The 72089-nt window shown below is 39.8% G+C and overlaps 1 pseudogene; it reads left to right on the top strand.

The window, feature by feature from the left end:
- Window positions 1-14268: 14268 nt before the first annotated feature.
- LOC132016273 (ubiquitin-like FUBI-ribosomal protein eS30 fusion protein) lies at window positions 14269-66985 on the top strand (annotated as a pseudogene).
- The last annotated feature ends 5104 nt before the right edge of the window (window positions 66986-72089 follow it).

Below are 72089 nucleotides of genomic sequence, written 5' to 3'. Positions count from 1 at the left end.
TCAGTGACTAACACTGATCACGGGGGATCAGGGGAGCCTCTTGATTGTCTAACATATGCTCTTCCGTACACGACCAACTCTGCTGTCTTCGGCAATAGTCGGCTTTGGTCTGGAGATCCACCACATTTCTGCCTGCTCAGCCCAGGTGTTGTTCAAGGTGAAAGGTGCCTCCATTTCATCTCCTGTTCCCTCGCCTCTGGTAAGCTCATAGGGTTTGCTGACTAATATTTCAGGGGGTTGAAAAGAGGTATCATTCCTCCGCAGTGCTAATGATACTTCTCTACTAACTAAATCACAAATCCCCAGCACCCAGTCCCCAGGACCCAGTCCTCAGCTCAGTTTGCCTTCAACAAAGCAGGACATTATAAGGAAACAGAAAAACACACCCTGCTTTGATGTCGCTTCCTCCTAGCTGGCTTTGAGGCCTGGCATGGTCTGTTTCCCACCCCCACACAGTTCCCTATCATGGCTCAAGCTGCTAAGGGAGTGATTGGCAGAGGCTCACGCCTCCCTCTGCGTTCTAAGCCCACGGGTGAGGCATCCTACCTTTCAGCGCATGCACTGCAGGGAAATGCTCTCCTCAAGATTTGCAAAAGGCATTCTCAGATGCAAAATGCCTCTGGGTTTCCTTTCTTTTGTATTCTCTTACCTTCCCTACCAATATATAACATCAACCAGAGAAAGCCTGTAGCTACCTATCAAGCAGCCATCAGAAAGGTCAAATTCACTTCCCAGGACTGTTGGGAATATTCATTTGTTTCCTATGGGTGAGTGGTTGAGTTCTTGTGAAAATTACTTTGGTCCTTGCCTTCCAAATAGCATATAGACTTCCCCCCTTGACTGAATTGGTATTTGTAGTGAGAAGGATTAAAAAAGATAAAAGGCCTTTTTGATTTATATTGGAGATCCAGCTTTCTTGACACTGAAGATGGGCTAAACATCCCCAAATTAGAGACTTGTCAGTCTGAGCCTTCTACAGGAGCCTCTGCACCTCCTTCTTCCTTCCTGACTCCCCGAAGTGCCACCCTCTCCCAGCATTTTCTTTTTTATCCTGTTTGCCAACGAGGGTTCCTTGCCTCATTCAGGTGTGCCTGGGGGCCCCACTTCATCTTAGAATCCCTCATAGACTATAAAAAAAGAGAAGTTATATTACCAAATGTTTAAATAAGAAAAATTTCACGAATCTCTGCCACTCAGGGCTGTGGAAACACACCGTATTAAGTTCATAATGTAAATGTTGATATCATTCGCTTCATATGACCTGCATCCAGTTTCCTTAATTTATATAGGGCTGTAGAAGGCAGAAGTGGATACGACAGGGTAACAAGATTTAATTTAATAAATATTTTTTGAGAGCTATATACATGGTAAAGTCTTTGCATAGAAGTATGCAATAATAATAGGTAATAAGTGGGTTTTTAAAAAAAAAAAAGATTTTATTTATTTACTTGACAGACAGAGATCACAAGTAGGTATACAGACAGGCAGAGAGAGAGAGGAGGAAGCAGGCTCCCTGATGAGCAGAAAGCCGGATGCGGGGCTCTATCCCAGGACCCTGAGATCATGACCTGAGCCAAAGGCAGAGGCTTTAACCCAGGTTGCCCCTAATAAGTGCTTTTTGATGAGAATCCTATTTTATAGATGCTATGAGGCCTTGAAGTTTTGTTACAGGATTTTTTGAAAAGAGAAGAGAAATTAATAGCTATTTTTCCATCACAAATCAGAATTTTATTGAAATTTCATACTATTATATTTCATACAACTTTGAGACACTCTTGAAGTAAAGATTTTTTTTTTTAAGATTTTATTTATTTATTTGACAGATAGAGATCACAAGTAGGTAGAGAGGCAGGCAGAGAGAGAGGAGGAGGAAGTAGGTTCCCTGATGAGCAGAGAGCCCGATGTGGGGCTCTATCCCAGGATCCTGGGATCATGACCTGAGCCGAAGGCAGAGGCTTAAACCCACTGAACCACCCAGGCACCCCAAAGATTTTTTTTTTTTAATGGAAAAAAGTAGTGGAAGAAAGTGTTACTTATGGACTGGTGTATTTCATGCTTACATTCCTTTCTATAGTTTCAAAAAATTAAACAGGATGACCAAATACAATCCATGCAATGATTGTTCCAAATCCTATTCCTACTGTAAATGATGGTTCTAAAGACAGAAACGTGGGGTGATCAGAAACATGCTCAGTTTGTTCTTAATCTATCAATCTTGGTCACAACTGTGATCATTTAGCACATCATGGTGGGGGGTTATTTTCTGGTAAAATGGGCCAACATGAAAGAACATCCTGCCTGAAATTATGTAAAAGCTGTGGCTATGGAAGCTTTAGTACTTCTTTTGCTTCTTCAAAACAAAACTTGACCTTGAGAGAGACTTAAAAATAGCATGAAGCCAAGGCTAACAACCTTCTCTTAAAATGTCACAATTCAGTGCCCTTGTAGTGAGTCATGGAGCCCATGGAAAGGACAGCAGGATAAGAGTATAACTCTTGTCTTCACATTGCTCAGAGGCAAGACAGGTTGTTGCCTCCATGTGTGATATGATCCACGCTGAGAAAGGTCAAGTGCTACAAAGTATTTCTCCTTCCTGCTGTCTGCGTGCCTGCTGCCAATAGACTTTAGATTTGGGTTCTGCTTCTCAGAAACTACATGACTTCGGTGACTACAATGTGACAACAGCAGCCTGCACTCAATCAGGCATTTTAATTATAAGCAGGCACTTAGGTTACACCAAGCATTTTTTATTTATTCACCTGTTTAAGCCTCATACTCTGAGAGCTACACAGTAGGACTGTCTCCATTGTTTAGGTGAAGGATAGGAGGGACAAGGGAGATCAAGAAAATTGCCTAACATCACGAAGGCACCAAGTTGTGTAGCCTCTTGAGTATTTGTTTCTTCTTCCATAAAATGGGGATAGTTTACTCACATTGCCAGGCTATGGGGAGGATTAAAGAAATAATAAAGATAAAGAATTGAGCACATAATAGATGCTCATTGAGTGGAGATATCAATAATTCCTTTTGATGAAAAACGCTTCTTGTTCTAACACCCTCCTCATATAAACCCATAATGACTTCACATTTTATTTGGAAGTTACTTACCTACTGAACCCACAAACCAACTATGAAGTAGGAAGGAAGCAGAAAGCAATCAAAATAGTCTAATCAAAATAAGCAATCAAATCACCCTCTCGTGCATTATCCAAGCAGAGCCCCTGGGAGGCTTGGTGAGAGCCTATTTGCTTCGAGAGAGTCCTAGTTCTGAAGAGCTTGGTTATCAAGCCTTCCCAGCTCAAAGCTGATTAGAAATGCAAATTAGGATGGGAAGCATCTACTAGCAGCATGATGTGACAGCTGATGGTCTGCCTGCATGGGGGCAATAGAAGCACTGCCACAGCTGGACCAATCTGGAGTCTCCGAGGAGGGCAGAGTCCCTAATGGCAGATCATCAGCCCTCTAAAGAGCCTTGTACCTTGTACCCTATTTTGGCAGGATGGCTATTCCTCTTCTGTGTCCCCTCGATTCCCCATCCATGCTCTGTTCACAACCCTAGAGCAGCCTTGATTGCCCAAGTAACCAGGCAATTTAATGCTAGCCTCATTCCAATTTGATGCTAGCCTCTGAATGGCAAAACCATCACTTTTGTATCTCTGAGCCTCTCACATAAAGGATGCTCAATGTATGCTTGTTGAATGAATGGTTACTGATTCAAAACATTACAAGAGAGACAGACAAGAATTTGAATTCATGATGTCAAAGTTAGGAACCAATGCAAAGGATGTTGAGAAACTTTCTTTTCAAAACCATTACAACTTTTAAAAGTTTTCAATTAAGCAGGTCAGCTTCAATAGCCTGGAAAATTAATGTCAGCATAGAGCACATCATTACCTGGAGGCTCTGGATAAAGTAGGCATTACTCTGTCCACCAACCCATGGTGAGGAGGAAAAGGAACCACAAGAGGTTCATGTCTTAATGAGTGCCTGGGAATTCAGGTGGAGAGAGAGAAAGAGAGCCCAGGAGACAGATTATGAATACTGAAGATGAGTGTGATTGATTCCACAGCTGAATGGAGGCCCAGCCCTGGTTCTGTCCTTTTCTCTGAAAATGGGATGACACTTTAAAGCAAACTTGCGAGACTGATTTGAGTTACTTTGGAAGGTGGCATTGATCTTATTCATTTGGAAGAATGAACACGAGCCAGGTTAATAAAGCAAGATAGTAACTCATCAGTTAAATGGTGAGGCATCCGTGTTTCACAGAAGGGTATCCCTACAAAATACAGAGAAAAGCCTTGACTAGCCAAGGACTGGACCCTTGAAAGACTTAGAGAATAGAGAATCCATGAGCATCAAGACTGGCTTGTTTTCCAAAGAGGAAGAAGGAGAATCAGAGAGAAGTAAATAATGAGCCAGTATCACAGGTTGCAGGGATGAGAGTTAAGGGTGGGGTTAGGAACTGCAAGTCTAGAGATGGGGCAGAGAGGACACATATCAGATTGGTTTGGGGATTTGAATTCAGAAGAGACCCACACCTATCCTCCAATGTAGAATCAGAAAAGCAGCAAGACCCCCCGAGTAGAAATACTTTGATGATATGCCTTGGTGGGAGCAGCCCATGAAGCCCTCTCTCTAACTCAGGAGCTGGGGAAAAATTCCTGGGTGGCTAAGTGTAATAGGGAAGTGATAAAGGGCTATATGGGGCCAACAAGCTTTGTATGGCCCCATGCTTTGCCAGCACAGCAGCAAAATCTATGTCTCTAATAGGGTCATGAGAAGGAGCTTCGGAAACCCAGACCCTGGGCAGCCTTGGAATGGGTTCCTGAGTAGACCCTACCGAAAATCAGATGGGAAAGATAAACTTGAACCTTGATAAAGAGAGAGGGCCATTTATATCAGAAAACCCTTTAGATTATGCCTTAGCACTAAAAAAGGCCCCAGAATTAGATGCAACCTCAGTGGAAAAGCTTATTTTAGCCTCATGGTACTATGGGAGCTTCATTGATGGACTAAGCTTCACACCTACAAACAAACCCACCTTTTGACACCTCATGACTGACCCTAACCTAAAACCCACCATCAGGAACACTTCTCCAGCTGGAAGCCAAAGATCTCTTGTTTTGCTTTGTGAGAATGGAAACAGCACACTATTGACCCTGACTCGATCAAACTGTGTGTACTGAATTGAACCGAAATGTGCTGGGGGTCAGATGGAGAGAAATGTCCAGCCTGGGCAGCTTCAGGGCTGGCTGTGCTCCCAGAGCCCCGTTGCTCATCCTCTGCAGCGGTTCCCATAGCTTCCCATCAGAAGTCACCTCTGATGGCTCTGTGACAGTGCATAGCAGGAGGAAAGGTCACCTCAACCTTTGACAATTCCTCACTGAAAGCACACAGAACGGCATGCCCCGCACTTGGTTCTCCCCATTTCCATAACCATGAATTTCATTCTGCTGTTCAGGCCGATGCAATGCCTAGGAATTTAATAAGGAAAATTTAGATAAGCTGGAGGCTTCTAGTTCAACCCATTTTTTTTTTTTGCTTTTGTAAATCTGGTTCCTGCTGCTGTTCATTCACGTTTCATACCCTTCACAAACTATATTTAGTCCCCATATTTTATAGTTTTTAGAGGCATGAATTGAGTTTCACATGCAAAATGAAACCTGTGAAATTTCTCCTTTCCCCAGATGAAAGAGCTCACCCAGCACCTGGAGCAATTTTGCAAATTGTGCCAGAAACAAGAATCAGATTTCACCAGTGAATATGGGTTTATGCAGACTAGATACTGTACTGCGAATAACATTCTAGAGGTCAATTGAAATGTAGTTTCTTGCCTTTGTAAGAAAATCTGAAATAAAACCAAACCAGACAAAATTATCATACCATCGTCCATGCTTTCAACAGGGAGGACTAGTTACTTGTATTGATCAAGGAAATGAAAATAAGAAGAAATCGTGCAGGTTAGATGTAATTTTGTTTGACACTGGATTGGCAGCTCGGGCTACCATATCAAAATATCCTAAATGAGGTGGTGGCTTAAACAATAGACGGTTGTTTCTCATGGTTCTGGAGGCTGCAAGTCCAAGGTCAGATTGCTAGCGTGGCTGGACTCTAGAGAAGACATTCGTCCTGGCTTGTAGATGGTCAGATTCTTGCTGTGTCCTTACATAGCAGAGAGACAGTGACAGAGACAGAGAGAATGCTCTATCTTCCTTTTTCTATAAAGCCACCAATCCTATCACATTAGGGCCACATCTGTGACCTCATTTAACCTTAAATACTTCCTAAAGATTATCTCCAGATACAGTCACATTAGGGGTTCAACATGTGAATTGGAGGTATCCTCTTGGTTTTGAAATTTTCAACACATGCTAGAGAAGTGGGAAATCAGTAGACTGAAGGACCACTGGAGATAGCAGTCTAGTAGCAAACATTCTCTCCTTTGGTCAATAACAAGAACATTTCAAGGCTAGTGAATCTAATAAACACTAAATCTTTCTGGTCACAACAGGAACATTCCCTTCAATACAAGGTTTGCCTCGAATAAGCTGCTTATGAGTCAGCTAGAGCCACTGCCTAATGGTACCACAGGTGGGAAGGACTCCTACATACACCTCATTTAGATACCTTTCAATGAATCTAATTCTTTCCCCCAACATCGCACATCTTGCCTTGTCTTTCTCTCTGTGTAAATCCTGTGTGCTATTTCAGAAATCCCCAGATGAAGGATTAAAATCTCTATTTAGGTTAAGACCTCATCATCCACTACCTACGTGTCTGCCTCCAAGACCATGACTCAGTGTATCTCACACCATGATGATAACCAGATTCCAAGGTCTTGTCACTTCCATAAGCCTAACTCGCTCCACATCCGAAAACAAAAGCATCCTTCCTCTCTGGGTTTTGTAGCACTTATATTTCCTGTTTGTAAAATTCACCTGGCAATTAACTGTTACAGTCTTTCTCCACCTCAGTCCTGCTCTCAGGTACCTGTTCTCAGTTCTCTGAGAACTTACATGGAACCATATATGTGTATGTGTTTCATTTCGGTGATCATCTACAAAATAAAGGCGTGCTCTGGGTCATCAAAGGAGTACCTTGGAACTGAGAATTGCCTTATGTTTTCAGTGCCCGTTTGACTTGCTGACTGTTTGGCCTCAAGTCATACCACTTTAATCATAATGAGCTAACAGAGAGCATAGGCAGACTTCAATGCAAATGATACTTTCGCATTAAGTGAAAGCAAGGCATTCTACATGCGGAAAAAAATTATCATGAGTTCAGAAGAAAAATGTCTGCAGAGCTCTGTCATCACTCAGCACACAGAGAGGGGTGTTAAACCCAAAAGAATCTATGTCAGTTTAGTCTTAGTAAGACAGTATTACCTACCACATTCAATAGATGACCGTTAATTGGAGTAGGTGACTTTAGTTATTTTTTCATATTTAGTTTATAGATCTGTTTTGGTTTTATAGCTGTGTGAGAGCTGTAAGCATACAGAGTACACATGGTTTATATTTGCAGATATTTGAGTTATATAACAGTATAAGTGATTGAGTCAATACTGGAGTTCCACAGGTTTTTTTAAAGTTATGCCTGGAAAGTAGGCATAAGGTTTTAAGTAAAGTTGTGACTATAAAATACTATTATGCTTTAATTATTTATTTTAGTATACTACTCTATTGTGACATTTCTTTTACTGCAGCCTTTGGTGGTTGTTTTACTCTTTAACTACTTATCTCCACTCGTGATTGCCTTGTTTTCTTCAAATAAAATGCCAAGTTTTGCAGGACAGAAATGAGCTGTCAGCCCAGGTGACTCCTCTTTAGCACCAAGCACAATGCTGAAGACAGAATGAATGCCCCTTCGTTTGTGGACTGTAGCTCTTTGATTAATGATTCTAGACTCCCATTCCAGAATATAGTCTATTTGTTTTTTAAAATTCACTTCCACACCCGGTGCGCCATGCACCAGGTGTGATATATAAGCAATGAATCTTGGAACACTGAAAAAATAAAATGAAAAAATAAAATAAAATTCACTTCCAAGAAAGTTTTTTTTTTAAAAATTTTTTTAAAGATTTTATTTACTTATTTGAGAGGGAGAGAGAGAGCAAGAGAGGGGAGAAGGTCAGAGGGAGGAGCAGACTCCCTGTGGAGCTGCGAGCTCAATGCGGGACTCCATCCCAGGACTCTAGGATCATGACCTGAGCTGAAGGCAGTTGCTTAACCAACTGAGCCACCCAGGCACCCCCAAGAAAGGTATTTTTTTTAAAAATCTATCTAGTGTTAAGTTTCTGGTGTCTACTATAGTTACAGGCAAATAATGGCCTGCTTTACTGAAAAAAAAAAAAAAAATATATATATATATATATATATATATATATATATATATATATATATATCCAGGTGCTGAGAACTATAGAGAGCATTTTATACAGATCATCCGACATTGTAATACCCATAGAAAGGCAGGTGGGATAATAAACAGATTACTTCTGTTTAATAATAGGGAAGCTCAGACATATTGAGTTTAAGTACATTGCTCAACGGTCATACAACTAGTAAGTGAAGGAAGGATAGTTCTAACCAAAGCATACCAAGCTCTTGGTTCATCCTCATACTGCCTGAATCTTAAGCTTACAATAGGAATGTGAAAATTAATACTTTGTTACTGCACTGACATTTCATATCCTACCTCAGGAAAGTGCAGAATACAGAGGGAAAATATTCCCCTTTACTCTGTAGAGAGGTATGTGGCTACTACATCATTTATTAAACACCTACCATATAATGTCTATTATAAAGGCGCAAATCCAGGGTGCCTGGGTGCCTTAGTCGTTAAGTGTCTGCCTTCAGCTCAGGTCATGATCCCACGGTCCTGGGATCAAGCCCGCATCGGGGTCCCTGCTTGGCAGGAAGCCTGCTTCTCCCTCTCCCACTCCCCCTGCTTATGTTCTCTCTCTCACTGTGTCTCTCTCTGTCAAATAAATAAATAAAATCTTAAAAAAAATAAAATAAAGATGCAAATGATGAAGTACAAGTTATTCAAACTTCAGATTTCTGAAAAGGACACCTTATTGAAAAGAAAATATTTTGGTATCTTTATTTTGACAGGAACAATCCTTGGCACATGCATAGCATTCCAATATTTGCTGAATGGATGAAATCCTTTTCCCTTTCAAGCTTAGAAATAGTTATCTGTCCCATAGTTAAGGCTCATCTCCCATATGCGCAACACTCACTTTATTTTCATTGTCAATTCATTCTTTACCAGTTTAAAAAAAAATCCACTAATCTCAAACCATGTCTGGATGCCTGATAAACTGGCCTGTGGCAAAGATGATCGACTATTTTTCTGACCTCATGATGCAATCTATTTGGACCTAATGAGTTATTGGAATAACGACCCATGTGTGGACACCAAGAGATCAATTCAGTTGTGGTCAGTACAGAGCCTTTGAAGCACATTATTTTCACTTTATTATTTTTCTGCCCTTTTGTCTGAGCTGCCAGAAGAACAGATGATCTGTGACAGGGTCTCTCTTCCCAGTGAGTTCGCAGGATGTGTACTATTTAAATGTAACAAATCTAATTCCCTCAGCTATGGCATGGAGATCTGATTTCCCAGGAGACCCTCTTTTTTTCTGCCCCAGACACGAGATTTGTTCCCTTGGAACTCCACAGCCTATCCATCATCTCACGGAAATGATCGGTTCCATCCTAGACTAAACATGAAGGCAACCGCATGGTCCTTATCAGTCTGCTGCTTGTGAGTCTGCCTAGGACAGTCCCTGAGACTCATTCATGGGTCTATTTATTCACCCTCTCCTTCAACACACATTTATTGACTACTCAACTCTGTGACAGGAACTAGAAGCTAGAGACATAGAAACATGTAAAGGGAGAAAAGCCTGCTCTCAGGTCACTAACACTTCGGCGAGATGTGCAAATTATCGCTATGTGGAAAGATAAACACTAATTTCATGGTGCTCAGATCCCATGTTGAAGATATGGTAGGGTTGAGTGGTGAGCATAGAACAAGGCATAACTTTGGGCTGTTTGATATTTTTTCCCCAGTTTTAAGGAGATATAATTGATATAGAACATTACATAAGATGCATAACACAATGATTTGATGAATGTATATACCGTGAAATGACGACTACAGTAAGTTTAGTTAACATTCATTACCTCACAGGTATTTTTTCCCCTGTGAAGAGAACTTTTAAGATCCCCTCTCTTAGTAACTTCTAAAAATATACTACAGTATTTTAACTATAGTCATCATGTTGTACATTACACCCCCAGAATTTATTTATCTTATAACTACAAATTTATACCTTTTGACTACCTTCATCTCCTGCCTCTGGCGACCAAAAATCTGATCTTGGTTTCTAGCAGTTTGGTTTTCTTTTTCTTCAGAATTTACTTGTAAGTCAGATCACATGTATTTGTCTTTTTCTTTCTTTCTTTTGTCCTTCTTACTTCACTTGGTATAATACCCTCTAGGTCTATCCATGTTATCGCAAATGGCAGGATTTCCCTTTTTTAAGGCTATATAGTATTTTAATGAATATATAGACTACATTTTCTTTATCCATTCCTCTGTTGATGGACGCTTAGGTTGTTTCCATGTCTTGGCTCTTGTAACTAATGCTGTAATGAATATGGGGATGCAGGTATCTCTTCACGATATTGACTCTGTTTCCTTTGGAACTATGCCCAGAAGTGAAATAGCTGGATCGTATGTTCTATTTTTCCTTTCCCTTTTTTTTTTTTTTTTTTAAAGATTTTATTTGTTTATTTGACAGACAGAAATAACAAGTAGGCACAGAGGCAGGCAGAGAGAGAGAGGAGGAAGCAGACTCCCTGCAGAGCAGAGAGCCCAATGTGGGACTCGATCCCAGGACCCTGGGATCATGACCTGAGCTGAAGGCAGAGGCTTTAACCCACTGAGCCACCCACGTGCCCCTATTTTTATTTTTCTGAGGGACTTCCATTCTGTTTTCCAGAGTGGATATACTACTTTAGATCCCCACTAACAGTGTACAAGTTCCCTTTTTCTGTACATTCTCACCAATATTTGTTCTCTCCCGTCTTTTTGATGATAGCCATTCTAACAGGTGTGAGGTGATATCTCATTGTGGTTTTGATTTGCATGCCCCTAATGATGAGTAATGTTGAGCATCTTTCTATGTATCTGTTGGCCACTTAGTATCTTTGGAAAAATTCAGTTAAGGTCTTTTGCCCATTTTTAGTCATATTATTTGTGTTTTTGCTATTGAGTTGTTGAGCTTCTTATATACTTTGGATATTAACTTCTTATGAGATGTGTGGTCTACAGATATTTTCTCCTATTCTATAGGATGTCTTTTCATTTTTTTGGATTGTTTCTTCTGCTATGCCAAAGCGTTTTAGTTTGATATAGTCCAATTATTTGTTTTTATTGTGTTGCTGGTGCTTCAGGTGTCATATCCAAAATAAATCATGGCCAAGGTCCATGTCAAGTATTTTCTCCTGTGTTTTCTTCTAGTTTTATGGTTTCAGGCCTTACATTTAAGTGTTTAATCCAATTTTAGTTGATTTTTATAAGATAGGGGTCTAAGATAGTTCTTTTTTTTTTTCCTGCGTGTTAATATCCACTTTTCCCAGCATCATTTATTGAAGAGATTTTCTTTTTTCCACTGACTATTCTTAGCTCCCTTGTCAAATATTAGCTGACTGTTTATGCATGGGCTTATTTCTGGGCTCTTGATTCTGTTGTGACATCTTGAAGTCTGTTTGGAACAGCCCCCAGAGTGATGGGTATAATGCCCCATCTGCAAGACCATCTTTAAAAAGTATGAAACCTTACCCAGGGTTGGAGTGAGAAGCTGAAAATTCTGGCAGCCAGCTTAATAGTTATTTGAAGTTTTGTGTGCTGTTCTTTTTTAATACATATAAATTCACGTGAATTTTCATTCTGTGCATAATATAGCATATTTTCATTCTATGCATAATATAGCATATTTATTTTAACATAAAAATGTGTTAAATTAATTAGCCTCCCCCATTTTGCAACTGACAAGTTCCTCACGTAAAATGTATACTCTAGGAAAAAATGCCAAATTCTTCTGAGGACTTTTCATACTCTTTGGCACAGGAATGAGTACTCCTATTTTAAGCAGAGGAAAAAAAAAAAAACACTAAGAAAAAAGAAAAAGAATAACAGAATATTTCATTCAGTCTGGGGAGAGTATGATAAGCCCCAAATATCTTTGACTAAGCTAATTAACAAAACAGAATAAAATCCAATTCAAATCCATAGGCCATAATAATTTTGGCAAAAAACTTAAGATAAGTTTACGAAGCTGTTGATGTGACTAATTTTGAAAATGTAAAGCACTGGCTTAACAATTAGCCTTTTTTGGGGGTAGATAAGAGAGAAGATTTGAGAATATTTATATGCTAGTTACCATAAAATATATCCTAAAGCTATACTTACTCTATAACTTGTCATTATAAGATTTGGTTTTGATCTAAGTCTATTCCTGTCTTCTTATATTGAACATTTTGTGTAGGTGGTTCCAAGTTCTGTTGATTTATAATCTTGAGACTATGAATGTTTATTGTAGGAAGCTACACGGAAAATGCTTGTTAAAGAAAAAAAAGTTTAATGTTTAAACCATTTGCCCTAGGAGGCTGATCTTACTCACCAGTGCATAGATACTTAACCCACTAACTCAGACCTCCTTGATCTGTTTTTAATTAGCTAAACTGGTATGAAAAGTTTTGCATAGACTGTCTTAGAACTAGGAAGGCATTTCTGCTCATAAGGAGCACTTTTATAAATAAAATAAAGGGCTTCTCACAGATTAACTTTATTTTTTAAATTATTTTGTTGTTTTTAAAAGATTCATTTATTTGAGAGAGAGCATGAGCGGGAGGGGCCTCTGAGGGAGAGGAAGAGAGAATCTCAAGGAGACTCTGCCCTGAGTGGGGAGCCCAGTGGAGGTTTGATCTCAATACCCTGAGGTCATGACCTAAGCTGAAACCAAGGGTCTGGACACAGAAGCTAACTGACTACGCCACCCTGTTGGAACACAACCCGGGTCCTCGTCACCGTGACTGGGGTCCTGTCGAATCCTGTGAGAAAAGTCCAGGAGATGGAGGGCGAGAGTCTTCCCGGGCTCATGCCTGGAATAAACATGGGAGGATCCCTGGAGTGTTTTCCGGTCCTCCTTTTGATAGATCTGAGAAGTGTAGAGAATCCTTAACTTGCTCTTGTCATTTAAAGCTAAGAGATACTGTCATTTATTTTTTTATTTTTTTTTAAGATTTTTTTCTTTATTTATCTGACAGAGATCAGATAAAGTAGGCAGAGAGGCAGGCAGAGAGAGAGAAGGAAGCAGGCTCCCTGCTGAGAAGAGAGCCCCATGTGGGGCTCCATCCCAGGACCCTGAGATCATGACCTGAGCCGAAGGCAGAGGCTTAACCCACTGAGCCACCCAGGTGCCTCAGAGATATTGTCATTTAAAGCTAAGAGACAGTCGTTGTTTACTTGGCTCGCTGGATTGCCTGCCCGTAAATCACATCAGACACATAGCCCACGCACTGCACACAAATCTATATCCTTTTTGTAATTGGATCTTGTGGAAGATAGAAAAGAAGTGATTGTCAGAAATAAAGACGTCTACTGATCATCTGTCGGTAGCCCCCCCCCCCCCCCATCATTTCAGCTCGGATCACCAGGATCCCCACCTCTGGAAGGTGACGCCACCCAGGTGCCCCTCACAGATTAAAGTTAAAACACAATGATTTTCCTCGAAGTTCTCGGACTGGTAGTTAACAAAATTTATTATCTGCCCCCTGTTCCTCCCTTCCCCTGCACATTCTGACGGCAGCTCCAGTGAGCGGCCGCTCCTTCCTGTGCCCTCCCCCAGCTGTTAATTCATCAGCGCTCACAAGGTTACCCAAACTCCAGTCTGTTTTGAGATATTCCCTTCCTGTCTTCCCACCAGTTTGTCATCACCCTTAACAGCAAGCTCCATCTAATAAATATTCATGCTGCTCAGCACTGGGCCTTCTTTCCGTCCTCACTTCCCGATCTTCTGTTCTTGGCCTGCTTAGGCCTCCACTCTGTGCTCTAGAACCCAGTAAAGGAGAGTCAGATACCAGCATGTTGATGAATTGGGAAGTCCCGTAGATGTTACTATTCCAAATCGGACCCTTCCCAGCTTCCAAGGCCATAACCAAGGTGCAGGCTGGTGCATTCCAATCACTATCCATGCCGCCTCTTTCACTCAAGGAGGGAGATCAGGCACACATCTCCTATTTCAATCCACAACCCACCTGCCACCAGAGACACCACGTCATTCTCCACCCAAGGCAGTCAGTCCCTGAATCCTTGCTGCCTGGCACATCGCATCAGAAACCTCATTTAGAAGCCAGTGTAAGGCCCCCCTGCAACCTGGCTCAGACGACCCTGTCCCCTGCATTTGTGTCATATTAAATTACCCCCAATATTCATTATTTTATTTAATATTCTATGAGTGGCTGCTGTATGCCAGGCATCTAGGCTCCATAAGAAGTAATTCTGACACTCTTAGAGAAGTGATATCTAGAGCGGATACAGAAAAGTATACAATTAAAGCAGTGATGAGAACTATGGGTGATGGTTAAGAGACAGCCTAGGAGTTCACCAAGCCCCTCTTAGCAATGGATTTCCAGAAGATAACTGGGAAAGGCAAGATCTGAAGGATGAACATATATGATGCCAATGATTTATCAACCAGTTTCTCTCTTTTGAAACAGCTTTTTCTTGGGGCACCTGAGTGGCTCAGTGGGTTAGGCTTCTGCCTTCGGCTCGGGTCATGGTCTCAGGGTCCTTCGATCGAGCCCCATGTCGGGCTCTCTGCTCAGCAGGGAGACTGCTTCCCCACCTCTCACTCTCTGCCTGCCTCTGCATATTTGTGATCTCTCTCTCTCTCTGTCAGATAAATGAATAAAATCTTAAAAAAAAAAAAAAAAAAAAGGAAGAAGAAAGAAACATGTTTTTCTTTCCCTAGAGAATTCTTGACCTTCAAGGTCACGTCTTAAGGCTTTCTCTGACCTCCCCAGGCAGACTGTGTTCTCCCACCTATGACCCCATAACACATCTTCCGTACTCATATTTTGCTCTTACCCTATTGCATCACGGTGACTAATGAAGGTTATGGGTCTCACTCTTACCCAGGAGCTCCATCAAGGCAGAGAATATGTCCATCTTTGTGCCCAATGACATCTGACACATAGCATGTGTTCAAGACAGTTTGATGAATAATAGAATTTAATGAAGAATGAATATGAGTCAACTTTGAGATTTTAAAGATTTATTTCTTTGAGAGAGAGAGAGAACGAGAGGGAGGGAAAGTGCGTGCGAATGTGAGAATGGGTGGAGGGAGAGGGAGAGAGTCCTAAAGCAGAATCCACTGAGTGTGGAGCCTGATGTGGAGCTTGATTTCACAGCCCCGAGATCATGACCCAAGCCAAAATCAAGAGTCGGACACTTAACCAACTGAGGGGCAACCAGGTGCCCCAACTTTGACCTTTTTAAGTCCATGTTAAAATAACTAAGATATCTGTAGGGACATACATTCAGGAGTGTCCCCTACTATACAGAAATCTTTTTAGAGTTTAGAATATAACACATGAGGAAATCAGAAAAAGAAATTATTCCCAGTGGAAATGAACAAGGGAACAAACACTTTCATATATTTGGACACATTTACTAGAGCTGGGCTAATTCAAGCAATGTCTATAATAGCTCCTAAACTGTGAGTTGTTAGACACTGCTTTTCACAGGCTTCAACTGTGAGAGAGGTCAGTATGGACAGCTCAAGGAAGCATCCTGAAGTCACCCGCCATGCCAGCCCACAGCAAAGCCACCCGCAGGCTTCTGGACCACTGTAACGGCACCGATCTTCACCCAGGCCACTGGGGCCACTGTGTATGAAAGAAAGACGACAGGATTTGATAAGCACGTGCGCACACGTGCAAACACGTGGAAACACATACTTTCCAGATAATTTACAATGATCATACCAAAAGCTTAGTATCTATTTTGTTATCTCTTAAATTGCTGGTGGACTTCTCTACAATTTCTGACTTCCATTCTCTAGTGGTGTAGCACATGGACTATTGTGGTCACTAGCAAACTCAAGGTAGCAGAAGATCTATTACCCATGTACCTCCCCCCCACATGTTGTTTTAAAATTCCTTCTGAAATGTTTAGAAGACATTTCTTGTGGAGACTGGCAGGCTATTGTTTGTTTTGCTTTTCCATCTGGCGTTCAGTTAATATACTAATAACCACTCTAATTTCTCTTGCTATCGTATCGATCTTATTTTTCCCGTGGCATGTTTATTTTTACTTGGAGATTGAGAAGCACTGCAGATTAAAGACAATATTTCATTTAGAGCCTCTGCATGTAACGCCACCCAAGGGTTGTTACTTCCTTTGTCATGTGGGCATGGCCAACTCTTAACTCCACTCACTCCACCTGCTTAGCCTTCACTTGGAGGTTAATGTTCATTAGCTTTATATTATACTTCTGTTTATAAATATTATGTTAATAAGTACCACCAATATTGCAAAGCACAGATGGAATATTAAAAGTCAGAGGTAGACGGCTTACAAAAAGAAAAAAACCCTGGCGGAAAAAGGCATGTCTTGTGGGGTCTCTTTTCTCCCATTCACACTTTTCATCTTTCCTGGTGGTTCTGTCGTCTTTCTGGAAGTCACTGAACTTTGCTCTGAAGTCTCAGGGGAGTTTTGCAGGTGAAGAGCTAGGAATTTAGGGACAACTGAGTGAGAGGATAGAAATGTTTGAAGAAAAGTTATAGCAACACAGGTGAAAGGGCTAGAGATACACTTGACAGAAAACTTATTTATGGAGAGAAAGAGTAACTACCCGATAGAGGGGATGATAAAGGCAAAAAATTGTTATATTGCCAAAGACAATGGCCATGAGTTACACTTCTTTTCTATCTCTCCTAGGGTCTTGTGCAGCACTGGGCAATTAGGAGGTGCTCAGTCAATCTTTGCAGATTGATAGAAAGAGATTAGTTTGATGTATGACTCAAGTGAAGCCAACTCAGCGAGTGCTTTCCTCTTTTAAGCCAATTTGTACCATGTATCACGAACTTAATACATTGGCCACCTTGGATCTGTGCCATTGTTACAGGAAACCCTAGAGTCCACATGCTTAGTACATCCCTAGAAGGCAGGCTGTGTAGATGGTAGGTCAGCAAAATGGTTCCTTTGTTCCAGTTTCCTTTGCTAGCCCATCAAAATCTCTAAGTAGCTGCTAGGACTTTCTCTTTCTGTCTGAATAGAAGAACAAGTTCTTCTATTAAGAAGTTCTTAAGCTTTAAGTTCTTAAGCTTTCTCCTCATTATCCCTAAATGCTGCAGATGAAATACTGAAAAAGACCCAAACCCTACCTTCCAGGATATTTGCACACTGCTGTAGGAGCTTAAGGCCCTGACCAAAGCATAGAAGTCTCAGTGAATGTCACAGGATTGAATGAGCTGAAGGAGACAGCTACTTCCTGCCTCCTGAATATCACAATATTTCTTTCTTAACGACACTTAGACTAGAAGAGTGAACTTGAGTCATTCCTCAAAACCCCTCTGTTGAGTGTTCCATTTGGCTTCACATTTTGTTTTGTTTCTTCACATTTTGTTTAATGTAAGGAAATGATTGCCATCAAGAGTAAATTTGCTTTTCAAACACAGTCAAAAGTCATTGAAGTGCAAGTTCCATAAATAAAGTGGCTGTTAAGTCTGGGGAATAGCATTGTTAAGATCAAAATGAAATATAGCTTTGAAGTAATGAGGTCACTGGTAGACTGATCCGGAATGATGCAATAATAATAGAAACTAGTATTTTGAACACTTACTTAGTACCCAGCACTTTGCATGCATTATTTCACTTAATCCTCATTACCACCAAATAATTTGCATACCATTTTTTTCCATCGATTTATTTATTTTTACTTTATTTCCACTTAAAAAATGAGTAGAGAAGCTAAGAAATTTAGGAATGACTCAGACTCTTCAAATCCAGATACACTGGCTGTGGTATGTTGGCTAAAAAAGAGTTCAAAATATGTGATTTAGAATCAGTATATATACATGGTTGCATGAGGTCACGGTTACTATAACTATAAATTTCGAGTATGCATTTAGTAAATAAGCATGGAAGTTTTAATGCATAATCGCAAAGGCAGTGAGGAAAGCAGATGAATGTTATCTCTCAGCTTATCAAGGAAATCTTTATTAATGCAAGACAGGATACAGAAAAAAGAACAAAGAATATACCCTGTATCAAGATTAGAGAATTAATTATCGGATTTTTCTGTTTTCTCTTGATTTTCGTAGAACTTAATAAGGTAAAGCAAGAATACAAAAGTCAATATTCAGAAGTTTTGACTTTTAACTTTTGTTTTTGTTCGCTTTATGATTACCCAGAGGATTGCCAGAATTCACGAGTCCCTGCGCTACCAATGGTCTGTTATAGACCACTTGTATCATGCCTTTCTTTAAAAGAATCAAATTTGAAGACCAATGTAAGGCTAGTAAAACAAACAAACAAACAAACAAACAAATAAAACAAACACAAGCTCAGTAAATTTGGGGAAATATATGGAATCGGGGAAATGTTAAGTTGCTTTTCATTGTCACTAAATGAAATAAACACACCTAACTCTCTGAAAGGTATCTGTGAAGGTAAGCTTGGAAATTATTCCAGGGATAACTGTGAAATGCAGTGTGTGTGTGTGTGTGTGTGTGTGTGTGTGTGTGAAAGAGAGAGAGAGAGAGAGAGAGACAGAATTAATATTCATGGGACCTGTATTACACATATTACCATCCTGTCCATGACAGAAATGCTTCTTTGAATATAGATTTGAGTATCATCTGTAGTTAAATAATTAAGGTACAGTTACTAAATTCATAATGCATTCAGGTACTTTTTAAACATATTTTTAAATGAACAGATTTTTACTGGCAGTCAGAAAAATTAGTGTTGGAATAATCATAAATTGTTGAATCTTTGAAGATAAAAAGCTTGGAAGGGCAAAAAAAAAAAAAAAAAAAAAAAAGAAAATTTAAAAATTAAAAAAAAAAAAAAGATGAAAAAAAAAAAAAAAAAAAAAAAAAAAAAAGGGGCATTTAGTTATTAAATGTGTAAGTCCAGGTACATCAAACAGAAAATCTGGGGGAATCAAAATACTCCTGGGTTTTTCTGACCTTTTCAGGCCCAGAAACTGTAATTCCAACAGCCTAAAGATGTTATTTTGCATGATTTTAGAACTCATTAAGGAAGATAAAAATCTTTTCTTCTGAACTGAACCCTTTATTTTAAATCCCAACCTTTAGATATTATCGAAAGATGTAAAAAAGGGATCCAAAATAGCCCCAGATTTGTTAAAACAGTATAGAAATTTAAATTCTAAGCCCTGACTCAGATCACACATCACTAACATGGCAGTAGATTGTTGGATTTAATTTAGTCTTGGTAGAGAGGGAACAAATCAGCCCGTTCTTTGGCCTGCCCACATGACTCCAAATAGACGGACCACTCCAGTTTCTTTCTTCCCAAATCAACCACTTTTGATAGAACTGTACAACTGTGTCACTGAAGAGCTTCAGGCTTCATTGTTTGCTTCCAGATTAGCCTGTCAAGCTGGAAAATGCTTTTGATAAAAATTTAAAAGAGAAACAGTAAGTTATAAAATCTACTTAAAAAATTTACATATCTCTAACATGCTAATAAGATTGTATTTTAAAAGTTATATGTATATGTTCATAGAAAAAGATACAGAAATATTAAACTGTATGTTAAGTGTAGTTATTCTTTGTAGGTGGGATTGTAGGAAGGGTTTATTCTTTTCTTTGTGGCTTTAAAATTATTTCCCAAGTTTCCTATAAATGCTACTTTTGCAAAGAAGAGGGAAAAAAAAAGCCAAGCATGAAATATTATTTCAAAAATCTGGCATCAAATATAAAAGCTCAAATTAAATATATTCAAATGACTATTGGAGTCTCCTGTATGAACTCTTCCTTCTATCATAGACCTAAAAAATCTGCTCAAATAATTTATACATTTATGAGGAAGATGTGTTCTTTAATGCAAGGTGTCTGGTTTTGTGTTTTTGAATGTAGGCTGTTAATAGTAGAATGACAAGGCTTTTCAAAGATGGCATTCAACACATCAGACTTTAAGCATGAGGGCACCAAATCAGTGCAGCTGATGTAATATGACAAAAATTGTAAGACAAGGGTAACGACAGCCTGGTCTGAGCACATTCTATTTACCCCCCAAAAATGGCCAAGTGCCACCAGGCGCTTCCCTGAAGCTGAACTGTGTCTCTCTATGAAGTGACTTCTCAATTCTGCTTTGAGGGGGCTGGCTTCAAAAAGGTGAAAAAATTCAAAAAGATTTATTTTGCGTAGTTCCAAGCGGGGAGAGTTGGGACCAATGGAGCCAGACCTGTTTAGCTTAAGGAAGAATGCTACAAGAGGCACGGTCAAATCTCTTTCCCTTGGGGGAGGTAAAAAGGTGTCTGTGAGGGCCTGGTCCAGCTGGGGCAGACTGAAGCAATCTCTCCACCAAAACTGGTAACAGTGAAATCAAGAGACCTTGAAGAATAGACCAAGCAGGAACCAAACCTGGTAAGAGTGAGTGGAGTTGCCCCAGTGGAACGGTGAGAAGCAGTAATCAAGGTGGGGCATTAGCGCAGGGAGAGATAATGATGGTGATGAATTAGGATCAAGTTTAGCTACATAATTTGTGGAGCCTGGTGAAAAACGAAAAGTGAAAAATAAAAATACAGAGTCACTTGTTAAAAATTTTTAAGAATTTCAAGATGGCACCAACAGAGTATTAAGTCAAGTTGGGGGTCCTTGTAAGCACAAGGAGCTCTGAAGCTGGTCCTGCACAGGAGGAAGTTTTCATCACCAGGAAATGGGGGTGGTGTTCCTAGGATTATCATCTTTGGATGGTTTTTCCTTGCTACCTCACCCAGAAGTAGTATGGAGACACGGGATGCATTAAATGACAAGGACAAAGAAGAGATGGCTGTTCAAAATGATTTGGCAAGTATGATAACAGGAAATATTCAAACAGAGGCTGCATATTACAGAGAAAATTCAAGCACTGAGTATTTAGATATCTTCAAGAACTTCAAGATCCTTTCCTCTCAGCATCAAGAGCTCTATGCTAGGTTTGTGGGGCTTAAAATCATTTGAAAGTATCCTTTCAGCTATGGGGTCTATAAATCCCGAGTTTTCCATGTATTTCCAATTTCAGTTGTTTTCATTCTCACCAGTGTTATACTTACTTGTCAGCCAGCTCTATCTCAGAAGCACAGATGCTCTAACACAACACTCTTTACTGACCTGCTTAGCCCAGTAGATAGGCCCCAGAGAACTTTCACACCAATTCCCTCATATCTCGACATAAAAAGCAGGAAGAGTACATTAGATTCTACTTCCCTGCTCAACTGGGGTCAAGTCTTCTTCCTGTTTTTTTTCTTCTATAAGAATACTTACAAAATGCATAGAATTCATTTTCTTCACTGTTTATCTCCTCGTGGTAGAATGTATAAATCCTTCTCAGTCCCCTTTCCTCCCTGCCTCTCTGTGTTCATGTTCTTGGTCACATGAAGTTGCATTCCTTCCCGTTAAAAGTGGGAATATATTTCTCCTGTTTCATTGATGGTGAGATGCACTATGTGGCTTATTTTGTCCATGGAACATGAGTGGGAATAGTGTGCCAGCCCCAAGGCTTGACCTGACATTGTGTGTGGCCATTGGCCTCTTCTGTTAATGCCATGAGAACAGGCTCCAGGTAGCCCACTGGTCATGGGGCTGGAACAAAAGACTTGTGAAGTAGACCTGAGCCCATGCTGCAGCTTGGGACTAAGCCCACTAAGCCAAGCTTCAATCAGCTAAGTTTAAAGCAATTTATAGGTATATGAGCAAGAATAAATACTTACTGTTGTTTTAAGCCACAGGTTTATTTTGTAGCATTATTGTAACAAAAACTGACTGATAGACTCCTCAACTCCCTGACTCTTTCATACTTTAAATCAGTTAAGGGATGGTGAATGTTGAACCAGTCATATCAGCTGTGAAGAGTTTTGGAGTTAAGTCCTGAAGTAGGTGTTCCTGGATGACACAGCAGTCCACTGTTAAACTCAGAGCCTTCTTCTACCAGATGGGGATAATAAGATGCACAACTTCTTGTGGTTCTTATGGAGATGGAATGAAACAATATACCTCAAGTTCTCAGCACAGTATCTGAGGTATACTAAGAGCACAGTAATTGTCAAGTGTTACTGAGGTTAGCCTTGAGGAAATACAGAATGGCCAAGCAAGTACATCTAGAGGGGAATGGATATTTAAAATTGGAATTACCTCAAGAGGCTCAAACAATAACTGAGGTCACATCAAACATAATTGAAAGGAATCAACAATGGAAAAAAAATAGTGTCAGGTGAGAAGGATTAAGGAAGAATACACCTCATATTTTCTGAAACTAGAACAATGATATCGCTGTGACAGTAATAGCTAGATCCTGCAATCTACGGGTTTCACCAGAAGTGAGAGAGAAAAGGCAAACTTGTTCTAGGACCCATTATTATTTACCATGGCACAATGAGTAAAATGAACAGATGGCCAATTATTTCTGCAACTGCAATAAATAGAGTGTTTTTATTGCGGGGAGGGTGAGTTGAGATCAGCCATCCATCCTGCTTATATACTGTTGGGAAAGGCCAATGAAAACTTTGACATGGTAGAGGTTAGATTCAACTAACATCAAAATTTCTGTTCTTGAAAAAAAAAATTTGTTCCTGGTTCACATAAATATCATAATTTTTCTTTTTCAATAATTTCTGTTACTGATTTATCAAGGGCATCTGTGCCTTAAACATGGTTTGATTCTTTTCCATCAATCATTTTATCTTAATTGATTTTTTTGACTGTGAAGTGAGATAATGCAGGTGGAAAAGAGCTTTGCAAAGTGTAAAGGGACATGCTTACTGGTTGATTTTATTTAAACTGAATTGTGCAGGGAACTAAGCATGCTTACTTATTGTGAGATGTCAAACCTGGGCTTAGAACTTGGTAACAAAACCAAGGGAAATGTAAACGGCTGACTAGGGTGGGTTGGGAGCAGGGGAATAACCTTTTGTTCCCATACCACTCCCTGAAAGGATAGAGATCGAAACAGGAGAACAGATAAAGGAAAAGTAAGCTTCAGAAGTGCTTGTTTTTTTCTCCCAAGGGTGTTCCCGCCTGAAAGAGTGCCCAACCACCCTTTATCCCTTTATTTTAATGAAAGCAAAATATGACTTGCTACTTGGACAGCAAACCATTCCTACTGTTTCTTTTGCAATTTCCATTCCTCTTTGCAGGGTCCTAAGCCTTAAAATTGTCTTAGAGGTTTAGTCAACAAAAATGACCTAAGCTCAGGACACAGTCTGTCCTCATCTTCTCTGGCCGCTCATAGATGGCGTGCAGTCCCCAGAGAAGGCAAGTGAGGAAGAAAGTCACCTTGGAAGATTTGTTACCTGTCATGGTACCCCAAGGAGATGAGGAAGAGTCAAAAGTGGGGCTACTGGTTCCACTTCATATCAGCTCTATGATCATAAACAATTCGGGTTCCTGATCCACTAAAAATGGGGTAACAATAATACCTACTTCATGGGGTTGTTATGGGCATAAAGTAAGATAACTCACGAGAAGACTGCAGCCCAGGGCTTGACTGACTGTGCTCACTTAGCATTAGCATTATTAGAGTCACTCTGTGGTGAAGAGGAGAACAGGGTATCTAGAGGGGATTGGGGGAGGTGGGAGAGATGGCAGAAGTCCTTGTGAGCTGCTACAGACAAACGACTTAATTGAAACTAATTAATTGAAACTAATTCCAATTTTGTGAAAACCTAGGTTTAAGTTCTTCTGTACTATAATGGAAGCAAATACTAAATAAACTTATAGTATGCATAAGTTACAGGGAGAGGGGTGCGTGGGTGGCTCAGCCTTCAGCTCAGGTCATGATCTCAAGGTCCTGGGATGGAGCCCCCTGTTGTTGGGGGTGTCTGCCCATGTTGTGGAAGTCTGCTTCTACTTCTTCCTTTGGTCCCCAACTCTTGCTCTCTCACTCTGTCTCTCTCAAATGAATAATTTAAAATCTTAAGATATAGGGAGAATGATTAAGAGGGGGGAAAGGTAGAGGGAGATACTGTTTTTAAGGACAGGGAAGAATAGACCTAGTCTTATCTATTGGGTGATATATTACACTAGTCTTATCTATTTGATAATGTAACCTAAATAGATGGGTTCACTTCACTGCATTGATTTCAAAGAGACAAAATCTCCTTTTTAATATGTCAGCCCAGGGTACCTTTCTATCTATCGATTCACAGATTTTAGTGATATTTTCCTGTAAACATACCATCTTGTACTACCGAGCTACAGAACACAGCATTTTTAAGTCCCTTCTAGAGAAAAAACTCGGCACAGATCCAAAGAAATCATTCTCAAATCATACTGCCAGTGACTTCACTGTATGAAGCTTTATGAAGTAATTTTGACAAACTATGTCCTAGCATATCTGTGCAAATGATTTTCAAATACATTTAGGGCTACGGATATTAGTTGGGCCCAGAAAGTAAATCAACTCCATCCTCTCTCTTCCTAAGAAAATGAATGTCCCCCCCCATCCCCTGCCCCATCTTTGGTGTCAGATTACCCGTGTCGCCTGCCAGCAAACACAACCAGATCTGGCTGGGCCTTCCATTTTATCGTCTGCCCATATGGGCAAAGGCTTCAGGAATCATGGAGAGATGTCACACTGAAATGTGTTTATTAGCCTGCCCGCCTGGGGAGAGTTCTCTGGTGGTGTCCTGTCTTGCTGCAGCTGTGATTTCCAAGGCAGTAGTGACACACAGTGAAATCAGCTCCAGGCCAACGGCTTCCGCTTGCCCAGGCATGGCATGAAGAGCATTCAGGCTTGGGTCACAGCCCTGCTCACTCTCTGCTTCCTCACGGAGTCAGAGGCAAAAGGCCAGCAATGTCATCATCTCTCAGCCATGGCTCCAGAAACTTCGGGACATCTTTGTGTAGTACTCTGCTGGGGAAATCTCTTCACTCCTGCTGTTAAAATATGCCTCTTTTTTTCTGCCAAAAATATGTGTTCAAGCCCTTCTAAAGTAGAGCTGAGGATTACAAAGTTTCTTTCCTAAGCACCTTTTATCCTTAGACCACTCTTTTGAACTAGAGGATAAATTTGAAACAGGATAAAGAAGGAGGCAGATAAAATAGAAACAGGAAAGATACCAGGAATTTGGCAGCCAAATAGTCGGTGCTCAAATATAATTTTAAACATCTTGATCTTAGATGTTAGGTGCAAAATACATTATCTGGCTTTTTCCCTTCTTTTTCAAAATGTAGCTCTCCCTCGCAGGACATAATCTTTGCCTGGGTTATTTCATGGGGGAAAAATCTCCACAGAGCCAGCTTAGAAATAGAATGTGTGGGCAGGAGGGGGGAGGAAACCAGAAATAAGGCCCTCAGGGTGAATCTCTGGGTCTTTGGGCCTGCCTGGTTCATGGTATATGTACTGTGTCACATGTAGTTACTGCACCAAGAGATTTGTAGGTAACCTTTAATGATCTCATGCATTTACAAATTTAAATATAACCAAACAACTGGCTCTTGTTCAACTGTAGCAAAAGACTTAGGGAAAGTTATTCCTAGCACGAGCCTCGGGATTTCAGCAAGTTTGATTTGTGAAACGCCTCCTAAATTGACAAAATACGTGGTGACCAAAGCAGGGGTGACTTTTGTAGTTAGAGCCCTGCATATTTGACGAGATCTATCAATTCATTTCCTCACCTCAAAATTACAATGAATATGTTTATACTTGAATAGACAGGAAGCCTTGGTGATAGCCAAGGGGCTGAATTCAACCTACAGATGTATTTTGTTCAGTCTGTACACTGTTAGAAATCTTTTAGAGAAGCATTTTATAATTGGGAGAGTACACAAAAAAATCCGTATTTGTGGCTTCTCTTAAATATTGGCCAATCTTGGGGCTATAGTCCCACATGGAAAAATCTGCATGAAACCTTAGGAGGAATATATTATTTTTTTAAATAGTTTATTTATTTATTTGACAGGGAGAGAGAGAGAGAGAGAGATCACAAGTAGGCAGAGAGGCAGGAAGAGAGAGAAAGGGAAGCAGGCTCCCTGCCAAGCAGAGAACCCAATGTGGGGCTCGATCTCAGGACCCTGAGATCATGACCTGAACTGAAAGCAGAGGCTTAACCCACTGAGCCACCCAGGTGCCCCAGAAGAATACATTCTTTTGGTATGTCATAGTGCTCACACACAGTATGTCATAGTGTCATAGTGGAATTTTCTATTCCACTGAAGCCAGCCCAAAGCACTCATTATTGTCACCTACAAGGTCCCCGCAGAATTTGAATTTATGACTTCTAATACAAATGACCCATAAACAGACTAAAAATTAACTTCTCAGTAAGTTATTGTATAGATAGTGAATTATTTTCTGCATTTCTTAGTGGTTTAACAGATACATGAAGTGTGAGTGAATGTGTGTGTACACACACACACACACACACACCATAGTTAAAAGGACACTAAAATGAGAACTAAAAGATATGTTTTTTCTTTCAGTCCTGGCTCTGACAGTAAACGAGATGCATGACTTGGATCATTCTCTGTATTATTTTTAGGCCTAAAAGACTCATCTGTAAAATGAACCTAGAGAGCCTCCTAACTTCCCTCCTAATCTTCTACTCTCTGCACCCCACCCCTTACATTATTTAGGAAAATTTATTTTGGGACTTTGGTGATCCAATTTGATTTCCTTTATGATTAAAACTCATGGCATTAGAGGACTAGCCTGAAAACAAAATTAGGATTCAGCCCTTTCATTTTAGAGATAGGAAAAACTGATGGCTTGGAGAGATCACTTAAATAAATACCACAAAAATATGTGATAAATGCAAACAGAGATGTTCAAAATGCTGTGTCACTATGGAGAAGCAAGCAGCCATTATCTGCTTTGTGAAAAGCATGTCTTTTCTTGTGCTTACTATATTACCTGTAGGAGGACATTCTGTGAGCCCCAGGGCTGGGAGGAGATTTAGAAATGACCCCAGCCAGACCCATGACCCAGTAATGTGATCTGGAACTTAGAGTGACAGGTTTAAAATTACTCTTTCCTGAACTTCTATTGTACTGACTTGTATTATTTGGGTCTGTGTCTTTCTTCCCTGCTAGGCAGCAGTGAGCCTCTAGGAGTAAGCACCTCTCACCTTTTAATTTCCAACCCCATTTCACATTCCCAGCATGGCGCATTGCACAAAGTATTTAGTAAATGCTTGCTAAATCCAAAGAGAAACTTCCACATCTATAAACCATGCAGAGATTTTTCAACTGGCACAAATAATTAACAACATGATACCATAAATGGGCTTGATAACCAATAACAGTAGATTAGCTATGCCCTGAGTGATGCATCTCATTCCACTGCACATGAGTTCAGCTCAGTAAATCTGTACTGTGCATCTACTATATGCAAAATAGATACTAAATGCTTTAGGGCAAAACTTCCTAAACCTGGTGATCATCAGCATATATAGACTTGGAAATTATAACCCCAGAGATTCTGATATAATGAATTTAGGCTTGCAGTTTCTATGTGTGTTTTAAGTTCTCTGATTCTGATCATTAGTCGGGTTTGGGAAATATGAAGCAACATATAAGCAAGTCTTAACTGCAGATTATGTACTTTGTTTTAAATTTGTGATCTAAATTCCAGGACCTTAGTTACCTCCTAATCTAAAATCAGCCATAAATTCATTAGTGTCTATGAAGTTTAGAACAAATGAGTAAAAAACATAAAATTAAATTACACAAAATGTTAAATATCTATCTCTGTAGCTTGCAATAGTCTACTTTTTTTTTCTTATCAAGATAATTCAGGAATATTAGTAGTAGCAATTGAAGAGGACCACTTCCTTATCTCTTGAGAAAAAATACTCAATTACCATGGTAACCACCGAGATGGGACAAGATTTCTCCTTAGAGGCAGAGAACAGAACCAAGCATCGGTTGGGGTAGAGGAGTCCTAACTACCCACAAGTGATGCTTTTAGCTGTATTTGCACAAACTTAGGTCATTTTAGCTAAGACTTCTAAATTAAGAAGTTTTGAACACTTGTCATAGTAGCTTCCCACATCGACTACCCATATGTGGGTTTTGTGTATTCATATTAGCAGATTTGAATATTTTTATTAAATCACCTAGTCAAGCAAATCAGTTTTAGTATGTACAACAAAAAAGGAATAAAAGTTGATGAAATACTCTTTCTTTATAATAGTGATAATTATAAAGACAACTTCCATTTAATGAGGACTCACTATACCAAATACTCTATTGTGTCATTCTTTCTTTATTGCAGCACCATAAAGTATTATTTTCACATCTTATAGAAGAGGAAATCTAATTTCAGAGGGTTAAATATATTTATCCACCATCATAGAACTAGCAAATAGTAGAGTTAAGATGAAATCATGCTGACTCAAGAATCTTGTCCCCTAAAATAAAAACACAACTTATACTACATAGATAGGAACTGTGGCCTTCCTAGCCCCTTTTTCTCTCTCAAAGGACACCAGAATCTCTCTGTGGAAAAATATGCACAGTACTGCATTGTCCTCAAAGGTTACTAACTACAATCTTGACAGGCCTTCAACTTATTCTCAAATATCTTTAATTTATTGCTATTTTGCAGGTAAGCCGTCATGCAACAAACATTATTATGTTATTACCAAGAGCCAGGAATGTATTTGTTACTGAAGATACAAAGGCATAAGGCAGCCTCTGTACCAAAGAAGTTCATAATCTAGTAATAGAGAAATAAATAAATAATGCCAATATAATATGTAGGAATTGCACAAAAGAAAACTGTTCGCAAAGGTGGGGGTGGTCAGGGAAGCCATCACATCAACGCTTTGAACTGGATCTGGTAGTGAGTAGGATTGGTAGGGAGATGGGAGAATGACACTGTAAGCTGTGGGAACCACACTGGTGCAAGAACACAGTCATGAAATCACTTGATGTTGGGAGTCTGTTGGCTTAGGGTTTAGTTGGGAATGGAAGGAGAGGGAAGAATGAGATTGCAGAACTAGGTAGCAACTAGTGGCTTATCAACTACTATTATTACACTCACTTTTTACTTACTCAGCACTGTATGCCTGGCAGTGTCTCAAGTACTTTATGTACATTATTTCATGAGGAAGTTCACAGTTGAAGAAATCACAACTCAGGTAGATGAATGATTTGCCTAGATCATGCAGCTTGGATAAGGTAGAATTTGAGCTCAGATTTTATTTGTCTCCAAGCATGAATTTCTTTTCCATCTACCACACATAGATATTTGGAGATTATTTCTCCGTAAGCAATGAGGAGCTGCTCGAGAATTTCTAACTACCATGTAATATGCAGTGCAATGAAATTTGAATTTTGGTAGGAGCTCTTTGGCAGCAATAGAGAATGAATTGTGACCCATGACTAGAAGACCAATTAAGAAGTTATTACAAGGGTCCAAGTGAGAAGAAATGAGATCCTAGCCCAGTGGTTTTCATAATTGACTGTCTAATGGAAGCTTTTAAAAAAATATATAATGGTTGGGTCCAAGAGATTCTATTTTAATTGGTCCCAAATGAACCCTGAGCAATGGCATTTTTAAGACTCTCCAGATGATTCTATTATGCAGTCAGAGTTGACAACTATTGACCTTGGCCGAGTCAATGACACTGGGATTTTCTTAATGCTCTTGGGTAATGCTAATGTGAAGCTTGGGTTAAGAACCTTTAGTACCTTTATGAACCTTTCAACTAATAGATTTCATTCAAGTTAGAAAGTAGATTTTTCTGGGTTATTTAGAATGTCCATAAAATGCCTTCCTTTTATTAGAGGATAAGCAAAAAGCATTGCACATGTTAATACTTTTGAAAGCAATGTGCTTTTAGTAAAAATTTCATATATAAAATTCTAGACGTTAAAGCCAGAGGCCATAGTTTTTGACTTTTCAGGCAGAAATGAACTCTCTGAATTGCAGTTCATGGTAACAGAGTCTACTCAGAAAGACCTATGCCTGGTAATATAGCAAAAAGAATTTAATGTGCACACCAGTTTAAAAGTATTGGGGGGGCACTTGGGGTGCTCATTTGCCTAAGTGTAGACTCTTTTTTTTCACTTATTTTTTAAAAAGATTTTATTTATTTATTTGACAGAGAGAGAGAGAGAGAGAGAGAGAGATCACAAGCAGGCAGCAGCAGGCAGAGAGAGAGAGAGGGGAAGGAGGCTCCCTGCCGGGCAGAGAGCCTGTTGCAGGGCTCTATCCCAGGACCCTGAGACCATGACCTGAGCCAGATCCAGAGGCAAAGGCTTAGCCCACTGAACCACCCAGGAATCCTAAGTGTTGACTCTTAATTTAGGCTCAGGTCATGATCTCAGGGTCCAGATTGAGCTGCGTGGGGCTCTGTACTCAGCAGGGACTCTGCTTCTCTCCCTCTGCTTCCCTTTTTGCTCCCCTCCACCTCATGTGTGTGGATGCATTCTCTCTCTCTCTCTCAAAATAAATAAAATCTTTAAAAACAAACAAACAAACAAACAAATAAAAGTGTTGCAAGAGCTGAAAGGGAAAATGGGCCAGGCAGACACCCCAGGGATGGGATAAAAAGAAGCTACACACCACATATGGAAATGGAGGACAAAAGTAGGAAATATTTCTATTGACACACAGTTCTACTGCCTGAACTGCCTTTGAGAGCTGGGGTCTCGGAGGCAGTAACTGACTGGCTAGAGCTGGGGCCACAGAGACGTAGCCACTATTGGAGATGATTTTATTTATTTAAATTTTTTTTTTTAAGATTTTATTTATTTGACAGACAGAGATCACAAGTAGGCAGAGAGGCAGGCAGAGAGAGAGGAGGAAGCAGGCTCCCTGCAGAGCAGAGAGCCCGATGTGGGGCTCAATCCCAGGACCCTGAGATCATGACCTGATGATAAAGGACCTGACCACCGCAATCGCCCCTGGAGATGCTTTTTAAAGCTAAGAGGAGAAGGAGAAAACCCTGGCTCTTTCTTTCCACTTCCTCTCCAATCTCACACCTGTCCCTCCCATTGGCTGAAGGGGATAGTTGGAAAGAGATCTTGGGATGCATACTTTACAGGACTTTTCACTCTGCAATACACTGCAGAGCTCGAGGTCATGGATGGATCTGAAAGCAAACAGGTAATGACCAGGGCTAGGATGCTGAGCCAGATTTATCTTAGATTCTGGCTGTAGATACATTCCACACCTACTGTGAAGTATATGTGGTATAGAATACAAAATAACTGGAAAGTACTGGGAGTTTTCCTTTTATTCCAGGTACATAGGAACAATTTTTCTAGAGACATGTGTTAGTAATTGTTCTGACATTATCAGCTTCTCAGCTAAGTTCACATTTACAGAATATATCCCAATATAAACATGTGGAAAATATATTTGACATGAATAAAGGAAAGCTACAGATTACAAAAAGGAGGCAACTTTGGATAAGTGTAGTCTCCATGTGCAGAGTTTTACTGACACTGAACAGTTAGCAGTAGGGTAACAGCTGCATTGAGGGTGCTATTTTCAGAGAAGTGGTAAGTCTTACTTCCACAAGCCAATTTGCAAGAGTAACATTTAGAAGAACAATTTTTTTCCCCACTTAAATTCTACCTTGGCTACATGAACTGAAAAGTAATTAGGAGTGGAATTGTCTTTATGCAAACCTGACACTGAGGGGGCCATATGGGCTTTTCAATTCCAGGATTAACTTTCTACCTATTGGTGGCCATCTATACTATCTAGAAGGGTCTTGCTTATTCCAAAACAGCATCCCTGGTTAAGACAGAGGAGTCTGGTCCCAGATGGCCCATCTGAGGGGAACACTGATGAGAGGCACACCTTGATGGATTTGGACTAAGCCTTGGATAGAGATCCAACAACTCCACTGCATCATTCTCCTAAGGAAGGATTAATCTGAGTCAGATGAAAAAACAGATGATTTTCTCATCCCCCTTTGAACTTTAAGAAGATTAGAAAGAACAAGGTAAATCTGGAAGCATAGTAATTTAGTCTTAGTAATCTATTCATGAGTCTATTCTGATTGAGAGGACTGTTAAAATGGATTTAACCGGTGATTTTACAGTGGTTTCTTTTTTCTAAAATGGAATTTCTCCACAACTTCGTAGTCTGCTTTCTTAAAGTACAAATAAGTACAATCAAGGCCTCAAAAATCCTCGCATCAAGATAAACAAGGCCTATTCCCAGTCCATTACACATACACCATTTGTCTGGCCTATACCTTTGTGTAGCTCTTCAAGAAAGCATTTTCTCATGAGCAGTTTCAAACAAAGCCAGAACTTTGAATCACTTAGGTTAGTCTGAAAATATGTCAGTCCTTTATCATCTTCTTTTGGGGCATGCAGTATCTCCTTTAAATCTTGGCTTCCAAGAAGAGAGAAGAGTCCTTGTCTTGGCAGGTTCCTTTTCTTTGCCTAGACTTGACCAGGAGTGATAACAGGCAGAGGCAGTAGGCCCACTTGTTTCCCTGGCAGGATTATTATGTTCACTTAAAACGTGAAGAGTTGCAAGCTAGTACGAGAACTTTCTTGCGTGGGGTGTGTCTAGGTTTTGCATACTAGATGCTAATGGCGTATGATTTCCCTGGGATACCTGATATGGTCCAACCAAACAAATATCTATGAGGGTTTTTTGTTTGTTTTCCTGTTTGTTGTGATTCTCATTTCCGTGAGGTAAAAGGTAAGGTTTTAGAATACTTAAATGTTATGTTGTTAAAGATTTTAATCAATTGATTTGGGTAAACTCCCCCTCATCTTTCACCTGCTCCTGCACTGTGGGGAGTGACAAGGACAAGATCAGAATTGTATGCCCAAGAATTTACCGATTCTTTTGTATAGCAAGACCTATGGCGTGGGACTCTCTGTCACAGACAATGGAAACAGGCAATCCCCACTGAGGAGTGAAATCATTTGGAAGTTTCTCTGTAACAAAATATAATCAGCTGTCCTGCAAGGATAATCTTCTCTTCATCTAGAAATGTACATATTTGTAGAAAACCTGTAGCCATTTTTATCTTTATTCTCTCTTTTGACCCCATCCAGGTTGCATGGAGATAGTTCCTAATTCGGTGTGGAAATTAGGTTTTTTATATGCACTTTCTTTTACACATGTGACATTGTAATAAAGAAGTGGTTTGTTGTCCTCAATAATCTCATTTGACTCCAACATATTTTTTTTTGAGATAATTTCCTCGCTAGCTGGCTGTATTCTACATGTGTGCAAACCATATTATGCTTCTCTAATCTAAATTATGCAAAAAAGACGACCCTTACTTTCCACTCTACTTTATAGACATTCGTTTTTATTAAATTGATGTGAATATATCATCCTTAAACTTTTGATTCTGTTCTCATTTTAAATTTCTTTCTCCTTAGATTTTACAGTCTGCTTCTTTCTAAAACATTATTTGAAATTGACATATTAATGCATTGTATGGCAAATTTTCCCCGCATTATTTTATTCTTTACCCTCCAACATCCTCTCATTATTTCCCATACTTTTTTTTTTTTTTTTAACTTCATTTCCACTAGTTCAGGGGATTCAGCCATAGCATTGCATCTTAAGGACTGGGAAATTTTTGATCAGTAAATCAGCTTAATGACCAAGAAACTATACAGACCAATCTATATTTTAGTCATTCACAGTAGAATGACAAGTCAAAGAGCTGTGGGAAGTCACTGTTATAAGTTACACAACACAATACTGGGAATCCATTAGACTTTAGCAGACATTCTTAAATTAATTAGTTCAAAACTACCACCCTTTCAGAACCATGGACAGCTATATCAAATCGGGGCTGAGCTCAAAAATTGGAAATGTATAATGAAATATCTAAAGGCTCTTAATTATGTAGCCTTGCTTAATGCTTTAAAGTTTTAAACATCTCAGTTATCCTTAGTTAGGAAGATTATATAGGGCATTGGGGTCTGAGCTAGCCCTTCAGAAATCTTGCCTAGGAACATAAGGTAGGAGCCTTCTAACAGTATATTGGTCAAGCACATCACTATCCTAGAGCCTTCATGGCTGAGGAGACTTGTCTGAGGGATCTTCATATATTTGTATCTGTCTCAAAGAGACTAGTTTCCTGGGAAAGTTTAGTGACCCTTGGCTTTGACCTCATGTTGGTAAATGTTGAGGCTAGGTAACTTATCTTAATAGAATATCATCATTCTATGCAATTATGTGTGAGTACATTAGAAAAGGTAAAGAGAAGAGAATATAGAAGTGGGAAGGGTGAAAAATGTGTGAGTAATCTTGAAGAGGTAGTTAGACATCTGTGGTCAATTTGATCTAGGGTGTCATGGGAGCCAGTGAAAGTAAAAAAGAAAAATGTAGTCATGGCAATATGCAAAGAAATGTTATTTTACTTCTGTCATTAGATATATGAATATTTTACTTTTAGAGAAAAATCATCCTGTATGGTATTTATTAGGTTCTTCCCTGGTTTTCTGGTAAACTTTCACTGCCCAAGATAAAATGTGAGCACAAAGGACCTGGATTAGGTTCTTGGCATATTCACCCAGCTTTTTACACTGTATTTCTATTATGCACCCTCTTGCCCTTCTCTTTTCTGTCCAACCTTCCCACTGTCATTATATTTTTGTGAGTTTTTTTTTTATTGGGAATGTTCCCTTTCATGTGAAAATGTAGCTGGTACCTCTTTGGAAAGGAAATAAGACTAATTGGCTACTTTGGCAATCGCTTAGTCCTGAGTCTAGCAGGAAGGTCTGGGTTTTGGCAGGAAAGAGAATTAAATGTTCAAATTCTCAAGCTGTCAGCTAGCAGATGTATGTTCAAACAGGAGAACAAAGAACCCTCTGGAACAAAGTTGAGAGCCCTGGGTGTGTTGTCAGTTAGAAGGGGAATCTGTTTCAGCTCAGAAACAAATGCTCAACTCCATGTCTGACTTTCTGCACCAATCCCCTTACCTCACCTCGGCAATCCTGTGCTCCAGGCTGCTGAGAAAATACCACTCTAAAGGGGACACATATGGCTAAAAATTCAAATTTTCACCCTTGCCACATGACTGTGCATGTTTATTATTGAGCTAATTACATCAGGCACCAACAGGAGCTTTCCACCTGTCCTTTCTTTGTGGTTTGGTCACAGCCCTATCTTTTTGCTTCCAACAAGGCCAAGTTCAGGAAGGACACGGACTGTCTTCTGGACCCAGTCAATGGCAAGAGGCCAGCATTCCCTACACAAAGAGCCAACAACCTGTTTCCTGGTGTTTGGTTTCTGCTAGAAGAACCCCTCTTGCATTCTCTTTTGTCTTTATGGTACTGGTGGGAGAACATAAGAGACTGGTATATCTTGAAAGATCTTTAGATATTATTGATACTATGCTATTTTTAGTAAACCTGTAAAATGTTTGTAAACTTTTTCTGCTTGGTAAAATCTATTATAGTTCCAAATCTTATCCACACTCAGACAACTTCCTACCCCCTCCATTTGCCCTTCCCCTAGTGTAAATCACTATCACATCTCACCTGTAATATCTTTGCCTCCCCAGTTGCCTTTGGAATTTACCTTAGTTCCACTAATCTCAACCTAGCAGCCTGGGGGAATTTGTCGTATTACACCACATTTCTGTTAGAGCCAACTCCGGCTTCCTAGCAAACTCAGATGAGAAGTGAAGCCCTTACAGTCATTCGCAGTGCTCTGCAGGCCCTGTCTACCAATTCTCTGGCCTCAACTCCTATTTTTTTTTTTTTTTTAATTCTTTTCCTGATGGTCACTCGACTCCAGCTATGCTGTCCTCTGGATGTTTACTACACACATTCCCACTGTAGGGTCTTTGTACTGTTCTTCCCTAAGAGAGTCCCAAAGCTCGCTTCTTCCCTTCTTCCCCTGCAAATCTTTTCTTCCCTCTTTTTTCCTACTTAGCATTCATCACTATACATTTTACTTATTTATATTGTTTGGTCTCTTGCCTGTTATCATACAAGCTTCATTTACCTCTAATTTCCCCATGTGTGCCTTGTGAATTTTCTTCTCCTAATAGCATTTGGCATTCTTTGAGGTGTTTAACTTGGTATCTTTGCATCAAAGTTAGCCCTTTGTTTTTGTCTTTCCCAGCTTTGTTGAGATATAATTGGCGTATAACATTTGTATATGTTCAAGGTGTAAAACAATGTGTTGATTCAATATACTTATATATTACAAAATGATTACCACCATAGCAACAGTTAACATATCCATCACCTCCCATAGTTACATTTTGTGTGGTCAGAACACTTAAGATCTACTCTCTTGGGAATTTAAAAGTATATAATAGAGTATTATTAACCATGCTATACATTAGATTCCCAGAACTTATTCATCTTATAACTGAAAGTTTACATGTACCCTTTGACCAATACCTCCCCCACTTAAAGCTACCACTTTGAATCCCTTCTTCCCCCACACAGGTCCAACTTCAACCCACTTAATTTCAATCTATATCAAACAAATATCAAAATAACAAAATCCTTTATACAATGAGGGAAAGGGGAGATATCCTAAGGGAGAATGGGTTTTCATGAGGCAGGTCTGTGTATTTGGTGAAGAAGTGCATAATGATAGAAAGCCAAAATATCATTTAATGCAGAAAAAGGATGGGAAAGGCATTTACCCAGAAGAGATTATCTCTAGACACTTACTGTGAAAGTAAGGAAAACAGACCAGTCCCTCCTAATTCTGATCAAGTTCTCTATAGTGATATAAATCTCAGGCTTTCTGGTCTTTGGTTATTTTCTGTCTGACCGGTCTACTTTTCAGCATACTTCTACATTCTTAATTATCCGAGTCATTTGAAATCAACATAGAAAGAATTGTCTTTACCTATGTCTCCAAACCCTTAGAAATTAAATAGACCCCTTATGAGACCCGTTATATAATCAACTGTCCTTATACCTGTGGCTTTGGGGGCCACAGTCTTTTTCTGAGTTTTCTTTTGGGGAAGTGAATAAAGGAAGTGGCTCTTATTAGGCACCCCCCCCCCCACCAATCTGGGGAATAACCCCACGCCCAATAATTCACAGGAGTATTCTCTCTTAACTCCTGCTCACAATTAAAATTAATATGTCAAATACTTTTACTTTAGTCAACAGTTCAAACTAATTAAGATGGGAGAGTTTGCCCTAAACACCACTACCCTACATTATTTCTGTTCATGTACCCTTTTTAATAATTTTGAAAAATCATTTATTGCCTCAAATATTTTTATTTTCAAGGGGAAATCATCATAATATTAAATAGTTACAAAGCATTTAATTTTTGGCACATGGTTAGAACTGACATTTAAAAATGAAACTATTACAACATTCTTCCAAATGCTTCATGAGAAATCAAATGCTATAATTTGATAACTACTATAATCCATTTAAAATATATTAAAGTGCTCCCTAACATCTAGAAATTTTCTATCTCCCCTTTTTCTTTGGTTAACTCATATTTCTATTATACTATACCTGCCTAGATATTTAATCTTATATATTTTGTGCTTGAAAAATATTTTGTTTATCATCATATCATGCAAATCTGTAACAAAATATGCACATAGGTTTAAATTTTAATTTTTAATTTTCTCTAACCATGAGATTTTAAACATTATGATTTCTTTTTTTGGGTTGAGTTACAATTATAATTTTTAGTAATATATTCTTGATCAAAACAACATAAGTAACTGTTAGTGAATTAAACATAAAAAGTAAATTTAATTGAAAAATCTTTAAATGAGATAAATAATGATCAAAATTGTCTAAGGCTTTTAGAGGGAGAGAACTGTATTTACTGCTAAAAACCAGTTACACGTTATAATCTGAAACGTTTTATGATATGAAATTTTATGAGACCTGACTATAATTGGAATACTTGATATAATATCATAAACACAAATTTCCAAGTCCTACCCCCAAGGGATCCTACAGTAGTCCCCCCCCACCCACTTTGAGAAGCAGTAGCTTTATAGAGCCTACTGAAGATGGGGTCCTAATTCTAAGTGTAAAGGATAGCCCCTTGAAAGATCTAAGTTAAGGGTTGACATGGTCAGGAATGTGGAAAGAGTAGTGAAGACTGTATTGTTGGGAACCAGAAGAAAGTACAGAGACACCAGTTGGACACAATTTTAATAGTCTAGGAAAGAGAGAATGGTGGCTTAACATAGGGTCACAGTATTCATGATGGAAATAAATAGTTGCAAAATACATCCTAAAAGTAGAGTTAAACACAGTATTGTGTTTAATTGAATGCAGAAGGTGAGGTAGAAACAAGTGGCAAGGGTGATTCTCAGATTTCTAGTTTAAGAAACTGATGATATTTACTGAAATATGGAATATCTAAAGTGGAACAGTCGGGGAAGTAGAGGAAGATCATGGTTTCCATTTTGGACATGTCTGTCGCTAGACATCAATGAAATTCTAGTTGGTCAGCGATAGCAGAGTGCAGCCCAGAAAACCAGTACAAACTGAAGCAGGAGCCCTCAAACTAGTTAGCACCAGAATCGTCTGTGGAGCTTGTTCAAATACAGATGATGAGTGGACCTCAGCCTCAGAGTTTCTGACTTTATATGTCTGGGAGAGGAGGAGCAGGAACTTGAATTTTCAAGTACCTGGAAGACATTGCTACTGCTGACTCACATTTCCAGAATCACAGAGATAGAACTTTATGTTTAGGAGTCACCTGGTACAGGGGTGCCGTAGGAATGGATGGGGTGACTAAGAGGCCAGAAATGGAGCCAGAGAAGGCTTCACAATTTAAAATACCCATGGAGGAGTTAGAGCACCCTAGAGACAGTGAGAAGATGACACTGAGAGTGTAAAGAAGGTAGGTGAACTTTCACTCACCTTCACTTTTTTTTTTTTTTAAGATTTTATTTATTTGACAGACGGATGCCAAGTAAGCAGAGTAAGCAGAGAGGCAGGCAGAGAGAGAAAGTGGGGAAAGCAGGCTCCCTAGTAAGCAGAGAGCCCGATGTGGGGCCTGATCCCAGGGCACTGGGATCATGACCTGAGCCTAAGGCAGAGGCTTTAACCCACTGAGCCACCCAGGCGCCCACTCATCTGACCTCTTATAGCTTTCTGTAGCCCTGTTGGATTTGCCATATCTAGTACTAAGAATATACGATAAAATAATGAGTAAGTGTACTCTGGAAGCGGATATCACTATCTGGGACTGGGAGAAAACAAACAAACAAACACCTCAAGATTTAGCTTTCTGATTCCCTCAGCTGAAAATTATGAAACCAAATTATGACATAAGAGCTGAGGAATTTAGGTTTGTTAGAAGAATGGATACATCTCTTAGGAATATAACAGCCATCCAAATCACTCAGGAGCATCAATATGCAGACTGTCTTTAATCTGTGAATCATTCGAAGTCTCATCTGGCCCTGTGGGTTCTATTTCTATGATGCCTGTATTTTGTGATGGGCCACCCCTGCATCCTCAGAATGTTAAAGACAGTGGTTGGTTCTGGAAGGGAAAGAGGCACTGCATGCTTTCTCCCTGACCCCTTACTGAAGTGCCCAACACTCTTCCTGACTTCTGCTACTTTTATCACTGTTTTCATTCAACCAGTCCTTCTTTCACAAACTTGAAAATATCAGCCACCTGGTTTATTTACTTGTATTTAAATGAGGGATATCCAAGCAGGAATCTTAAGAGAATTTGACTTCCAACCTTTTCAGGGTCTTTTGTGACCTCAAGGAAATCCACTTGGCCTCTTGGGCCATGTATATGCCTCAACATCTAGTGACATCTGTTGCATGGGTGAAGCCCCCAGTAGAAAATGCAGAGTTATTTCTGTTATTATTAACTCCCAGAGACAAAGGGAACATTCTGTTAGTGATTCTCTTCTTCGAACTTGCAAGGCTAGTCTGGGGGTAATTTTAGTATCTCTGATCATGGGTAGAATTCACTTGAGCTCCTGACTTTTTCTGGGTCCTTGGAACCCTCTGACCCAGGACTGCCCACACAGAACAGGTGATTTGCCCACACAAAACACAAAACAGTTCCTGCCTTAACAACGAAGTCCTACAACCATATTTTCTGATGCTACTCCTGTTGCCAATCTGTCTTGTCTTTCTCTGGACCCTGCTGACATATCCCCTCCAACCCCGTTCATGGCTTACCCGGCCGACTATCCACTCAGGCCCAATCACCTACCGTCCTGCCTGCCCACCTGCTTGCCGAGCCATGCATCTGGCTTTGTCTGTTCCTCTGACACATGATTGTTGTTGCTGTTCTACTTTGTTTCTATTTTTGTAGAGAACAAACTTGGCAGAGTTTTGTTTTGCAATTTGAGCATTGCAAATTTGACCCACAAAATCTCCCCCACCTTTTGTTTTAATTTCAGTTATAAGCAGTAAGTGTGAACCAATGTTCTTAGGCGACTCATGTTATACAATAAATATGAAACTATTCTTAGTAGATTGGACATTTTTAAAAATTCAGCTGTCGTTGAATATTTAGAAGATTTCTGGAACAAACATTTACGTGTCAAAATGGATTCATTTACACTATGAATCCTTTCCTTTATGCACAATTTCCATACATTTAGACTGGATCTTCCTTATGCAGAGTACTCCAGCAACCTGAGCATAACTTTCATCATTCATCATCTTTCTTGTCTATGGGAGGAGGATACTCTCAATCTTACTGGGCGTCACTATAGCACTTGCCATTTTACAACCTAGATATAGTGGAGAAAGCCCTCTCTACAAGCCTCCCAGCTGTGCCCGCCTACGGGGTTCAACTGAAATGGTGTCTTCTGAATGACACAAATGTCAAGAGTAATAAACTTCTATGTTGATGATGTTTTCTGCCCGAAGGTCCCAAGTATCTAGAGTAATACCAGGACTCTATACATAAAACAACCAGAATGTGGCACAATGAAACCAATCATTTCTGTCAAGTTAATGAATATGCCAACTGATAAATGAAAAGTCCATCTGCAGCAACGGGACTGTCTGAAATGAGTGCATCAGCTGTGTCCCAGTTCAATGCAGAGGCGAGGCACAGAAATGGCCTATATACTGCTAACGTTTTCTTCCACACAAAGAAGATGATGATTATGTTTACACGACAGTCCAAGGAAGATATTCTTTCCTCCTTGGAGTCATCAAAGTGTTCCACATTCACCAATGAACCTACATGAGCAAATTAGTTGAATTCACCCTTTTAAAGACATGTTACTAAAATAAAACCAGCCCGTTATTTCTCCCTCCTATCTAGGTTTTTGGGAGGCAAGATTGCTGGAACCTGCAGTTTACCGACAATGTAATGGGGTCAGAGCAAACATGGGGTGAGCCCACCATGGCCCTTGCATATGAGCAGAACTAATAGATTAATAAGTGTTAATTTTCATCATATACTAAATACTCAAGTTTCAGTATGTATGTATTCTAAACTTATTTATAAAAGATACTGAATTAAAACCACCGGGGTCAGAGAGTGCACCAAATGTACCTTTGTAAATCCCATAGTACATCCTACAGGGAACTGCACATAACAGGTCTACAATTGATCCCTAATATAATCATAGAATACCAGAGTTGAACCCAGGAAACCCTGAAAAATGTTCTAGTCCAACATTTTTCTAAAGCATTATTTCTTTTAAATATCTGACACAAAACATCTGCTCAATCTTTGCATGGGTACTTCTATTTTTTTTTTTTTTTAGTTTTCAAATTTTTTAAAAAGATTTCCTTTATTTGAGAAAGCACACATGTGCATGCCCGAGTGGGGGAGGGGCTGAGGGAGAAACGGACTCCCCACTGAGCAGGAAGCCCAATGCAGGGCTCAATCCCAGGATCCCAGGATCATGACGTGAGCTGACGGCAGATGCTTAACTGACTGAGCGACCCAGGCACCCCTGCATAGATACTTCTAAAATTAGGGAAGTCACTGCATTCCGGGCAAGTCCATTCAAAGTTGGGGAGTTTTAACGTACTGAATGAATAAAAGGGACAAACAAACAATAGAAAAATACACAAAAATATAGCATTTTGAGATGTACATCAGTCTGGTGATCAAAATCAACATCCTAAACTCCATGATCAATTATTAAAATCAGCCCCTTGGATGTAGACACAGTTCACTTGCCCCTCTTTAGCTTTATCCTACTCCCTTGGCTAAACCATAGCCCTGTTTAAATCTATCTCTCCTAATGGCCCATGCCTGCACATTCTGCTGGACATGCATGAGTAAAATACAGATCTATGCTGATTGGTCACCCTTAAATTTACTTCAGAGGGCTCCTAAGGATGCATGACATTCTATCCCCTGACCAATTTCTTTTCCCCATCTTGTGGATGACTTGCAGGCCTCTCCTTTTCTCCCAATACTTCAAGTATTCTCCCCATTCCCATTTACAGTAGATCCCCTTGCTTCCCATTTCACTGAAAAAAAGAGATGTAGCCAGAAGAGAAATTGCTCATTTCTCCTGCTGTATCTACTCAACTACCCACTTCTGGCTCATCCGCTGTCCATGCACCAAGGTCAACACCTCCAGTTGGACATTAGTTCCACTCTCTTTTGTCTCCTTACGGTTTTGTCATCAATTTCCCCCTCCCTACTGGATCATTATCATGAGCAAACACATGGTAATACTTCTCACAGTTCAAAATAACCCTTTCTTTATCCTTGTCCTGCTTTTGCTGTCTCATTGTTCTCGTTTGTTTAACAACAAAACTCCTAGAAAAAAAAATTGCCTATACTATCACTTCTGGTCATCCATAGATTCTGTTACCTCCAAAATCTGACTGCATCGCACCACCTTTCTTGATACTGTCTTGGTCCAATGCATCATAGTTCTCACTTGGATTGTTGTAACAATCTGCAATCTAGTTCCTCGCTTCTCTTATCCTACCTTCACCTTGTTCTCAGAGCTGCTGCCAGAGCAATCTTGTTAAAACTTGTCAGATCATGTCATTCCTCTGCCTCAAACCTTCATTTAATCAAAAATCTTACTCTGAGCAAAAGACAGAGTCCTCATAATGATGTGTAAAACCATCCATGCTTGGGCCCCCATATCGCTCTGACTCATCCTCTCACCACTCTGCTCACCCTGCGGTAGCCATGTTGGTTTCCTTGATGGGCCTCAGATCTTCCCGGCTTGTCCCACCTTCAGAGGCCTTTGCATTGGCCTTCTGCCTGGAACATTCTTTCCCTTGATATCATCCCCCTTACAGATTTTATGCAAACATCAACTTCTCTGTAGACCTTTTCTTACCACCCTCTCTAAAATTACAATTTCCAGGACATTTCATATTCTCCTTGCCTATTTTATTTTTCTTCTTAGCATTCCTCACTATCTAAAATAGTGTATATTTGTTACTTTTTTGTTGTTGTTTGTCTACACCACTACACTGCATACGCTATGAACAGATTTGTCTGTTTCATTTTCTGCTGTTTCTCAGCACCTAGAACATTGTCTGTTATATAGAAGATGCTTAGTAAATAGTCACTGACTGAACAAATACATTATTTTTCTAAAATAAAAATACATGAGCCAAATTTCACTGTCTGGTACATATAAAATGCTCAATAAATATTCATTGAACAACAAATTCTTTCCCTAAGATTTAAAATACAAAAAAGTGAGTAAAAATTTCACCCAGTGAATTAGAGATATAATCGCTTGTTTCACTGAAACTGTACAAAGTATATCATTCTGTAAGTAGATCGTATCTGGTGTTTGGGAATCTGTTTATTATATAGATATTTTCAAAATATCTTGACCTTCCTTGTAATTTCGTATAAGGGAAATACTCCTTGACCTTCATATGTAATTTCTGTTTCTTGTCACTGATCTATTGGATAACCTATTTTTTACTGCTAATCATGACAGAATTTAATTAAAACACATTAAAGGGAAAATCCCCTACCTTATTTCTTGGTTGAAGAATGCAATCCAACCGAATTCATTTTGTGATGAAATTCATTTGTTCAGGTAGAATATGCAGACTTAAATGAGAGAAAGAAAAAGGGAAAAAAGGATAAGCTTAAGCATTTAAACTTTTTATTTTCTCAATCCTTATAGATGAAGAAAGCACATCTTTAGTCCCTTGAGCCCTGTAGTTTTTGGTGCCAAAAATTCCACTCCTCCTTCCTCCTACTCTTCTTGACATATATTTAAAGCAGCCAAATGCAAAAGGAACTCACCATATCTTCACAAGGGGAGGAAGCTGTGCATTCCCTTTACTGTATCCTGCGATATTTTTAGTACATTTAAAGAACAGTTTTTGACAATAGCAAAATAGGGCTCTTTGAGAACTAGTTATTTAAACCCCTGCTGAATGTATCCTGACAAAAATTAGAGAGTTTTATTAATTAGATAGCCTGAGGAGAGAATTAAATCTTGAATCACCACCCCGTGTGCCAAAATAAGTTGAAATCTTCAAACTTAGTCTTGTAATTAGAAGGTCCCAGTGAGAGAGCCAGAGTATTCACTGTTCATATTGAAGAACCTGGCAGGCAGCACGTGTTAGTGAGAGAAGCTGCAGCAGCCAGTTCAGGACAAAGAAAAAATGGGTGTCATTGAAAATATGTATGCCTGACTTCAATCTCCAAGAAACCAGGACAGGGAGTTAGAATTTACTGCTTTGAAAAACAGGAGCCTGTGACATTGTCTTCCCAATTTACACTGAAACATTTGTGCCATTTTCTGCACAAAGCCTAAAAAAGCAAAGTTTAATTGTCCCCTTGTTTTCTTAAGGATAAAAAGGTCAGGATGAGAAACCAATGGAATTCCTTCCCAAACCTCAGCAGGCAAAATTTTTATCTAATAATTTGTACTGGAGCTCTAGCGATTTTCATGCAACTTCAAATATTCTCTAGAATAAAGAACCATGTTGTAACTTCCCATAAATGAGAATGCTTACTTTTCAAAAATATGACACTTTTCAAATCATTTGCATTTTAAAGGTCTAAGGAATTTTAATCACTGATCAGTTTTAACCCACGTTTCCTGCATGCGAACATGAGCATACACCCTCGACTTTGCCATCCTCATAAAAATTCTCTCTTAAGCTCTTGCTTTCATGTGTTTTTAAAATGGCTCAGCTCCCCTGCAGCTCTCATCAGCCTGCTTTCCCAAGTGGTCTCCCTGCTTGGAAGATGAAAGGCCCTCTTCACCTCAGCCAGGGCTCCCACTTCCGCTTACAGACTAGTGGAAAAGAACTTAAAGACGGAAAAGGAATTGGGTAGACAGGCTGACCTTGAGCTGGCGTGATGCATTTCCTTACTGGGGCTTTTCAGTTCTCATGTGGTCTTTATTCCCATTGGGAAAAGCCACCTGCTATTCAAATTTCTTTAATTAAAATAAATTTCATGGCTTTATATCTACCTGATTGTTATAGAATATAAGAAACCAACTTATTTCATGGCATAATAGTTTTGGATTCTGGAGTCAGGCTGCCCATGTCCAGATCCCACCTCTTTCCCTCCTTAGCTGTGCAGTCTTGAGCAAGTTACTTAACCTTTCTGTGTCCTGTTTCTTCATCTATAAAATGAGAAATATGGTTTCTTTAAAATGGGAAATAATATTATTTATTTCAAAGGGTTGTTGTAAATATTAATAAGTAGGTAGGCATACAATATTCTATAAGCATAAGCTAAGATTATTTTATATATCTCTTTTACTAACATAGTAAAGATATACAGTTAGGGCATTTACTGCCTTCAGGATTGAAACCACATAAAAATTCCATGACATCTACTAGCTCATTAGTATTGGCCATTGCTACAGTCTGAGTATTTTTGTCCCCCCATCCCAATTCATATGTTGAGATCCTAACTCCCAGTGTTGATGGTATTAGGAAGCTGGGGTCTTTGGAAGGTGATCAGGTTAAAGGCAATGAATAAATGCAATTAAGCAATAAATGCCTATTAATGTGTTATAAAAAAGACCCCACAGAGATCCCTAGTCCCTTCTGCCATGTGAAGGTACAGCAAAAGCTCAGAAATCTGCAACCCAAAAGAGGGCTCTCATCTGACCATGCCGGCATTCTGATCTTGGACTTCCAGCCTCCAGAACTGTGAGAAATAAACTTCTGTTGTTTGTAAGCCAGCCAGTCTGTGGTGTGCATTATAGAAGCCTGAAAGGATTAAAGCAACCATTTTGACAATTACTAAACACTTGTCACATCCACAGCAAATGTTCAATCGACTCCATTTCTGCCACGCATAGCTGGTGGTTAGGGAGGGCCACAAGGCTAGTTTCCTTATGAATGAAGATATGGTATTCTTGCCAAATAAAAGTCAGAAAATGCATCTCTCAAGTAATATGCAGTCAATAATATTTAAGTGATTCTCATGGAACTATGTGCCATTACCACTAATAAGCTTTTACTGGGTGGTGATTGTGTGCTGGGCATTGAGCCAGATGCTGTGGACACTGACAGCCACGACATAGTCCTTTACAAGAGGCATAAGATCTAGTTTGAAAGACAGGATATATTCATCAAGAGATAAATAAAAACAAATGGCAGCACAAGTTCAGTACAAAAGTAAGTGGAGCAGATGATCATGCTCCAGAAATTCTAAAGGAGTAAGAGGTTATTCTGGGTTTGAGCACTTAAAAAATATCTTCCTACATAAAATACTGGAATTCAAACAAAGTCTTAAAGATGAAGCAGAACTTTAAACAAGCAGAAAAAAGCAGGCATTTCAGCGGTCAAAGAGTTCAATGTGTTTCAGGCACAATTGGGGAATGAGCTGGCTAGTTTAGCTGGATCAGGGTGTCCTAGCCCTTCATCAATGGTGATTCCCCAATTTCACAGAATATGTATTTCTCAATCTAATTTGAACTTAGAGTCACTGAAAAATTCCATATTTCCCCGTGGAAGGCACTATCTCTCACATCTACATAGTTACCAACGGAACGGAGCAGTTCATAGCATGCTGTATTTAACCTCCTTTGCAACTATTTTTTTCACTTGTCAGTACATCCAATCAGATGGATGTTGGGGAAAGTTGGAAGGGAGACTTGATTCGGCCCAAGACTACAGTAAAATTTCCCTTCCCAAAAGAAATATACAGTTCTTTTGCTGATTCTTATTCCTCTTCATTCTACTTAGTACTTAATCAGAAAAGCAGACCATGTAGAGCTAACAGCAAGTATAGCAACTTTTCATACATTCCTCTTACTTCACAATGAAGAGACAGTCACAGATTCATGAGAGAAGAAGAACTCATAGTAATTATTGGCAAAATCAAGACTAGAACTCCAGACTGGGAGACAAGAACCTAGTCTCTGTACCAGTTTGATGGTATGCATTTCTGTATGCAAAAGGCAATGGTAGAGCATATAAAGGTATGATAGATATGACACTCATTTATATTCATCTTGATAATCAGTAAGTCAATGCTTAATGTAATTGTTATTTTTAGTGAGTAGATGACTCCTGCAAACTTGATTTTACTTTCTGGTTTAACTGTAACATTAAAAAAATTTTTTTTCTCAATGTCTATCACTCCAAAGAGTATTTTTCCCTTCACAGAAAATCTCAATGCCCACTCAGCAAAACTGACACTTGAATAATACTGGTGTTGAGATCTGTCTCATTGAATATTTTATAAATGGTAATGATTAGGAAGTGGGAGCACAGTGCCATTTGTAAGCCTGAAGATAAAAGTCATGTTGTAGATAATTGAATTCTACCCAGATGGAGCTAAATCCCAACAAGATATATAAGGCTATGTCAGTGGGTAAAGTGACAAAGTAGTTTTAGTATGGGAAAATGTAAGAATATCCATTAACAAATAAAAATTAAAGTTAAAACATTTGGAAACCATGATTTACAAGAAGGTCAGTTTTATCTATTAATATCTTATCAGAAAATTATTTAAAGTGAATTGAAGGCTATTTCTTGTAATTGTACAACTTGAGAAGCAAAAAGGCTAAGAAGTGGATATAGTAGGGATAAATACAGGACATGAAATGTTATCATTTCCTTGCATACAAATGCTATAGCCTCATCTGAACTGCTTCATGGACTTCTTATCATTGAACTCCCAGAAAAAGCGAGTCCATTTGGAAGGGCCTTGCAATCTTACTAATCATTGTTTCCCCAAAGTTCTTGGCACATAACAGGCTTTCAAAAAATGCTTTGTAAAATGAACCCTTAGGAGACCTGGTATAAGTTAGAACAACTGGATGGTGTAAGCAAAGGTATAGTGGCGGATTTGGAAAAGATCAGTCTGAAGTTAGAGGCTGAAGAGAAATTAGAATAAAACCACCCAAATGAATGGACTTTCCCTACCCAACAAAAAATTCAGTATATAATAAATATGAGGCATCCTTTGATATTTAAGAGATGAATGTAAGAATGTAAGTCAAATAAAAGGGATTTGCAAAGCATGCAGTAAATTTACATATTCATTACTTCACAAAGTACATATGTTGAAAATGTATATGAGCTCTTTAAAAAGGGTTTAATATAACATAAAAACTATATTCAAGCAAATAAGAATGTTTAAGTGTCCTAAATTTCTGAGATTGATACAATTGTCGAAAAATTATGCTCCAACTCTCTCATAGCATAAATTATGTATAGTGCGAAAAACATTAGATTTGGAATCAGAATAGCTGCATTTAATTTCAGGCTGTTACCTACTAACTCTATGACCTTGCACAAGTCACGATTCCTCTAAATATCATTTGCTCACCTGTGAAGTGGGGATAATAAGATGTCCCCTTGTGGAATCAGGGAACAATAAATATAATTATGTAGTTGAATGTATATTCAACACAAACTGATATATCATATATAAGGTATGAAATGATTTCTTTGTTCCTCTAAGATATTGAATACTCAGATGACCCAAGGTGACACCAATGGTTTGACAATTCAATATCCATAGTTTCCATCTATCAAATTTCCAATCGACATATCTGTTGGGAATAAACTCATTTTATGACAGTAGTTATCTCTGCCATGGGTACTTCGGACAAACACCTACCTTCATTCTGAGAATGCAGGGCTAGATGGCCAGGAGATAGGTAGGGAAAGATGAGGATTCTGACGTCCTTTTAAAAATGCTTGAGGAGATTAGAAGTCCTAAAACTTGGCAACCCTGGCATTTCCATGGCATGAGCAGATACAAGTGTTGGTATAAAAATTATTGACTAAGAACTACATTTTTCAGAGCTAAATCAGACCTGCCAGTGTCCCGGTGCCTGAGCAGCAGCTCCTCAGGAGGCCTGGCTTTTTGGAGACAGGTAACAGAGCAATAGGGTTGTTTTGTTCCTTTCCTTAAAGATTACATTAAAACTATAATGTTAAGTGGTAAAAAGGAGTAGCCCAGCTTTTAATGGAGTCAGGATTATTGACCCCATGTCACCCCATTCAAACAGCCATAAGTCTGGCTCTGTAGAACACAGGCAAACAAACACAGACTTGCTGTAAACTACTTACTGGTTCCCAGAGAGAGCACGCAAACTGATTTTTGATCATTTCACTTGTCTCCTCAGACTCCTTCAGGGCCCTGGTTCTCAACCTTGGCTGACAGAAGAATCACCTGGGAAGCTTTCAAAGTGCTGGCACTTAGGGGATATTCCAAAACAACTAAATTAGAATCTTCGGGGTGGGATCCGGGCATTGGTATTTTTAAGGCTCCCCAGATGATTCTAATGGGGGCTGAGGTTGAAAACCACAACTACAATAGCTTTCCATTCCCAGCTGAATCAAATCCGTGCTCCTGAGCTTGGCACTTAACCCCTGCCACACCTTGAGCCCCATTTACGTTTTCAGGCTCATTTTCCTGTACTTCCGTTGCACTAGCCTTAGCAGTCTGTTAGTTCTTGCAAGGTTTAACTTGCTGATGCAGATCCCAGTGTTGACTTCCACTTACCTTATCTTTCTCTTTCGAATTCCATTCATCTTTCAATAGCCCGTTCAAAGGGCAGTGCTTTCATGAATCCTTTGGTGTGGTGTTTGGTGTGGTGTTTTTGGAACATGCCCACAAACCCTTTGACTCTCCCACAAAAGGTGGAGTCTAATGCTTTTCCCTTTGAAATATGGGCTAGCCCTAGTGAATTGATTCCAGCAAATAATGTGGTAGAAGTGACTTTTAAGTAAGGCTAGATTAGAATTAAAAAATAACAGCTTGCACATGCTGCTCTCTCTCAACACACAGGCCAAGACAGAGAGGCCGGTAGAGGGACCAGAAAAACACAGTGAGATGCCTGAGAAGTCCAGCTGTTCTAGCACACCAGCCTTCTGAGTCTAGGCAAGCGTTCCCAGCCAGACTTGCAAACAAATGAATCTTCAGTTGATTTGAGCCCCTAAGCTTGGAGCCATCCCAACTGAAGCCCCAGACATCATGAAGTAGAGACAAACTGTCCCCTGCTACGCCCTGTCTTATTTCCTGACCCACAGAATAATAAATGGGTATTTAACAATGTCACGTCTCAGGATAATTTGTTACACAGCCATTATCATGGAAATTCTCCCTTTTCTAGCTCATTTTATCTCTGCTCCACATATGGAACCTAACATAGTCTCTTACTATTTTTATTACTAAATATGTTGAGTCTCCCATCCTAGATTGCTAGAAGCTTGATGGCAAAACTCATAGTTTATTGATTTTTGTGTCTTCCCCAATGCCTTGCCTTAAAATGTGTTCAACATGTGAGTGAATTTGTATGTAACCTCTGGCACAGCCAAGCATTAGCCTTACTAAGACATCCTTCTGTTTCCACTTCGTTCCAAACTCCTGACTCTAATTGTCAATTACGTTCACCTCATTTAATTAAATTAAAGGCCTTGTATTATGTCGACAATACAAAGACAATAAAAGGAAATGTTGAACATAACTGAATGTATAATAATGAATGATAGCAACATGCAGACATGTAGCTAATACAATACAATAATATGTATGAATATAAATACAAATACATTATTGGTCTGGTGTTAACTTTTCTAATCCTCACTCTAGGGAACTGGTGAATTCTTTGCTCTGTGGTGAAGGGAATGTTTCTGACTTTTTCTGGTCTGTATCCCCTTCTTTTCTTGAGCTGGTTGTGTATCTCTGTACAGGGTGTTTATGTCCCACTTTGTGCTGAAACGTTGATTCCTTATGAGGATTTCTGTCAAATGTAAAGAGTTGTCTGTTTTTAAAAGGCAACACACACAGCATGATAGGAAAAGCCTGGACAGACTGGGTTGAAATTCCCTGTTGAAGTTCCAGTCGGCTCATCTGCCTCCGGCAAACACCTTCACATTGATGTTATTCAATCCCCTTAACTTAAAGAGGGCGAAGGGAAATACTTACCTTATGATATTGTGAAAAATCAGTGAGATGAAATAAAGTGACTAGGTAGTGACTGGCACCTAGTCGGCATTCAAAATTGGCAGGTAGCTTATCGATTCCCTTACACTTTCTTTCTTTCCTTTTTTTTTTTTTATAAGATTTTATTTATTTATTTGTCAGAGAGAGTGAGCACAGACAGAGTGGCAGGCAGAGCCAGAGGGAGAAGCAGGCTCCCTGCCAAGCAAGGAGCCCAATGTGGGACTGGATTCCGGGACGCTGGGATCGTGACCTGAGCCGAGGCAGCCGCTTAACCAACTGAGCCACCCAGGCGTCCTTCCCTTACACTTTCAAGGAAAATTTACTTAGGTTTAGAATCATTGTAGGGGTGTCTGGGTGGCTCAGCAGATTAAGCAGATGTTTGCCTTCCGCTCGGGGCATGATGCCACAGTCCTGAGATCCAGCGTCAGGCTCCCTGCTCAGCAGGAGAGTCTGCTTCTCCCTCTTTCTCTGCCCCTAGTCCTGCTCGTGGTCACTCTCTCTCCCTTAAATAAGTAAAATCTTTAAAAAATTTTGTTTTTGTGTATAAAGAAGTTCATTTTTCCTCCAACGAGCTCTACCAAGTGGTGGCTAGAGCCATGACTTGAAAAAGTCTTTGGTCTCTCTGTCTGTTTCTCTCTTTTTCAGGCAATCTCCTTTCTTTTCTCCCTTTCTGATCTGCTAGACTCATGCTAACCTAAACTAAGATAGTGTTATTTCAGTCTTTGATATGTTGCCATAAAGAGAGAAGTTTTGTGGTAGGATGTAATCTAAAAAGTGCTACCCTACTGAGCAGATGTCTTTGGTTCCATAATATGTCCTATGTTATAATTCTAAGCATTCCCCTGGCTGTAGTTTTCAGAGCAGAGATTAGCTATATAACAATTTTATTACTTCTATGAATAGATTTCAAATCAATTTTTTAAAGTACAGGCCCAAGAGATCAGTACCAGCTCTCTCTCTAAATCTCAAATCACCAAGTGAACTTATTGAAAGGCAAACTCTGACTCAGTCTTGGTGTGCCCCAAGATTCTGTATTTATAACAAGCTCCTGGGTGATGTAGAAGATGCTGTTGTTCCAGGACCACATTTTGGGTTACTGAGATCTAGATTACAGCAATAGCCTCATTCCTAGGCTCCCTGCCTTCACTCTTGCCTGTATCAAAATTGATGATAAGACAAAAGTAAATTAAACTTAGAATACAAGTCTGATCACATCTATTTTGTACCCCCATTCTCAACCCCATCCATCCTAACATTCTTGTCCATAGTCTCCTATAATTGTCAAGATGAAGTCCAAACTCCTTAGCATGACTTAAAAGGCTTAAGATCCCATTTCTCCTTGCTTCTACTGCAATTTTCTTCTCCACTCCTTCATGCGACATATGTTTGATAAGTGCTACTATAACACTCAGTTCCTGGCCGCAGCTGAGAGCTTGCAATGCCCTTGGCAGATCAGTCTTACTGCAAAAACTTTTCAGGTGCTACTGCTTCTGCTTTGAACGTAATAATCCCTCCCTATTCTGACTTCACTGGTTATAGCCTCTTCGTCATTCAGGACCAAACTTGGGATCACCTCTTCTGGAAGACCTCCCTTTCCCCCATTAAATATTCCTTCTATACAGCAACTTATTTGTAATGTCTGCTTTGCACAGTGCTGGAACGGAGTAGGAGCTCAGAAACGACTTGTATGAATACATAGCACTATGGCATTATATTGTAATGGACTGTTTATTTGACTATTTCCTCAAAGTAAATTTCCTGAGGGCAGGAACCATTATTTATCTTTTATCTCTAGTGGTTCCAAGGGAACTCAGTAAATATTTGTTGAACACATGAATGAATGAATGAATGAATGAATGAGTGAATTAAAGGTGATCTGAAATCCCCGAGTCATAGATATAAGCACAGTTATGAATGGATTAAAATGTTATAGCAGAAGAAAATAATAAATGCCAGGACTCAGATATGGGCTGGAGACAAATAGGAAAGATCAATGTTTAGATTTTTAGGATTCTGTGAGAAAAATGTAAGAGTGCTACGGGTAAAATTCCTTGATATTGAGGTTTGGTAGAAGATGAATGCAACTGTAATTGTATAAACAAAAAACAAAACAAAACATTACAAAAAAAAAAAAAAAAAGCCTCTGGAACAAAAACAAAGAGAAGTTCAGCCAAAACCAGTTTTCACAGTTCCCAGATGTTCTGCTAACTCTCAAAAATTCTCCAGTTTTTAAGTAGTAACTACCTACTAGAGTGGCTGAGCAAATGTGTTATCAATTAGGGAGTATTTCAAAGGGAGGACCAAAGAGAGATAATTTGAGCACATCTTTTATTGAGCCACAATTATACCCACATGTACACAAGAATTGTCAGAAAAGACAGTGAACATGTATTTTGTACCTTCCTCTCACTCTTGACATACTGTGTCTTGAGAATTTCCATGTGTAGGATTCTACATGTAGAAAAGATTATTTTCTGGTGAATGTATGCTGTTAAAACAAAAGAGACCTGTCCTTGCCCTCCGTCCGGGTGGTTTAAATTAACAAGAGACATGGCAAACCAGACAAACAACAAACAAAGCCATAGTGCTGGGATCAGGGTAAGCACAGGCAGTGGTGGAGCCTCGGTGAGGACTTTTCATCCCCTAGCACATCAGGGAACGCTTTCTGAAGTCTGGCAGCAAAACAAAATAAAACAACCCTTGCAATTAAAAAAATCAAAGAAAACCAACCAACCAACACACAACAATCCAAACGAACCAATCAATCAGACGAGAAACCCAAAGGTGGTTTAAAAAAATCATCCTCAAAGTTCTCAAACAAATTTCTCAAAGGAGCTCATTTGAAGGCTACAGATTTCTGGAAGCAGGTTAGTCCCAACGCCTCCCCCTGCCCCCTCTCTCCACGCTCCTTACCCTTCTCACTTGGCTTTCCGTCTTGTCCCTCACCTTCTGTCCTTCCTCCTCTTTCCACCTCCAATCTGATTCCCGCATCAGTAACATGTGTGGCAGCCAGGGCGCACGAGGGAGGTTAGATCTCGGTTGGAGGGCAGGGTTGGTGAGAGGCAGATCCAAAAGCAAGGGCTCCAGCTCCAGCTCTGAGTCCCCGGGAGCCTGATGGCGACAGGAACCCCCACCTGGTCCTGGCAGCCAGCCAGGTGTGAGTCTGATCTTCCTCAGCTCTGATGCAGGGCCCTCGGTACCTGCAAGACAAACAGGCCCAGTTTCGACAGAGATCACCTGGGGAACAGAAGGTGGGAAGATCTTAGAGGGTCCCATCCCATGAATTACCAAAACTCAGGAACGAAAACACCATCGTGGCCATCTGTGTGAGCAGATTAGAAAAGTCTAGGCCCTCCTGGGTTATCCACTGAGTTTCTATTTATGTACATTAATATTTTTACATATTTTGAAAAAGTTGTTTAACTTTCAGCATTTTAAGTGTGTTAAACCTTTATGTTCAATGATGAAAAAAAGAATCGATGAATTCTGAACCTTAAAAATAAGATTTTTACCTACCTAAAGACCAAAATGGCGATGTCATGTCATTGTGCTACCATGCATCTCAAAGAGTAACTTTTGTTTACTGGATGTTGGCAGGTTATTCATCATGATGGAAAGTTTACAGGTCCTCTGTTCTCTCTGAGCTCAGTTACAGCACAAACAAAGGGTAAGTAAAATGCTTTCTGGGAAAATGTAAATATAAATAGAACTGCTATAGAATTTCCTTATCATAGAATACCATAAAGAGGGCTATTTCATTTCCAGTTTCTCTTACAACTGGGGACTGTTAGTGTAAGGACTATTCCTTAGAAAACAATTTTTCTTTTCATACAGAATTCTTTTTTTAAAATATAGAATTCTTATAGAATATGGATAATAGTTCAATCCATGAAATGAGGCTACATCCCTGAGAGAAGAGTATTTAGAGTGAGAAGGAGAAGAGTTGCCAAGGCTACCATTATGGGGAATGCACTGATGTGGGGTCTGACAAGGATAAAATGATACCTATAGCTGGTAGGAATAGTCAGGGAACTAGGAAAGAACCAGAAATTAATTGTGTAAATCAGGGAGAACAGAGTTTTAAGAAAGTTGAACATAATGGCCACCAGTTCTGCATTTTCAAAATATTAATCCTTGAAATTAGTTACCTCTTAAAATTCACTGCTTAGGGGGAAAAAAAAAATCACTGCTTGGAATTCAAGGATTGTCTACCCAAGAATGTCTCTCCAAGATTTAAAAATATTTTAAGACTAGGCTTTTATTTTTAAAGCTGTCACAGTTAAACAGAAATAAAGGAAACAGGGCAAATTGTTTTAATAAATGAGAGGTTCCCTCTTGTTAATACAACTTGGTTGTATTAACTCAAGGTTTTTATACCCTCTCCTTCAAGTTTCTTTGACTATCCTCCAAACAGAGGAGCTCTTGAGAGCCTCCTGAGCCTCCTGTTTGGAAAATAGCCTGGAGGACGCCTAAGTAGGCTGCAGAGGCTGGGGAGGGAAGCAAGTAGGTGAAAAGAACCACTGGTGCCCTGCCTTTTCCCTTTGGATCAGTTTCCTTTTCTTCACCCACAATTACTCTCCCTTGAGACTCTGACACTCCCACATGGCTTTCACCATATGACCTTGTTATGTTATGTTATGTTACATTGTTTTCATATCTTAGCTGTTGTAAATAATGCTGCCATGAAATGGGGTGCATAATTTAAAAAAAAGAAAAAAGAAAGTGGTTTTTTTTTTTTTTTTAAAGCTTTGCTTTCAGTTTTATTTTTACATCTCTCATTCTGTTTCTTTGTGAGCAACTAACTTAATCACTTTCATATTGCCTGACTCCATCCATCCTGAGAAAAGTTCATTGAGACAGGTTGGGTGATTGGTTAGGAAAGAAAAGGAAAAGAAGGGAGAGAAAAGTGCCCACCTTTGTGACTAAATTGATGGTCATCTTTCTGTTGATAATACAGGTAGAACAGATGTATAGTAGAACAGATGTACTAGTTACAAATGGTAATCTGGGGACTCAGTGTGTGTAGACACCCCACCCCCATCCACGTCACCCGGCCGTATTCAACAAACTGATCTTGTTTGATTCTTGATCCCAAAGCCCTTTGTGCAGATCATCATACTGTGGATGTCAGTAAAGCATTGCTTTCTTTTCCCTTCAGTGAAGCCCAGGTATTAGATTAGGTGAAAGTGAGTTTATCCTAATGGCTTATTATCTTTGCTGGCAACACTCTTCTTGATAAAGTGTTAAAGGTGAACACAATTCTGCTAGCTACGCAACACTGCTTCATCACTCAGTAACTTGTTTACCTATGCTGATATAAGTAAATCTCGGTACACATTTAGTTTCCATCATCCCCATCAAGGGAATTAGTTCAGCTTTTATCACAGCATGTGCTGACCAGTGTCAAAGCGACTTACGATGTGGGATCATATTTTTTAAATTCTGGACATGTAAACCAATAACCTTTTAATTTTTTCATCTCAGATTTGCTCATCCCATACGTCATTACTCAAAATGAGCAAAGGCTAAATTTTGTCTCATGGAACCTTTGAACACCACGTATCTGTTTACATGTGAAGCTCCTGCAATTATTAAAACCAGATGCTATCCAGGATCCTCATGGAAATAAGTCTTTATGGGTAGCTAAATTTTCCAATTAGATGAAGCTTTATTATTCTAAGCTAAGAACTTTATTCTACTGATCTTAGTTGGAAACTTTGGAAAATAGGATTTCTATCCTGTTTTCCTAAATAAAAGGTCATGTGATTATTTAGGAACAACTTTATAAACACCAGTAAAATCCAGGGATCACTTGCCCCTGTGCTAACTGGCCCTAGACTGATGTGCTTTCGTATTAGTAAACGGGATTTGCACTGCTTTTCTGTATTTTCCTTGTTATCATCAGCCCTTGTCTTCTCCTTTTATTTTGCTACCTCAAATCAATCATGAGGTTAGAAGCTAGATTATAAATCTTAATAGAATTGTGTATATTAAATATACATATTGTATAAAATGCTGATTTTTTAATAAACATGGCATATCTTTCCTTTTATTTAGGTTTGTTTGTATTTTTTTGTCTTTTCAGCTTTTATTGAAATTCCAATGTTAACATACGGTGCAATTTTAGTTTCAAGGGCACAATTTAGCAATTCAATATTTACATTCAACACTTGGAAACACTGATTTTTTAAAAAAATGAACAAGCTTTGCTGCAGAGTAGTATTTCAAGCAAGTTGCTCAGAGGCCTTTTTGCTTTCCTCCCATGCTCTGTGCATGTGCCTTCAGCTGGCTGGGAAGGAAACAGAGGAGTGACTAGAGGATAAGTAGCATCTGAATAAATGAGTTAACCCTGAAGGCAGAACTCTAAGAATCAGATATATGACATTCCTTGGAATGTTTCAGTCTCCAATGCCCACTTAGAAGCATGGATGTAGAATCTACAGATGAGGGATGGGGAAGAATTAATAAGGGAGGAAAGAAAAAGCACTCATTTTGTGTGAGTTTAGTTACTACTATGCAATGATGGCTCAATTACTGTCACGTATATGGTATTCTGTGGGATTCAGATGCTCCCTGGAAACTGTATGTGTGAGAGATAGAGATAGGAGATAAGAGAGAGACAAAACCATGTTGTCAGTGAAAATTATAAAACATACATTCTCAACAGAAGTGAAAACTGGCTCTCAGGAGGAGAAAATCCTATTTTTATGTATAAAGCACAGATAGGCATATACAGCAGATAAACAGATACATAGCATATGTGTGGTATTAAAGTTTCATAGGGAGTCGTATAGAAAAAAATATTTAAATAGACTCCTTGGGTGGAGTGACAATATGAGAAAAAGGTTGAGACATGCCACTATAAAACATGAAATCTGAGACTGGCTCCTCTGAACGAAGGACAAAGCCTGGGCTGCTGGCAAATGTGGGCAAGAGCAGCAGGGCCAGTGGGTACCATTATTCATGTAACCACAGACAGCCCTGTCTTCCTCCCTAGCTTCCTTTCTCCTATTCATCCACACCACACCCTTTACTCCAGGGAAACCACCTACCTTTCTCCAAGGTGACATTCTATTTCTTGATGCTGAGCCTTTGTACCTGCCAGTCCTTTGGCCTGGGATTCTCTTCTCCCCCTTTCTTACCTGCTCTTTCATCCTTCAATATCCAACTCAAGCATCGTCTGGTCCAGGAAGGTTTCCAGATATGTGCAAAACAACGACAACAAAACTAACCAACCAACTAAAAAAAGCAGGATAAATTGACAACAGAAATGTTTTGCCATTGAAGGTTGCTGACTTTGAGCCAAGGAAAGATGCAGTAAGAGACAGAGCCATATGATGATGTGCCGAAGTGTTCTGGGTAGAAACGAATACCCTGAAGTCAAAGCAGGTCATCAGACTCATGAAATGTCTCTGTGTAGCTGAAACCAGCACAAAGAAGGGAAGTCACAGGAAATTAGGTGGGAAAGGTAATGGGGATCATATTATATGGGGCACTGTAGTGTTAGGACTTTGAATTTTCTACAAAATGTGATGGCAAATTACTGGAGAATTAACAGCAGGGTGTAGTATGGGCTGACTTACGGATTCAAGTCCTCCCCATTGGCTCCTATAAGGAGAACTGATGGCAGAGTTACAAAAATCAAAGCCAGGAGGACAGGCAGAATGCTCACAGGAGAGCATAGGGAACACACCGATCACTTGGACTAGCATGTTAGTAGCTTAAATGGGTAAGTAATGGCCTAGAGTCCTGTGCCCCTTCTATTTTCCTGGAAATGTAGAAAACTACTCCCCAAACTACAGACCTCAGTTCAAGTACTCTAAGGTCTAGAAAGCTGGCCCAATCACCCCAGACTGAGGAGCATCCCCCTTCTCAGGACTCTCACAGCTCTTTGCATGTTCTTCCAATTCTGCGCTTTCCTTATTCCACTGTAGTACTTACTTACATATCTTTCTTTCATATCAGTCTGCAAGCTCTAATGCTTACTTTTATGTGTCAACATGAGTGGGCCATAGGGTGTGTCCAGGTATTTGGTTAAACATTATTTCTGATATGTCTGTGAGGGTGTTTCTGGATATTAATATTTGAAGTGGTAGACAAAGTGAAGCAGATCACCTTCCCCAGTGAAGGTGGGCCTCATCCAATCCCTTGAAGGCCTGAACAGAATAAAGGGCTGAATAAGAAAGAGTCCTTTCTCTCCACCTGACTGTCTTTGAGCTGGGCCATTGGTCTTCCCCTGCTTCTTGCCTCAGCTTCACACTGGACATTATCTCACTGGATCTCCTGGGTCTCCAGCTTGCTGATGACTTCAGGTCTTATACTTCTCTGCTTTCTTCTCAGATTTCTTATGGTAAACCTCTCTATATCTAGAGTAAATCTCTATATCTATACCAATTTCTTACAGAAAATCTCTCTAAATATAAATCTATTCTATATCTAGGCACTCTAGTGAGTCATCACTTCAGAACTTTACTCCTTAACAGATTTCCTTGGCATAGTTTTGGTGTGGGCATCCAGTTTTTTTTTTTTTTTTTTTTTTTTTTTTTTTTTTTTTTTTATGTGCTCAACCAGAAAGGCCACGTGCATGTGGTTGTGGCAAAGTTACAGTTCTGTGGTTTCATGTTAGTTACCTAATAATTACTGTGTACTTAGAACCACTTGCTGTATGTTACCAAAACTAAAGATCTTTACCCCAGACTTCAAAACCTGTATTCGTTTTTTAAAAAATAACATCTGATGGAAATTTAAAAAAAATAATAAGTCTATATTTCCATATCCTATTTGCTCTGTTTCTCTGGAGAACCCAGACTCATACAAGCTCCTTGAAGGAAGGCTATTTAATCATCTTGTGCTATAGGCTAAATGTTTGTATCTCCCCAACATATGTTCATATGTTAAATCCTACTCCCTAATGTGACAGCATTAAGAAGTGAGGTCACTGTGGGATGATCAAGTCATGAGCATGGAACCCTCGTTTATGGGATTAAGTGCCCTTATGAAAAAGACTTCAGAGAGCTCCCTCTCTCCTTCTGCCATGTGAGGACACAGTGCCTATGAATCAGGACACCAGATCTGCCAGCACTGTGATCTTAGAGTTCCCAGCCTTCAGAACTGTGAGAAATAAAATTCTGTTGTATATAACCTACCCAGTTGACGGCCTTTTGCTGTAGCAATCTGAATGGACTGAGACATTTTGACACCTATAAGGCCTAAGACACGACTAAGCATATAGTAATGATAGCCAGCATCAAGCTTGCACAGTGTGCTTCAGCATCTTTTAAGTGGTATTTCATTTGAAAAAACAAGGAGATGAGATAGGTATTCTCATTACCCCATTTTCAAATGTAGAAACTAAAGTACTGGGGGTTTAAGTGACTCATCCAAGCCCATAATACTGGCCATAGAACTAGCTAGAAAGTAACCGCAGTACTGTCAAACTCATCTCTTTAAAGACTGAGGCTTCTCTTGTAGCTGTTTTCCCACTCTACCATAATAAATATTTTGTTCTTGAGCCTTGGAGAGAACCCAAATTGGTTTGAGATTAAAATTCGATTGAGTGAAATTATCAGTAATTACATAAACATCTTGTTCAGTCTCTAGTGACACATCCTAGTGCCTCTCTGCTATAGTTTTTCTGGTAAAAGAGGCACTGGTTTTGGCCAAAGCTCTCTGAGGCTGAGGATCACAAGAGTGCCCTTCTTGGGTTTGCCAGGAGTATGGCAGTGGAGTAGGTCAGCCTCAATGGGCCTTCAAGATCCTTTGGAGCAAATACACTGTTGATCATTTTCAACTAAAATTGTCCTACCCTCATCGATAGCTGAAATGGCTGCAGGCCTACTGTTAGTTTAATCAAAAAGCATTATGGCTTATTTGTCTAGTTATAATAATAAATCTGTATTCCTCTATTCACACAGACATCCTTTGAAAGGATCACTTGTGCTTTTAATAACTAACTAAATATGATCGATGCACAAAGCACAATGACCTATTGGACACCGCCACCTCAAAGCATTTTTAGAACAAAGCCAAGTGTAAATGAATACACAAACAAGCAACCTACTAAACCCACAACTTTGGCTTACCTACCACAATGTGCTGATGAAGCTTGGCAACCACCAATGTGCAAACATTTTCCCAAGAGAGACACATGGGAAGAACCACCGTCTGCCAAGCATGCTCAGTGAAGATAAGCCCAATGATTTGTACACAGAGAGCTTCTCCCTCTTCAGGCTGACAGAATATTCTTAAAATTATTTAGCAGAATTTTTACCTTCTCTCTTTTCTCCTGTAAAAGACATGGGTGTCTCTTTGTTTTCATCCCTTTGTTTTTTTTCCTTGGCTGACACTGGGTGTTGGGCTGCTCTAGAAAACTAGTCAGAAGAGGTGCGTTCCTTTTCTCTTTTGGCTTACACTGTGTTACATGGACAGCCTTGCTCTCATCACCTCCTTCCTCCCACCCACTCCTCACCTGTGATTTCAGAAAGCCTATTGTTTTTATGTAAATCTTAGAAAGTCTTAGTGAATTATTCCCAAACACCACAGCAAACATTAAGAATACAAAATACTAGCAGGGAGGCTGCGACTTTCAGGCTGTGATTTTGCTCAGAATCAGTGGGCTCATTTTTCTAGTCTTTGTTGTCCTTTCAACATACGCCAAAGAAATCTCTGGTCTTAAAGAGACTGCTGTGTTTGCAGATCAGAGGGGGAGGTTCACAGTGTTATTCTGAAAATGGAGGAAAACTCTCTTCCCAAGGCTAACGCACCACAGATTTTTATAGTGTTCCTTGACAAGTGGGATCTCATAACTTGTAACTTTTTTTCTATTGGTCAGGGTCTTTTGTGGCCGGGGACACAGAAAAAAAGGGTAGGAGGGATCGAAGAAGGTATAGAATCTGAGCTGGAAATGTACCTACTCATGGAGGGCTGGCCCATGTTGGGAAGTTGGTAAAAGAAGGAGCCTCAGCTGTACTAGCCTCTCCTTTTAGAAAGTGCCCTCTTTTGTCCTCCCCATCCCAGAGGTGTCTCCTTCCCATTCCTCAGGTTTTCTCCAGCTTCCCTACCAAAGCCTCTTCTTGAAGTCAATAGAAATTATGACAGAGAGGAATGCTGGAGACAGTACTCAAATATAATCAGCTAAGTCCTAGTCCCAACTTTACCATTTACTACTGGTTTGACTTAGGGCAAAAGATTCAAATCTGGCCTCTGTTTCTTCATCTATAAAATGGGGATCTCTTCCAAGCTCACTTCACAAACCTATTTTTAGGATTGGGTAAGAAAAGGTTTGGTGTATTCTACAAAATTTAAGTACTGTGCAAATATGAGACATGATCAATTTCTACTTGATTATCTTGCACGTGGTACTCAGTGGATACTGTGAATGATTGCTAAATGACTGTACTGTCTCATTTGACAAATGTTATCATTCTGAGAGATTTCTGCAATTCCACAGTGGTAAATCTGGCATAATTGGAAAGGGAAACTTAACCACTAAAGTCATTCTTTCTCAATCAAACTGAATAATCAAGTTGAATAATCAAATTGCGTTGTTAAAATCAATTATTAGGTACCATGGGGCTGGTACATGGTTAGCAACCTCAAGCTGAAGACCAATCTCATCATCTTAATGGGGCTGGTGCTGTAGTCGCTTACGGATCCATTACCAAATAGTTCTAACCTTGTATGGGTTCCATTATATACCAGAGAAGCTGGAAAATAAAACAAAACAGTAAGTTACATTTCTAACATTGTCTTGAAACCATGGCAGGCATGTAGCTTATTTGCCAATCAGTAAGTAGAATGCACAGTGAGGTTTGGACCCAAGAGTTCAGTGCATAAAGTAATGCACAGGGGCCCTGTGGCACGCACAGTGGTGAAGACATCTGGGTTTTCAGGAGAAACCATGGAAAATTTCTAGCATCCCATATCTTGATTTGCTTGACTGAGAAATTGCTGCATTTGACAGTCTACTTAGAAATGACAAAATGATGTCTTCTTCCATTAGGGGTAATAGGAAATAAGAGTCAGATACTACAGCAATTAAGGACAAATAAAATTATAGATTGCATCCTTGAACAATACCAGGGTTAGGGACACATAACTTTTGACTCCCCCAAAACTTTGTAAGTAGCCCATTGTTGACCAGAAGCCTTAGAGATAACATAAACAGTCAGTGAACATGTATTTTGTATGTTATATTATATACTGTATTTTTATAATAAAATATGCTAGAGAAAAGAAAATGCTATTAAAATCATAAGAAAGAAAATGCATTTACTGTACTGTATTTATTGAAAAAAATGTGGGTATCAATGGACCCATGTGCTGTTCAAGGGTCAACTGTATTTTTGTAAAACAAATCTTGTGCCAATGGAAAATTCTACTTGCTACCTCATCTGTCTTGAAGATGGTTCCATATCAATGCATGTAGATTGATCACATATTTTTTAACCTTACTTTTAAGGTATATTGTGTTTCTTTTCTACTTAGGCAACTCCATATATCATTGAAAACTTGGAAAGAAGTTCTTTTAGTAGCTGCACAAGATTTCATTGTATGTATACACCACGATTTATGGATCCATGGCTTCATTTTTACACATTTCTGTAACACATTTTTGCTATACTAAAAACTCTGTGCTAAAAATTCTTTTGACATTTTGAATTATTTCCTACAAAATATCCATCATCAAGTTTTATGTTAATACTTTCAGTCATTTCCATATTCCATAGACTTAAATTTAAGAAAAGAAAAGCTTTCCAAAGAACATTCCTTAAACTAACAATCCTTATTTATAGGAGAAATTGGAAGTGAAGTATTCTCCTTTTATAGCATCCTACAATATGAATTCTACAATAGCTTTTATTAATATTTATAGTTTTCCAGAAAATATTTTATTTGCCCTTTGTTAGACTCTGCTATAGGTGAGTTCAGAGAGAAGAGAAAACCTATAAACTTTCTCCATGCTGGCTGCCAGGACCAGGTCAAGAGTCTTGACCCCATGGGCCTCCTTGCTAAAGGAGTCTAAGCTTTAGCTCCTTCTTCAGGAGCTACCTCTCACTCACCTTACCCTCTCTCCACAACCCAACCTGCCTTCACCCTTACATTCCTACCCCTCAGGAGACTGGGCCTGCCGGAACAAATCATTCCTGGAAGGCTAATGCCATAGGCCAGGTGTCAAAGTCACTGTGTGAATTTCTGGAGAAACAGATATTGACAATGCCATTGAAATGAACAATCTGGAATTGCCTGGGTGCCTCAGTCAGTTGAGTGTCCGACCCTTGGTTCTGTGTGGGTAGTAATCTTGGGGTTGTGGGGTCATACTCTACAATGGGCTCTGCACTCAGTAGGGAGTCTACTCAAGATTCTCTCTTTCTCTCCCTCTGCTTCTCCCTCCATTCACCCCCACCCCTCTCTAAAATGAACAAATAATTTTTCTTAAAGGTTTTATCTATTTATTTGACAGACAGAGATCACAAGTAGGCAGAGAGGCAGGCAGGGGTGTGTGGGGGGGAGCAGACTCCCTGCCAAGCAGAGAACCCAATGTGGGCCTCCATCCCAGGACCCTGGGATCATGACCGGAGCCGAAGGCAGAGCCTTAACCCACTGAGCCACCCAGGCGCCCCAAATAATCTTTTTTTAAAAAATAAATGGACAATCTGACCATCAAGCTGGTTATCAAGATCCTTCTGGAAGTAGTACAGTCAGGCAGTAAAAACACTGAGCTTGTTGTCATGAGGCGAGATCAAACCCTCAATATTTGAAATCCTTAAGACACTGAGAAATCCTTTGTCAAAACTGAAAATGAAAAAGAAGAAAACAAGAAAACAAAAGAAAGCATCATGGTGAATAAAATCTTGCTTGTAGCAATTTAAAAATTCACATTATAGATGATTCTCAAAATGACCTGCAGGCCTTTCCATTCCATTTAGCCACGCTATCCAAGTGTCCTACAATAAATTTCCATATTTTTTAACTTTAAAAAATTAGAATTAGAGGGCATCTGGTTGGCTCCGGTTGGTTAAGCCTCTACCTTCGGCTCAGGTCATGATCCCACGGTCCTGGGATTGAGTCCCACATCGGGCTGCCTGTTCTGTGGGCAGCCTGCTTCTCTCTCTGCCTCTCTCTCTGTATCTTATGAATAATTAAATAAAATCTTTTAAAAAATTAGAATTTTTTAAAATTCTGCTCTGTGGGAGCAGTCTGCCGGCGCTGGCGCAGGGTGTGGGAGAGGAGGAGTGAGGACACAAGCAGGAAAATGAGGGAGAGAAAATAATGACACGATGATAAAGAGGGAGGAGTTAAGCAGCATTTGGCATCTAGATGTCTTCCACAGACTTCTTTGAACAACCCTGTCTTTTGTAGGATAATTCTGAGAAATTGAAAAAACAAAACAAAACGACAACTTGCAGGGTCTCTTCATTGTTTATTTGGTTGATTGGGTTCATTTTTGTTTGCTGATTTGTTTTTGAATTTCAAGGGTCGTTCTTTTCTATTTTGTTTTGTTGTAATGACCACAAGCTTTCGGTGGATTTTCTTTCAGATAAAGCATTTCTACTTCTCTTCATCTCCTTTTGTTTCCCTGTGGCAGATGCCGCAGTCGCATCGCTGGTGGCATTGATGTCAAGGCTGTCATGATCACAGGCCACTCATGAGGCAAGGGTCTGACTGAGTGGAGAAGCGCTCTGGCCTGCGGCTCTGCCATGCTGTAGCACAGAGGCTAACTGGCTCTCAATGAAGACTTCAAATGTAGGGTTTTATTGGAGGGCTTTTTTTTCTTCTACCTTCCCACTCAGAGCCTTCCTCTGACTCTATCTTCTCTCAAAGTGTCTATATTGACGGCAAATAAATCTCTACCTCCTGTCTTGACCTCTGTCCCTGGCTTCCTCACTCTCCCCGGCTGTCTGAATGTTTTGTATTTTGTAAGCCAAGGCGCTCTTTTCTATGTCTTCACATGTCTGAGACTGACAGGCACAAAATTAAGCAAGTTATATCTGCTCATTCACAAAACTTCAAATTTAGCTCTTTCCCAATTTCATCTTCAAGGTAGCGGCTGTGGTTGCCCCAGTTCAGCCACTGACGTGCAACTCTATCCATGCCCAGGAACTGCACACCCTCGAGGTGACCAGCCATGTCCCCCTGACCAAGGCTCATGTAGCCTCACTGGAGAAGATTGCTCCAGAAGATCAAGAGGTGCTCCTGGCAGGCACGCCCCTCGAGGCTGAGGACACCCTGGGTCAGCGTGGAGCGGAAGCTCTGACCACCCTAGAGATAGCGGGTCGCATGCTTGGAGGAAAGTCCATGGTTTTCTGGCTCATGCTGGCCAAGTCGGAGTGCAGACTCCCAAGGTGGCCAAACAGCAGAAAAAGAAGAAGGCAGGCTGAGCCAGGCGGTGGATGCAGTTCAACTTTGTCAATGTCATGCCCATCTTTGGCAAGAAGAAGGACCCCAAGGCCAACTCTTAAGTCGGTTGTAATCCTGGCTTTCCCTGATAAAGACACTTAGTTCAGTCAAAACAAAAACAAAAACAAAACCCACATCAAATTTAGCATATCACATTTAACCGTTTTTCCCCAAACCTGGACTTCTTCCTGAGTTTTCCCATTTTTCATAAATGCCAGTCCTACCCTGGATCCACAGGGAATCTAAATCATTGTTGTTCCTTTCTTTCTACTTTCTGTATTCAGTTTGGAAGCAGGTGTTTTGGATTCTTACTTTTCCGCCTTTTCTGGATCTATATACTCCCCAGAAGCTCCCTACCACCATCCTGGTTTGGACTTTTTACTATTTTCATCAGTACTGTTACGATAGTTTCTTGGTTTACTTTCCCAACCACAAGTCTTTAATCTGTCTTCTATATTGCTGCCAGATTTCTTTTCTGAAGAAAATGTAAAACAGGAGTCTGAGGGTGAGAGCCTATCCAAAGTCAGATTTGTCTGCATTTGCTTGGTAATTGCATAAGGAACTCAAGATTTTAAAAGGGTATGGTCACCAGAAAAGTAGGGAAATTCTCCACAGTTGTGGTAGGCAGCTTTTAAAATGGCCGCGATGATCTTTCCTTTCTGGTATTCATGCTCTTGTATAATTCTCTCCCCTTGAATGTGGGCTGGACCAGCTGACTTGTTCCTAACACATGAATATAGTAAAATGATGAGATGTTGCTTCAGAGATTCATTGACCAAAAAAAAAAAAAAAAAACTATGACTCATCTTGCTGGATCTCACTCACTCTGTCCCTCACATGCTCTGAGAGAAGCCAGCTGCCATGTTGTGAGCTGCCCCATGACAGGCAAATGTGATAAAGAACTGGTGTCTCAGGAAGAGACCGAAATCCTGCCAATAGTTATGTGAGTGAGCTTGGAAGTAGAACCTACTCCAGATGAGCCTTGATATGACACCACAGTCCTTGCCAACACCTTTATTGCAGCCTGAGGAGGAACCCTGGGCCAAAGGACCCAGCTATGTCATTCCTTGACTCCTGACTGACAGGAACCATTAAATAATAAATGCTTATAGTTTTAAGCTGTTGAGTTTGGGGATAATTTATTATGCAGCAGTAGATAGCTAATACAACAGCTTAGTGTGTGTGTGTGTGTGTGTGTGTGTGTGTGTGTGTCTCCAGATTTTATTTTATTTTATTTTTAAGTAGGCTCCACACCCAGCATGGAGCCCAACACAGGGCTTGAATTCATGACCCTGAGATCAAGACCTGAGCTGAGATCAAAAGTTAGACACTTAACCAACTCAGCCACCCAGGTGCCCATATCCAGATTGTTTTTTAGCTTTCTCCTCTCCCTCTACATCACATAGTAGGAGCCAAGGGGGCAATGGGCTGTGATAATTTTTGGCAAGGCCCTGAAGAGGAATAGCTTGCTGCCTCATGGACCAAGTAATAGAGTGTGACATATGATGGGAGGAGTCTCCCCTTAGTAAAGGAAATGGGAGGAGTTAAATGCATCAGTGGCACATCAAAATCAGGAGACTGGACTATGACTCGGGTGCCTTTTCTTCATCAGAAAAGAGAGGTGATATCATGGCAACAATGCAGGATACATGCAGCCATTGTTGGGGTCCATCATGAGGAAGTGGAGAGAACACAGGATAAGCAGAAAAAAACAATTAGAATTACTTATGATACACTCTGGAGTCTTCTTGAATGATCTGAAAAGAGCTGCTACCAAAGCCGGAAAGCATCCTGTTTCTTCTGTACCATTAGGCCCCAGCTCATTTTCCATGTAGGTGGAAACACAGAAAATACAGACCCAACCTGCTTCCAACGTGTCACTTCACTACTTCTGTTGCTTGCTTTTGAACACCCCAACATTTGGCTTCTGCATCTATTCCCTGTCTTCATTTTAGTCAAAGGGATGTGCTCACCCTCTTATAATGCTCTCTATTCACTCTCGCTAGACTTCCCACTGAATATGACTGCCTTTTCCCTTCTTATTGAATGCCCATCCACTTGCAAAGCTCAAGGGAAATCCTAAATTCTATATACCATCAAAATGATTTAAACAATGTATCTGTATCTGCCATGAAGTTACGGAATATCAATCTACTAACTGAGTATATATGCCAGTTTATTTAGAACACAGCTGACATCGGCTGGACGTTCTCAGAGATACACCATATATGTATTGCATGGACACTCCCCTTAAAGACTCTCAATCTTATTATAAAGACAAAATCTTCCCCTGTGAAGCAAACAGAGAACACAGACAATATAAATATATTCTTAATCCTTCTAAAGCAAGTCAAGTTGCTGCTTAGACATACTTACCTCTTGAAAGGAGAGATTAAAACGGTTTTTGTTGCTTCAGAGTAAATTTCTCCTTCCACCCTCAACTTGACATTGATAATAAATGGGAACTTTTAGGTTCTAGTGATGGCACAGATTGTTGTCTGGAAATTAGTCCTTACTTGAAGCTCACTAATCAGAATTCTTCCTGTTGAGTAACTCAATTCTACTGCTCTCAGCTGTCTGTCACCAAATCCAGATGTCTGCATCTCAGAGAGGGGTCAAAGGGAGCAGAGGTAGTGTCCGTAAACTAACTTGGTCAACATATAAATTTAACATCATAACTTGTTATGTGATGCCTGCCAACACATTAATACAAACTATTTCCTAGGCCCCTCCCCTAGGCCCATATGAATTAAAATGCAGAAAGTCTATTAGTCTTTAAATTTGTTTCATAGCATGATTTTACTCTGTCACTGAATACTACTTTATTTCTTATAACTTGTCTATCACGCTTGTCCCTGAAAAAGAATGTAACTATATCTGGGAATAATTGCAAGGTGTTAATAATTTCAAAATAGGATAATACTTTGAAATATCACCTGATACAATCTTCACTTATGATAATCTTATTTTAATGTTATTGTCCAACCCTTTACCCAACAAGGATGAAGCGACCATTCCTTCAGACCAGCTTTAGGTCTCAAAATAGACTTTTAAAAGTTAGGTACAGAAAGTCATGAAAGTACAGGGCTTCCTATAACAACAGCCTTGCAACTGAGAAAGAAAGGATTTTCTGAATTCCTAAAGCTTCCTTTTAAAGGTCTGGAATCACAAAGCACAGAGATTTGCTACAAACTATGGGGGAGAAAGGATGTACATTATGATCTTTTTTAGAGGCAATTTCCTGTTGTGCCCTGCTGGTAGCCTGGAGAATGAGGAGAGGGGACAGAAAGGAAGTGGGTGTAGTGCCTCTCTAGTATTTTGGCCTTCTCTCCTCTTCTAAGGTGGAAATCCTGAGTGGGAACTGCGAGGGGATGAAGGGAAGGAGAAGTAGAGAAATCTGAACGCAAACGGGGCTTACACTTTTCTTCCCACTGGCACCAAAGTGATCTCTGTCGATTGACAGGGGGTGAAACAGCAATTATCTGTGTTTAGGTCAAGAGAGGTCTCAAGTGAGCATTGGCTCCTGGTTCCCTAGGATTTGGGCAAGCCAAGGAAAGGTCCAGAAGTAGTCCCGTCCGCTCACTGGGAGATCTAGTAAAATGGTCGAGAGCACACAGATTTGTGGGTTCTTCAGATGGATGAGGCATGTAGATGTCACTACCAGAGGCTGTGGCAGGGAACACTGACATCAGTAGCAATAGCCACTAACTTGCCCCAATACAGATGGAACCCACTGCTTTAGAATATCATAGAGACCGCAGAGAAGGAAACACCCAGAGCCATCACAGAATACCCCAGTGCAGCATGTGGACCAGCTAACTATCCCTTTGTGGTCACAAGGTTTCAAAAGTACCCTGTAGCCCACATGCCTTGTGGTTATAAGCAAAGGAGGAAGGAGAGAGAAGCTGTGAAAGACTGACTATCCTCCCCAACAAGATGAGTTAATCTGAAAGAGACAAACTTTCAAGAGGAAAATTATCTTTGATTAGAAAAATTAATGTTCTCACACCCACCCCTTGTCCTGCCAATCCTTTCCTCCCTTCCCCTCATCTGGGGAAGCAAGGTCGTCAGATAAAGTCAACTTTGGTTTCACAGAACTATCATTAGCTTTCTTCCTATCTGAATCATAATGTCTATAAATCTGATATTGCCTAAGATAATTTCTTCCTTTCCAAGTATACTTGAGGAACATGGAGAATATGGAGGATCCTAAGACTTAGTGATAGCTTTTGAAACAGTTTCCCCACATGGTAAAAGCCCATCACACACTCTAAGAGAGGTCCAACACCTCCAGATGCATAAATTGTAGGGACAACAATTTGCTACGTTAATGAAATGAGAGGTCTGGTTAGGGTTGGCCAATCACTGATCACACTGTGACCAAATTTTTATCACACCTAAATTCACAGTGTTGCAGGGCGCTTCATCAGAGGGTAGTTAGAGTACTTGAAAAACATATGTCATCAATATTGAAAAAGGCTAAGATGAAGACTGCACCCTTTTTAATGAAGCTGTTCTATTTCTTTTCTTAATCAGAGGGGTGAGAAGACTATGGCAGTCTTCCAGATGGTGGTCTTCTGTGTATTTCTTTATAGTTTTTGTAATACAATAGTACCCACTGCATCCCACTGAACAGATTAAGATCCTATAATACTCAAAATAAAACACATAGGATGGGGCGCCTGGGTGGCTCAGTGGGTTAAAGCCTCTGCCTTCTGCTCAGGTCATGATCCCAGGGTCCTGGGATTGAGCCCCGCATTGGGCGAGCCCCGCATCAGGCAAGCCCCGCATCTCGGGCTCTCTGCTCAGCGGGGAGCCTGCTTCCTCCTCTGTCTCTGCCTGCCTCTCTGCCTACTTGTGATCTCTGTCAAATAAATAAATAAAATCTTTAAAAACAAAACAAAACAAAACCACACAGGAGCACCTTCAAGTTTTGTGAAAAGCTGAGCTATTCTTTCCATCTGTGCTAGTGAGGCTATATTTTACAGTGATGAATGTGAGGAAGTAGCTGGCACGAGTCCTTTTCTACTTTTCCAAAACATGTAAAATCTGCTACAAAAATCTTAGGTTTAAACCTTTGTCCTCAACCCTCCCACCTCCCCAAATGTCATATTTTGAAGTAATTAGATTTTTCAAACTCTTGATCAAAATGCAACCTGTCCCATT

This window comes from Mustela nigripes, chromosome 4 (assembly GCF_022355385.1).
Source record: "Mustela nigripes isolate SB6536 chromosome 4, MUSNIG.SB6536, whole genome shotgun sequence".
Taxonomy (NCBI): domain Eukaryota; kingdom Metazoa; phylum Chordata; class Mammalia; order Carnivora; family Mustelidae; genus Mustela; species Mustela nigripes.
The sequence above is the reverse complement of the archived record's forward strand: the minus strand, read 5'-3'. Positions and strand labels throughout refer to the sequence as shown.